Source organism: Euphorbia lathyris, chromosome 7, assembly GCF_963576675.1.
Source record: "Euphorbia lathyris chromosome 7, ddEupLath1.1, whole genome shotgun sequence".
Taxonomy (NCBI): domain Eukaryota; kingdom Viridiplantae; phylum Streptophyta; class Magnoliopsida; order Malpighiales; family Euphorbiaceae; genus Euphorbia; species Euphorbia lathyris.
This window is the reverse complement of record NC_088916.1, coordinates 31,147,330-31,219,418: the sequence shown is the minus strand read 5'-3', so window position 1 is coordinate 31,219,418 and position 72,089 is coordinate 31,147,330. Positions and strand designations below refer to the sequence as shown.

At 36.8% G+C, this 72,089-nt stretch overlaps 3 protein-coding genes across 3 annotated transcripts; 1 reads left to right on the top strand and 2 right to left on the bottom strand.

Moving 5' to 3' along the window:
• Positions 1 to 4,613: 4,613 nt before the first annotated feature.
• LOC136235688 (serine decarboxylase) lies at positions 4,614 to 7,405 on the top strand. The gene is made up of 6 exons (XM_066025580.1): positions 4,614 to 4,768; positions 4,858 to 5,209; positions 5,394 to 5,625; positions 5,750 to 5,943; positions 6,037 to 6,173; positions 6,736 to 7,405. Exons 2-6 carry the CDS (start codon positions 4,876 to 4,878, stop codon positions 7,303 to 7,305), a joined length of 1,467 nt encoding a protein of 488 aa, XP_065881652.1. The 5' UTR covers positions 4,614 to 4,768; positions 4,858 to 4,875; the 3' UTR covers positions 7,306 to 7,405.
• A 479-nt stretch (positions 7,406 to 7,884) lies between these two features.
• Positions 7,885 to 10,599, bottom strand: LOC136235689 (abscisic acid 8'-hydroxylase 3-like). The gene is made up of 9 exons (XM_066025581.1): positions 10,391 to 10,599; positions 9,972 to 10,293; positions 9,739 to 9,891; positions 9,179 to 9,445; positions 9,018 to 9,104; positions 8,619 to 8,697; positions 8,432 to 8,538; positions 8,225 to 8,343; positions 7,885 to 8,135 (listed from the first exon to the last, which is right to left on the bottom strand). The coding sequence occupies exons 1-9, from the start codon at positions 10,597 to 10,599 to the stop codon at positions 8,039 to 8,041; spliced, it is 1,440 nt and encodes a 479-aa protein (XP_065881653.1). The 3' UTR covers positions 7,885 to 8,038.
• A 29,907-nt stretch (positions 10,600 to 40,506) lies between these two features.
• Positions 40,507 to 51,940, bottom strand: LOC136235884 (transcription factor VIP1). Its single transcript, XM_066025965.1, has 4 exons — positions 51,133 to 51,940; positions 50,676 to 50,808; positions 41,330 to 41,414; positions 40,507 to 41,089 (listed from the first exon to the last, which is right to left on the bottom strand). Exons 1-4 carry the CDS (start codon positions 51,705 to 51,707, stop codon positions 40,833 to 40,835), a joined length of 1,050 nt encoding a protein of 349 aa, XP_065882037.1. The 5' UTR covers positions 51,708 to 51,940; the 3' UTR covers positions 40,507 to 40,832.
• Positions 51,941 to 72,089: the final 20,149 nt, after the last annotated feature.

Below are 72,089 nucleotides of genomic sequence, written 5' to 3'. Positions count from 1 at the left end.
TTAAATGGCTCACATTTTACCTAGGAGTGAGGCAAGGGTACCGATCATTGGGTGCATGAGAGATTAGACAGAGGCTTTGCGTCTTTCTCTTAGGTACAGTTGTTTCCAAATTATCAATTTCACAATTTGATTTCGGATTACTCTGATCATTCGCCTTTATTGTTCAATTGGTTGGGAACTAAGGAAGTTAGGAGACCACATCGGTTTAAATTTGAACAAGCTTGGCTTAAAGAGGACGATTTCATCCATTTAGTCAGGAATAAATGGAAGGATCTTGGCAACCAAAATGTGACTACCAAGTTAATTGCCTACTCATCTTCAATGGATCACTGGGGCTTTAAATTCAAAACACCGTTCACACGACAGCTTGCACTATGCAAAAGGAGGCTTGCGGATCTCAGGGATAAGGAGGATTCAGTCTCCGTGAGCCAAATTTTGGAGGCTAAATCACAACTCAGTAGGTTGCTTGAAATTGAAGAGATTTATTAGCGTCAGAGAGCTAAGGCCTTTTGGTTAAAAGATGGCAATGGAAATTCAAAGTTCTTCTATGCGAGTGTCAAGGCTAGAAATCGACAGAACCGTAATAATAAACTTGTGGCGGATTCAAGTGAGCTGGTTGAGGATGAACAAGGTATAATCAATACTGTTGCTGAATATTTTAGTACGGTTTTCCAGGCTTCTGGCGTGGTGAATTTCCAAGCTACTGAGGTAATATATTCTGGAATTACTAATAAGATGAATGCTGGTTTAACTGGGCCGTTTAGCCTGGATGAATTTACAAAGGCTCTCTTTCAAATGCATCATGACAAGGCTCCTGGCCCTGACAGATTAAGTCCGGGATTCTTTCAATTTTTTTAGAAAGAAATCGGTAATGAAATTTTTATGGCTTATTGTGGGTGGTTGGATAAAAATGAGTTCCGTGCGGATTTGAATAAAACCATTTTGGTGTTAATTCCTAAATGTCCTAATCATGTTAGATTGACTAACTTGAGACCTATTGCTTTTTGCAACGTGCTTTATAAACTAATAGCCAAGGTTTTAGCTAATAGACTAAAAGATGTGCTTCCTTTTGTGATTTTGGATTGCCAATCGGCATTTATTCCGGACCGATCACTAATCGATAGTGTACAAATTGCTTTTGAAACTCTTCATTATATGAAAAGGGAAAATAGAGGGAAACGAGGTCACGTGGCTTTAAAGATTGATATTAGTAAAGCATATGATAGGGTTAACTAGCAGTTTTTGAAACTTGTATTAGGTCGAATGGGTATCTACCCTAAATGGATCACTTGGATGATGTTGTGTGTGACCACTGTCAGTTACTCTATAGCCATTAATGGAGATTACACTGATCAGATTATTCCAGGTAGAGGTCTTGGACAGGGGGATCCTCTTTCTCCTTATTTATTTATCTTGTGTGATGAAGTATTATCTAAGTTGTTATCTCGCGAGGAAGGTGCTGGACGGATTCATGGCTGTTCTATTGCTTGGGGCCCTCCGAGTATCTCTCATTTATTCTTTGCGGATGATAGCTTCATTTTCTTTGATGCTACTAGGGAGGAGGGTCATTCAATTGCCACGATTGTGCGTACTTATGAAGAAGTCTCAGGCCAAACTATTAAGCTATCAAAATCCGGGATATTCTTTAGCCCAAATGTCAGTGCTACTGTTAAAAATGATTTGTGTGCTATTTTGCAGGTTTCGGCACCTTTAAATACAGGCAGATATCTGGGATTGCCTTCTTTAATTGGGCGTTCAAAGTGCCAGATTTTTGACTTTCTAAAGGAGCGTCTACGGAAGAGGTTTAGTAGTTGGAGTTTCAGATTTCTCTCAACTGCGAGTAAAGAAGTTTTGCTTATATCAATTTCTCAGACGCTTCCCACTTTTTGTATGAGCACTTTTTTTATCCCAAAAGCTATTTGTGAGGAACTCCAGAGAATGATGAATTCCTTTTGGTGGGGAACGAAAGATGGAGGGGCTAGAAATATTCACTGGTTTAGTTGGACCAACTTGAGTAGAAGTAAAAGTTGTGGGGGTTTAGGTTTCAGAGATCTTTATGAATTTAATCTAGCTCTTCTAGGAAAATAGGGTTGGAAGCTTATCAATTAGGGGTGGGCAAATAAACCGAACAAACTGGTAACCGAACCAGAAACCGGTAATCCAAACCGAAAAAAGCGATTAACCGAATCGGTAGTTTTCTTAATGGTTAAAAAAATAGATAGGTATCGATTTCGGTTTCGGTTTCGGTTTAGAGTGTTCAAAAAACCGTGGTTCGGTTAACCGAATCGTTTAATAAATATATTTGAAAAAAATTAATATATTATATAAATTATATTATAATATATAATTATTATAATATAATTTATATAAATTATATAAATTATATTATAATATATAATTATTAATATATTATATAAATTATATTATAATATATAATTATTATTAATATAAATATAAATATATTATATATGTTATACTAGTGTTGTACTTTAAAAAAAATACACAAATAAATACATCAGTTTTTTTTTTCAAAATCAAAACTATTAGTTTTGTTCAAAATATATACATAAGTTACATTATAATAGTTTTGTTCAAAATATATACATAAGTTACATTATAATATAATTGTTGTTGTACTATTATTGTTGTTTAAAATACAAAACAGAAACCTATTTTATTCTTCTCGTTCTTCTCCTTTCCCCTCACACACACCACCACCATCGAATAACCGTCGCCTTCATCTTTCTTTATGTTTTAAATGTAAACTTAATGGATTGTTTTTTAGTTCGGTGCTTATGTTTGAATTCTGAACTTTTATATGAATTTGTTTCGTTTGAATTTTTGAAATTATGTGTATTTTAATATTGTTTAAAAATTTAGGTTTGGGTAAAAATTATGGTTAACTATTGATTTTTGGTAGTGAGAATTAGTTAAAAACCGTTAACCGAAAAACCTAACTGAAATTAATGGTTAACCGGTCGTATGGTTAACCGATTGATATGGACCGATTTCGGTTTGGATGGTTAAAAAACCGTTAATAACAGTTCGGTTAAATTTTTTGTCCAATGGACCGGTTAACCGAACCGTGCCCACCCCTATTATCAATAACCCAGACACTTTAGTCAGTCGGCTTTTCAAAGCTAAATATTATCCTCGGTGTGACTTTTTATCCTCTAAATTGGGCAATAACCCCAGTTATATTTGGAGAAGTGTTTGGGCTTCCTTTGATATGCTAAAACTCGGTTTTCGATGGAGAATTGGAATCAGAACAAAAGTGTCTGTCTGGTCTGGCCTTTGGATACCTGACAATGATTCCTTCAAACCCGTGTCTGATCATGATGACAGTGTTAATAATCTGAGAGTTGCGGATTTAATGATACCTAGAACCAGGTTGTGGAATAGAGCCATGCTTTCCTCAGTGTTTGGGAGACAAGAGGCGAACAGAATTGCAAATATTCCTCTGGCTAGTGGCGCAAGGGAGGATAAATTAATTTGGCACTATACAAAATCTGGTATGTATTCATTAAAATCGGGTTACCATGCGCAACAAACAATGTCAAATGTTCAAGCAACGCCTGAGTATTGGAGAAAATTATGGAATCTAAAAATTCCAGCGAAAATGAAATTCTTTCTCTGGAAAGTATGTAATGAAATTCTTCCTACTCGAATTCAACTACGTAGTCATTATGTTCAGGTTACTGGTATATGTGCACTCTGTAATTTGGATATGGAGCATACATGGCATCTTTTTTCGGGATGTTTATTCGCTCAAGAGTCCTGGACCGAGGCTGGTATGGTTAAACCTGAAAGTGAATGGGAAACAATTGTGGACTGGTTGATTCACTACTGTTCGACTAGATCAGATGAGGGGCTTGTTGATGCAAGCCTGGTTTTATGGACTATATGGCGTCAAAGGAATAATCGAGTCTGGCAAGGGTCTAACGAAACACCTACTAGAGCGGTTCGATCTTTTGAGACGTTTCTGAATGATTGGAAATTGGCTCAGCTACGATCTGATCGCAGAGTAGTGTAGAGTGGTGAAACATCAGTTAATCTGTGCAAGAGATGGATTCGTCCCGAGCTTGACAAATTTAAATGTAATACGGATGGTGCTCTATTCCAGACGGAAAATTGCAACGGTGCTGGTATGATTGTTCGACGGGATGACGACTCGTTTTTGGCTCTCCATAGTCGATTTTTTCCAATGATTGCAGATGCACAGGTAATTGAAGCTATTGCTTTGCGTGAGGGGATTATATGGACATTGTCATTTGGGTTGCAGAATATTGAATTTGAGACAGATGCTCAAGTGGTTGTTGTAGCTGTAAATGACAGAATGCGAAGATTTACTAAGTTTGGTGAGATAATTCAGGATTGTGTAAAAATCTTACAACATCGTACGAATTGTACGGTTAATTATGTTCCCAAGTTAGCGAATGGTGCTGCTCATGCGATGGCCCGAGAAGCCCATTCTAGTGCTAACTCTTTTGTGTCTTTTACTATCCCTTCATGGTTGGAAGGAACTTTATGTATGGATTCTTTAAATCTTGAATAAAGCTATATTTGATTAAAAAAAAAAAAAAAGTAAGAAAAGTGAAAATCTAAAGGCCGACCGAAGAGCAACTAATAATAGAGCATTAGTGATTGATTGTTGTGTGTGTTTGTAAAGAAACTCTGCCTGCCTATAAATAACCAACAATCCTTTTTCCATTTCCGTTTCTGTTTCGACTCCTCGGTTTGAGCAATAGCCTGCGCCACCTTCTTCAAGGTACTCTCTCTTCTATCATCTTCAGATCTACGCTTGCTCTCATCATTCATTAATAATTAATTGGCTTCCTTTTCTATTTCTATTTCTAGATATAAATACAACCCCAAATGGAAGTTCAGCAAGTGCCAGTCCCAGTCCCAGTGCACGTCAACGGGAGAAAAGAGGTCGAGATCTTGGCCGACGAGTTCGATCTGACGGCTATTGTTGAAGTTGAGCCTCTTCCTCCTGTTGTGGTGGTCCAAGATGAGGTGCTAGTTAAACAAGGGAAGAAGAATCAAAATGGCAGAGAGATTGTTTTGGGGAGAAACGTGCATACCTCTTGTCTTGAGGTTACAGAGCCTGATGCTAACGATGATGTTACTGGCGACAAGGATGCTTATATGGCCAGCGTTTTGGCCAGGTATAGAAAGACCTTGATGGAAAGAACCAAGCATCATTTAGGTAAATCATATCTTTATTTTCTTCAATTGCTTTAGATGCAAATTATTAATGGTTTAGGTTTTAGTTTTTGGTATTCGGGCTATATAATATCATTAAAACCTTTTTGCTTTGCAAATATTCAGATACCAAATGTTTTTGCTTTCCGCATCAGGTTCTCATGTTCAAATTGTTGTAATGGTTACAGGTTATCCTTATAATTTAGACTTCGATTATGGTGCTCTGGGACAGTTGCAACATTTCTCTATCAACAATCTTGGTGATCCATTTATTGAAAGTAACTATGGTGTGCATTCAAGAGAATTTGAAGTCGGTGTTTTAGATTGGTTTGCCCGTCTATGGGAAATAGAGAAAAATGAATACTGGGGTTACATAACCAACTGTGGTACAGAAGGAAATCTTCATGGGATTCTAGTAGGGTAAGTTGTTCTTCACTTCTGCCTTTGTTTGTTCTCCAATTTCTTCTAAATGTCTTTTTTCTTTTTTTATACATTATGAATTGTTAAAAATGAGTGAAACGTGTACACATTTTTAACCACGCAGGAGGGAAGTATTTCCAGATGGGATTCTGTATGCATCACGAGAATCTCATTATTCCATCTTCAAAGCAGCTCGCATGTATCGAATGGACTGTGTGAAGGTAGACTGTCTGGTTTCTGGTGAAATTGATTGTGCTGACTTTAAAGTTAAACTACTCGCTAACAAGGACAAACCAGCCATTATCAATGTTAACATAGGTAGCTGCTGTTACTGTCTCACATATTTACATAGATTTTTTTCGTTTTGTCCATGCACTATGCTGATTACTTTGATGTGTCTTGTTTATACAGGCACAACTGTGAAAGGAGCCGTTGATGACCTAGATCTTGTAATAAAAACACTTGAAGAAAGTGGATTTACACACGATCGGTTCTACATTCATTGTGATGGAGCTTTATTTGGACTTATGATGCCTTTTGTCAAGCGTGTAAGTGATTGCATTTCAGAATCCTTTTATAAGAAGGCTACTTCACTTAAGGATGACGTGGTTGACCCTCACCATTTTTCTTCCCTGCTTTTGTGCACCATGTGTAGATGGCCATGTGTCTAGAAAATTATGTATCTGTTCAATAATTTAAACAGTTCAATTGTGTTTACTCAGTAGACAGGGGCATTGTGCATAATGTTTAGTTATTCCTTTAAAACTAGTCAAATAAGTGGTCTATCATCTGAAGTTCTGATGCATCATGACGAAACCTTTCACTACGAACATCACAAAATCTGTTTTATGCTTGCTACAGTCAGCTTTTCTAGCATTAAATTAGGGGCAGCAGCTGACCAATCATTTGCTAAACCATGGACATCTTAATTCTGTAACGGCTTTATGGTTAGTTGATGAGCAAACAACTATTGATAGAGGAATGCTTATTATCATTTGATTGTCAATGACACGTATATCTGGCTGAATGTTGCTTCCATGGTTTCCCTTCTAAGTGCAGTATCATGTTTTTATTAGTCCTTGCAACTGAGTATTGATTTATTATGAACAGGCACCAAAGGTTTCATTCAAAAAGCCCATTGGAAGTGTGAGTGTTTCTGGTCACAAGTTTGTTGGTTGTCCAATGCCATGTGGTGTCCAGATAACGCGGTTGGATCACATTAATGCTCTCTCAAGGAATGTGGAATATCTTGCTTCAAGGGATGCCACAATCATGGGCAGCCGCAATGGTCATGCTCCTCTCTTCCTTTGGTACACCCTCAACAGAAAAGGTTATAAAGGATTCCAGAAAGAAGTACAGAAATGTCTCAGGAATGCTCATTACTTGAAGGACCGCATGCGTGATGCTGGAATTAGTGCAATGTTGAATGAACTCAGTAGCACAGTTGTATTTGAGCGGCCCAAAGACGAGGAGTTTGTTCGCAGGTGGCAGCTAGCTTGCCAAGGGAATATTGCACATGTTGTGGTGATGCCAAGTGTCACCATAGAAAAGCTGAACGATTTCCTAGATGAATTAATTGAGAAACGCTCAACATGGTATAAAATTGGAGAAATTGAGCCTCCTTGTATTGCAGCAGATGTAGGGAGTGAGAATTGTGCTTGCTCTTTGCATAATAAGTAGACAAAAATAGCCGAGTGATAACTCTTCCACTCAGCTGTAGCTTTTTATCTTATTTGTACCAGAATACTTCATTATTTATAATTTAGATTTGATTGGAATATTTTTTCTATTTTATTTAAATCTTTGATTCTTTTGACTTGTCCTGTTTTCAACCTGGAAGCTTCTAATCTGTTTCGGAACTCAACACCTACTCTTTATGCAAGCAACATTCCATTAATCTGTTCACTAAAGGAATGGAACAAACTTAGATTTAGAAGTTCCTTAATGTACATGATTTTTGTTTGGTTACCTTTGGTTCTGTGCTGGATAGGGGATATGTTGAAGCTACAGAACAATGATAGCAGCTTGAGCTTAAAATCAGTTTACGCTAGATAAACTTGTAGGGTAGAAAGAAGAAGATTTCTGGGATGAAATCCTAATCTACTGGATTTGTATGGAGCATTTGAGTATTGTCTCTGTTCAGTTATGACTTAGAATTGTTGTTTTCATTTCTTATTTCCCACTCAACTTACCAAAAGGTTAACAGCAGAGAACATTTGTTCAAATGACATGATTCTTTATAGATTGTATTTGTGGTACATTCAACTTCCTCACATATTTACAATGACTGCTGTTGTCACGTGTTATTGGCTGCTCATACTTGGATCAGAATATAAAACTTACAAAAAAAAAAAAGTTCTCCCATTCAGTTGTCCTTGTGTTTTGGAAACTGTTTCTAAGCTTGATGACCTTGTCAGTTTTGCAGTGGTTCAATTGCTACAGGGAACTTATTTTTTGGCATTCGCACGAGTGTTGGCTGGACGGAATCGTCATTCTCCAGAGCCCTCCAACTGTTAGATGAATGAAAATTATGATTTAAGTATATGCTTGCCTTCTTACTAAAATTAAATCCATTTGATTTGATTCTAGCATTTCTTACTTGTATCTGGTGACCAGGTGATGGACGAAGATGCAGATTTCTATTTTAGCCAAGTTGATTCCGGGGCACATCCGAGGGCCACTACCAAATCCAAGAAAGCTGTAAGGCCTTACAGGTGCCTGAAATCGTTTTGAAAACCTTGTTACTAATTCTGCATGTGCAAGCAACGAAACTCAATGCTAATTAATAACAATAGGATATGCTTACATCAAATCTGGAGGGATTAAACCTATAGGGATCAGGAAAAAATTCTGGGTCATGGTGAATGGAAACAACATCCAAGTTGATTGACCAGCCTTTCTTGATTTGATACCCTGCAATATTAAGACTTAAGAGTTAAATTGCTTCATAGGCATATTTTAGTAGCTTTGTTGTGTGATTTATGGATTCATACCATCAATTTCGAAGTCCTGGGCAGCTTTTCTTGAATTCCAGGGCAATACTGTGGCTCTTCGGAGAGTTTCGCTAATTACCTGAACTTCATGTAAGGGCCAACAATTCAAATCTTCAAAGATTTACAACAGATGCTATATTTATAATGAATTTTTGGGATAAAAGGTCAATTTGGCCGTTTAACCTAGCTCTCGGGTCAATTTTCCCTAAATCAACTTTTGAGTATCTTTCAATTGTACAAATTAGCCCAAAATTACACGTGTCAGTATCAAGATACAACAAACTGAATAATATATGACACATGCTACTTCTGATAACTTTTTTTTTTAGGAAAATTGATCCTAGGAGCCAAAAGGGCCAAATTTTACCCTTTATCATGCATTAGTAATTGGCCTCTCACTTTGTTTGTAAAAGGCATGTTAGTAACTTCAGACCATGTGAGGCCTGCTCCGGGTGCTCTCTTTGATATGATTTCTTGATGCTCCTCCTGCAAGTCTAGAATTAGATAGAAGGTAGGAGATAATCACTAGAAACTAAAATTAGTTTCAGAGTTAACATTACACGAAGTTGTTCCAAAACTGCTGGATTTTCTGCAAGGAATTTCATGATCCATGTGAGACCAGCTGTAGTGGTGTCATGCCCTGCAACTAGCAGAGTTAATATATTATCCTTGAGTTGTTTGTCAGTAAGCTTATCTTCTTCATCTGTTCCATCCTGTGTTTTACTGTGCTTCATTATCAGCGACCCTAAGAAATCTTGGTGGAGGCTTTTTCCGCTTCTCCTACTCTCAATGGCCGAATCTAGCATTGCGTGCATCCTGTCCCTAGCCTGAATAGGTGGAATACTATATTAGAGACAATTTGTTATTTTTGAGTCCTTTGAACTTTGTTATGAATATTGAGATCCTGATCCATTGTTTCTATACATTGACTGCTGTTCAACACATTGAATGCTTCTTTTACTCAAGGACTTACTATGAGTGTGCAGTTTTATAAATGACTAAGAACTCAAATGTATAGGTTTATAAGTGACTCACTATGCATAAATATAGGTTTATAAATTATAAATGATCAATAGCTCAATAGGAAAAAGAAGAAGATTAAAAGCTCAATGTGTAATACCTTAATACCATTATAAAATGCTGTTCCAGGGATCTTAAATGGCAGGGATGCAAATGAGGAAGAAATAATCTTAAAATTGGACCTGAACTTTTCCTGCTCTTCTCCAGTGGGTTCTAGGCTCATTATCATGTTCCCAATTACTTTCAGAGTAAACTGCAAAGCCAAGAGCTACAATTACATATTGCAAATGAAAAATATGCACATGCTCTTTGAGTTCGTCATTGATTCTTAACTGTGGAAGCTTCTTCAAGTACCAACACTTTTTCTCTTCCAGACCATTGATCAAATGTTTCAATTGCTAGATTGTTAATAAACTGAAAGTATTTTTTCAGCCCATCAACTGATAAGGGTTCAGCGATGAGTCGGCGGAGCCTTTTGTGTTGTTCTCCATTTGTTTGGAGCAAACTTGTAGTGCCCAGCACCTGTTGTCCTGTATAGAAGAGGTTCAAGCTCACCATTCCATCTTTTCCTGCTAACAAGATTTTGCTGGCTTCTCGTCCAGTCATGAACACTGTAAATCTGCCCAGGACAAATGTCTTGAAAACCTTCCCGTACCTGTTTACGTTCCATTAGCACAGAAAACATGAATCATTATAATGTTTTGTATAGTAAAAGTAAAGTCGGATAGCTTTTAAATGTGATGATTGATTACTTCTGCTGCCTCTTTTTCATGAAGCTGTATATACCGGCCGGACTTGAAAAGTCAGACAGAAATGAGAAGCTTTCACCAACAACTGGCCAGCCCAAGCTTCCCGGGATTACCTCCATTTCTTTCGGTGAAACCCGTAATTGCAGGGAGAAGAAAGCCAAAAGAAAGAGTGCGCTTAAGAGAAGAAAGATCATTAATAAGCTGAGCTCCATTGCCAGTCACTTGATCAGTTGGTAGCACAAGATAATAATAGTGGTAGATGCTAGATATATATACTGATATGAAAGTGATTAACTATGAATTCTCCGATACTTTGTTTGTTGTGTTGGTGACATTTGGAATTACTGGTGAAATCCAAGGATTTGTATAATTTTCTCCAAATAACTGCTGGCCTGCAATTCCATAGCTAGGTAGATATTAACGTCATTGTTACAGAGAGGCTGAAGTGGTAGATATATTTGTTTTGATTGGACTTAAGCAGTTTTGTTTGCCGTCCTATTTAAACTTAAGCCGATTAAGGACACATGATTAGAGCTAATTCACTTACCTATACTTTATGGACAGTTTACATATTCTTTTTGATAGTTTTGGTTCATTTAGGCTTAAGATGAATGAGCAGCTGCTCATTCCTTGTTTATTTCAAGCAAAAAGCATAATGAGGTTCCTGATTAATATTATCTTTCAATTTGATACATTGGGTTCTCAATTAATTATAATTGCTTATATTGAGTCCCTGATCAAATATCGTGTTTTGGTATTATGAAATTCCTTAATCAACTGACTCTTGTAGAATAAGATGTGTAGTTGTGAGGAGAATACTCGAGATGAAGATTATGAATTTTTAGTAAGTCAGAAATAATGTGCTACAATTGAGTATCTGGTTTCACTTGGGCAAGCAATTGAGCTTCTTGCACCCAAGTAAGGATTGAAATACCCCCTCATAATTACATCGAGACAAAGCATCTGCAACTCTACTCTCTCTTAACACAGTTTATAACATTTTGAAAAAGTATAACCGAGTAATTTGATCACCCAATTTTGTTGGTCCAAAAGAGTAATATGTTGGATAAGAGATGCTTGAGGCTCTTTTGATTTGTGAAAACGGTAAATTCAAATCCTAAAAGGTAAGGGTGTCAGTGAAGACAACACCGATTCCACGACCCACCACAAAAGGAATGGTAAAATCAGACAAGGCCAAAACTGGATCTATATTATAATTATGGCAAACTTCAAATGATCAAAGGTGGTCTTTGCATTAGCAAATCATTTAAAAGCATCCTTCTTTTGTTGATTCAGATAATGGTCGTCCAATACTACTGTAGTTTTCTTCTTTGTTATTTCATTTAATGGTCGTGTAATACTACTGTAATGTTAGATAAATCTTCAGTAATATCTAATGAGGCCTAAAAACTTACGGACTCTCTTGATCTATTTAAGAATTAGCCACTTAACAACTGCTCCAATTTTCTGTGGCTCCATTGAAATGATACGATGATGATATGACACAAGGCATTCAACAAAAAAAACTTACGAAATTCACATTTTTACTCGTTCACAATTAACTAGTTGTCAAGTAACAAATTCAACACCATCGAAATATGTTGGAGATGATCCTGCCAATGAGAACTATAAACAAGAACATCATCGAAGAAGACAAGAACAAATTAGCGCAAAGTGGATGAAATAGATCGTCTGTAACAAATTGGAATGTAAATGACACATTAGTAAGCAAATATTCGCAGTGACCATGGTCCCTAATAAGGTTACATTAGTTCTAGGGGAGGGGGGGAGGGTTTGAATAAAACTATTGGTCAATTTAAACCTTTACTAATTTTTCTCTTTTTGCTCAATAGCAACACAGAGGCAGCTCTCGGAATCAGAGGCAAGTTCAGTCTACTCAACTTGATTCTGCTTTTGATACTTGCGTTCAAAGGACTGCTCATATAATAGAGCTTCTGGATTCCTTAAGATTGATCTTATATGTCATACACAGAATATTCATAATGATCTAAGTGATATAAATGGCCAGAGCATGCAATATTCAGAAATAATAAAGGCAAAGTTAGGGAAATAAGTTACTCAGCAGATTTATACCGGTTCGGCCTTCTGCTTACGTCCTTTCCTCAAAATTCCATCTTATGAGCTTTAATCCACTAAAGAACTCTTTCACAGGTGGAGCACAAAACACAATAGCCAGAGCCTACATAAAGTACCATCCTTTTACTTACAATCACTCAGCTATCACTCTCTTGTTACTTACCTATAACTGATGCAATAACATAACTTCCGGTTTTATAATAGAAAAGATTCTGATATGAAAATCAAATGAACTAATCTCTCTATTTTGATTACACAAATTTGCTCTTTGTTTTTCACTTGAATGCTTTTTTCTCCTTTTCACATGAAGATCAAGTATGAAAAATGTGGCTTGAAGTTGGTTTTATAGGTGAAGCTTTCAAACTTGTCCATTTGAAATGAAGAGAGTCTTTGTGAACAAAACGTCTCTTATCGTCTGTTTTGCTTTTGAACTCTGTGCCAAATTAACCATTTAAGGAAAGTTGTCGTTTCTAAATTCAGACTCTACCAATCGTTGAGATATGCGTCCAATGATCGTCTTCTGACTTCCAGCTCTGCAGTTTTTCACTTTGCATCTTTCCTTATTTGGGTGATGGAGAGACACATTTAACTGACAGGGTCTTCTGAGTTTTTACTATAAATGGAACGCCTGATTTGATTTCTTGTAATGGGCTTCTGGTTTCGGCTTATGGGTCTTGGACTAGTTTTGGCTTGGGCCTTTAATTGCATTAAGGCCTTTTGATTGCTTGCGTATTTATGCTTCTAATAATTTTAACACTTTACAAACATATTAACCATAAAAATATTTAATTAACTCTAAATTTTAATACCTTGGGGATATTATTCCTTAATTGTGATTTTTGTCATGATAAAAAACTTAATAAAAATTGTGTTTCAACAATCTCCCCTATTTTGATGGTGTCAAAAATGTTCAGAGGAAGGAATAGATTTATACTTACTACCGCAAAATTAATGAACTTACTTAGCTTCTGGATAGTCACCCATAAGCGTTGAGCTACTGAATTTCGCAAAAATTGACATCAGTCAGAAGGGTTAAGTAATTCAATAGCAAAATTGGTTTAGAGCTAGAAACAAAGTGAATTAGTATGGGAGCTTAATTATAGCATAATTTAGTGAGAATAATCATCAGAGGTTAAATGCATCAAAGATGAAAATAATTTTCAGAGCTTGATCTAAGTTAGAGTTTTAAAATACTTCTTAATCATTTATCAGAGCATGGCATCGTGACTTAATATATTTCAAAAGTTATATCATTTAAACATACAAGTAATTGCAATTGGAAGTAGAAACATGTATTTAATTCAGAAGCATTTACATAGAAGATATTAAGCTAAGCAACTTATACGCCTAGCATAGAAACCTAGAACCTACTTAGAAGATTTCAGAGGTCTAACATTAAGTTTAGGGTTCTGTTTCTTGCTTAAGGCTTCTTCCTTCTCTTTTTCTTTCTCCCCCTTTTTGGCAGCATCAGAAGGCTAGGAAGAAGTTGGGGAAGATGAAGTTTTGGAATTAAGCTGAGTGGTGCACTGCTAAAGATATTCAGAACTTTGAAGCATGCCATCTTTTATATCATTAAGCATGATCTTCCCTTCAGCAAATAAGGATCCATTTCTAGCCATCTCAGTCAGAATCAGTTGCATGCCTTAGCACTACACAATGTTGTGGAAGATAGCGCATGTGAATACTTCTGATGGATTCTGACTAGATCATGATCCAAAGCTCTATGATGAGTGGAAATGGTTTGAACAGTTTGGTACAAGGCCTGCTCCTGAGTAGTAAGTGAAGGAAAATAGACAAACACAGGGGCAGCGGAAATATAATTTTTTTTACCTATTTCCTTTAACCAAGACTCGTTAAACGTTATTTCATATAAAGAGGGATGGAACGAAATAACTTAACTGACGATCTATCTACAGTTGCTAACGAAGTGCCCACAACTCTTAATCCCGGGTTTCACGAGCACAAAACATAACAACAAATAAATGATTAGAATCTCAACCAAAGTATAGCAATCAAGAAAGATTACCTCTAACAAATCAACACAAGATCAAGGAAAGAGAAATAGAGATAGTAATTAATCGAATGGAGACGAGCGGGATGATTTCTTCCTCTATTCTATGTTGGTCGAAATTTCCAACCCTTGGAAATAATGAGTTGGTCGAAATTCACATATAAGGGGGGTATTTATAGCCTCTTAATTCTAATCCCTAGTTAGATTGAATTAGAACACTTAACTAGAGTCCTATTCCAAATAGCACTGTTATTTAGTTAATATTAATATTATCTATAATTATATCTAAATATAATATAAATAATATTTATTATTGTTAGGATAATAATTAGGGATATAATTAAATTAAATCACCTAACTAATTTTATCCCATAATTAATTTAACCATAATTATAATCTATTTATAATTATCTAAATAAATTAACTATCCATAATATATATATTTATTTTATATAGCATATTATGAATTATTAGTTAGAGATGTAATCACATTAAATCTTCTAACTCATTTATGTTATAATTAATTTAACCACAATTATAATCCAATTATAATTATCTAAATAAATTAACTTTTATATATATATATATATATATATATATATATATATACAAAATTTCGCCCCCTCTATATATACATAATTAAACAATTTTAATTCTCCATTCATTAATTACTATTACATTCTCTTTTGGTTCCAAGTCTTATGTGTGACCCATTAGGTTCTTATTGCTACTAGCCGTATACATCTATTGAATTAGTTTCCAAAATTAAATTCAACCTTTTGTATATCGGAATGAGTGCGCGGACTGTAAATAGCAGAACTGTAAACATTCCGCTAGAGTTATAAGAAGACAAGTTGATTCCATCGTTGACCTTTCCGTATTAGGTCCAGTATAATTCGATCCTTCACCAGCTATATCATTGAACGAATCTTATGACTATGGATAGTGTTAAGTCGCATATAGTGAGACATTCATTTTACTTGTTCAGGCAGAGTTGACTCCAAATAGATAGATTAAGTGAAATCTCCATTTCTACTCTTAATCTATCACCTTGCAAGGATTTAGAGTCAAGTCTCCACAGGCGATCATGGATACATCTCCCATTTATCAGGAGTGATGAATGCTCAATCCAGTATTAACTATTCTGCAATTACTTTGTGTAATACCCAACACCTGCCCCCGCACACACCCCATGATCCTTCATGTTATGGATCGTGTTTGAACAGAGTCAAAGTATCATACTCCATAATCCAGAATCACTAATTAATATTCCTTTGAGTCCGAGGATTACTTATACCTACTAATACTAATGTGATGAACATATGACATAGGATAAATCCATCCATCCTGTTATCTCAAGTCAGGTCTCCAATCCTAATGAACTCCTTCACCGGATCCATGTAATTGTCCAGATATCTCCATATCTGAAGCTTGTGAGATCAACTCTCTGTTCATAACAGAAGGCATTATTACATGCAAGTCTCAACAATATTATGTCAATCCCTATTTAAACATATTACTTGACTTGGGGTGGTTTTAAGTTTATTAGTTTATTATAAGGTTTGGTCTCACTTCATGTTTGTATGAACACTTTATAATCACTTTAAATAAACTATAGGATTTACTTTTATTTGACTTATTTAGTTCTTAAAAGATGAATGCCTTTATATAGTTAAAACAAACTATATCTTATTAAAACAAATGATATAAAAGAACAATTCATTTAACATGTTTATATCCTAAAACAATTGTCTATAAGACATAAAACCCCAACAGTAAGGTCAGAGACCTTTTGATCCAGAGCTTCCATGGCAGATTTATTGATATTGAGTTGATGAAGAGCTTCTGACATGGAGTCAACAATGTTTTCTTCAGTAGCTTTTTCAAGATGACCATTCATCTCAGTTAGTTCAGTGGAGATTGTTCGAAGCTCAGTAGACAACCGATTTGATACTTCAAGGGCAATTCAATGTGGATGCCTTGTTGGGAAACCAACGCTGTAATTGTATGTAAGAGGCTTTTGTGTGTTGGTGTCCACATTAGAAGTGGTGTCCCCATTGGAAAGTTCCTTGGAAGGAGACTTTGAAGTAGACAAGTTTGTGGATTTTATAGACTCGGGGGCAAAGGATATTTTGGTTGTTTTCTTCTTGAGTCTTCGTGGTTTGGTGGAGGAGGAGGTGATTTGATGGGAGATTTTGTCACGACCCAAACCTGGCCATGACCGGCGCATAAATTAAGATGACCTTAACCTATGCTAGCCTCGAATTTAATTTCAAAATAATACTTATCTAATTAATAAAGCCTTCTAACATGATGATACAACTTAAACTGTAAATAAATATATATCACTAAATATCCAAAAGTCTCTAATATGTACAATAACAATATCTAGCTAACAATATCCTCCTTCAATATCGAACCCAAATGTCTGCGCAACTATAGAGATCTTAATCTGAAAAATATAAAATCAACGTGGTATGAGATTTCCGTCTATACGAGCGAAAATCTTAGTGAGTGATAATCATAGCACATAGTAGACAAGGAACATGCAGACATACGGATAAGTTTTCAAATTTGTTTTCAGAATTATCAAACATGATGGTGCAGAGAAATAAAATAATATTGCGGTATTTACTCAAATCAAGTAAATCGAATAATAATAACAAATTACAGAAATTCTCAAAATCACGGTACAGTAACATCAGAGTGATGATATTCCACATCACCAAAGGCCAGATAACAGATAACAGACACAGATGGTAGCGCTACCAGATTCAGATACAGAATGTCTTCACTGACCTTATGCATGATTCTAATATAACCGACACAAAGACAAACAGATACACAAATAAAACAATAACAAATAATGCAAGCCTAATATGAAGGTCAGTGAGACATGAAAACAAATACAGATAATACTGAGCACATGTACCGGTTTCAAAATGTGTAAATTATATCTCATAATATTTTTTCAAATAACTTAAATATTCAGATGACAGAATTCAAATAAAATTTCAGAGTTTCAATATAAACGGTAACAGATAAATCAATCGATTATCAGAATTAAATATAATCTCAAAGAATTTTCCATTTCCAAATAAAATAAATGATATAAAAAAAACTAATGTATAAAAGGCCTGTTTCGAGAAGCCTAAGCTCTAATGCAGAGAATATTCGACAAATAAGTTTAAGCTCAAAAAAAATGTTTTATCATCTAACTAGAATAAGGGCTATTTTGAACAAATAACATTTTTAGGAAAGTTCGTCACAACTATCTTAAAGGAACGAAAGTAGGAGGTAAATTTAAAAATCGGATAGAATTGTATTTATCAACCTTTTAATATTAATTACCAAAGGACTGAACAAAATATTTTTATCAAACAGATTTCATGCTAGAGATTTCAAAATCAAACAAATAGTGTCATGAACCATAATTACCACTCACCTCGAACTCCGAAAAATAGCCAGATCCAAAACGTATCTATCAATCTTCCCAATCCATCCGAACACCGTCAAAATTCCTATTCGATCAACATATCCCACTAAAATTACTCCAAAATTTTCTATCATACTTAATAAAATCTACAACCCAAACAAAATTGAGTCAAACTAAACTATTGGGGATCGAAGAACAAACAACTTGTCAAAATTGAATATGTGGTTTTACAAAAGAACAAACAACTAATGTAAATTACCTTTTGTTGTTTGAAGAGTTAGATCAATTGTTTCCCAACCTTCTCAAAGTTCATGATCGTGGCTGGAAAAATTGTTTTGGTGAAAACATAATTTTGTAGAAACTGTTTTCGTTTAAAAATCAGAGTTCTCGTTTAAAAACTGATTTTTATGCTTTATTTATTTATTAAGAGTTCAAATAGAATGATAAGCTTAAAACTCATATATATTAAAATAAAGATAATAGAAAGAAAATTAAGTAAAATCCACTACAACTTAATGATTTCGAAAATAACACTAATTCATACCAAAGATATTTTAATAGTTCTAATATTAAAAAACCATAAACTAATATAATATAAATATATAATAATTATTAATTATCTTTTTTTTTTCAAAGACAAATACTAATGTAATTAGTTTTATTTTTAAAGAATCGTATCTAAAATTCGGGATATTACATTCTCCTCCCCTTATAAAAATTCTGTCCTCGAAATTTAAAATACTGTCGATTTTCTATCAAAAACCAAGATTAACAAACTTGAATCATTCGATGCCACACAACACTTCCCTTAAATTTAATCTATGTATTATCACAAACTTAACGTCAACTACCTTACAACATACTTCACTGTGTGGCTCTCAAACAATATGCCACAGATACTGTATGCATCTGTCTTAATCTAATAACACATATTTGGAAGCATAACATACTGAATGCGAATTACTAACTTGTCATTCTGAGAATATAACGAGTTGCATTAAGAAAAAACACGTCAAACTTAATATCCGTCTATCTCTTATTCCACTCTTTGAAAGTTTTTAATATTCTAACTATACTACTTAAATATAACTATTCATAAGGACTAATGCCACATTCAAGAAATACATATTATATCCGTTATGACTGAAACTTATGCAAATAGCTTAGTCTTTCAATTTCCTCCTTTATTTTGTGAAACACTTCCAAAATTGGCTACCCAAATATTTGTAAGCTCTTTCCTAGGGATGGCAACGGGTACTCTATTGGGGTTTAGTGTCCTATAGACAATTGTTCCAGGATATAAACCTAATATAAATGAATTGTTCTTTATGTCATTTGTTTTAATAAGATATGGTTTTATAACTATATAAAGGCAACCTCTTTTAAAGAACTAAACAAGTCTAATAAAAGGAAATCCCTAAGTTTATTTAAAGTGATTATAAAGTGTTCATACAAGCATGAAGTGAGACGAAATATTATAATAAACTAATAAACTTAAAACCACCACAAGTCAAGTAATATGTTTTGAATAGGGATTGACATATCACTGTTGAGACTTGCATGTAACAATGTCTTCTGTCGAGACAGAGAGCTGATCTCATAAGCTTCAGATATGCAGATATCTGGACAGTTACATGGATCCAATGAAAGGGGTTCATTATGATTGGGGACCCAACTTGAGATAACAGGATGGGTAGATTTATCCTTGTCACATGTTCATCTCATTGGTATTAATAGGTATAAGTAATCCTAAGACTCAAAGGAATGTTAATTAGTGATTCTGGATTGTGGAATGTGATGCTTTGATCCTGTTGTAACACGATCTATAATAGAGATGACTCTGGGGTGTGAACGACAGACGTTGGGTGTCACAGGAAGTAATTGCAAGATAGTTATATATTGGATTGAGCATTTGTCACTCCTGATAAATGGGAGATACGTCCAAGGATCGCTTGTGGAAGACTTAACTCTAAATCCTTGCAAGGTGATACCTTAAGACTTGAAATGCAGATTTCACTTAACCTATCTAATTGGAGTTAACTCGGCCTGTACAAGTAAAACGAACGTCTCGCTATATGTGACTTGACATTATCCATAGTCATAAGATTTTGTTCAAGGATGTAGTTGATGAAGGATCGAATTATACTGTAACTAATACGGAAAGGTCAACGACGGAATCAACCTGTCTTCTTATAGCTCTAGAGGAATGTTTCGGATCTGCCAATCACAGTTCGCATACTCATTCCGTTATACAGAGATTAAATATAATTCTGAGAAAATTAATTTAATAGTTATATACGGCTAGAAGCATTAAGAACTTAATGGGTCACGCATAAGACTTGGAGCCCAAAAGAGAAACAGATGTTAATTAATTGATGGAAGACAAACTGAGTCCACTAAGGCCCAATATATAGGGGGGCGATTTTATGTATATAAGATACATAAATAATTAATTTGATTTTAACAATTTTAATTAGATTATAATTGTGGATTAAATTAATTATAGGATAATTCAATTAGAAGGTTTATTATGATTAAATTACTTCTAATTGTTATCCTATTAAATAAGTTAATATTATCTTTATATTTAGATATAGTTATAGATAATAATAACAAGAGTATTATTCCGAATATAACTCTTATTAAGTAACCTAATTCTATCTAACTAGGGTTTAGATACAAGTGGTTATATATACCCCTCCTATTAGCAAATTTCGGTCAGCCCTAATATTCCTGGAGAGAGAATTTCGACACCCCTTGTTGAGGACGAGATCATCCACCGCTTCCTTCCGTTCAATTGATTTTCATCTCTTTCTCTTATTCCTTGATCTTGTGTTGATTAATTAGAGGCAATCTATTCTTGATTGCTTTTATACGGTTGAGTTCTAACTTGATTTGATCTTGTGTTTTGTTTTGTGCTCGTGAACTCAGAGTAAGAGTTGAGGGCACTTCGCTTGCAACAGTAGATAGTTCATCAAAAGGTATTTCCTTCTATCCCTCTTTATATGAAATAACGATTAACGGATCTTGGTTTAATGGAAAAAGGTTAAAATTTTTATATTTCCGCTGCCAAACGTTAACCTATTTTCCTTCATACTCTACCCGTGGGTACCCGGCACTACCCAACCCTAATGGGACTACCCGTACCCTGTATAAAAGGGTATGGGATCAAAAACATTACCTGTTAGGGTAATGGGATGGGTATGGGAAGACCCCCCAGGGTACCGGTTACCCGTCATAACTTTTTTATATATTAAAAACTATTATTGTGTTTTAGATGTAAGATGTGAGATTTAAACACCAACCTTTTGTTTTTCGACCATTAAGTGATACTACTAAGCTACTTTATTTTTATTGATTAAGATTCAATTTGTTCAATTTTTAGATGAATGATTTATTAAATTTATACTTCGTTAAATTTGTAATATTTTTAGTTTTATTTCTTGATTTTTAACGGGTAAGGGTACCCGCAGATACTCGTGAATTAAATGGGACGGGTATGGGATGCAAAACATATACCCGTTAGGGTAATGGGAAGGGTACGGGTAATTAAAAAATAAACGGGTAAGGGTTTGAGATTGGAAGTACCCGCGGGTACCCTACCCGTTGCCATCCCTGCTCTTTCCTTTTCAACTTTAAGCAAACCTGCCTTTGATTTTGATAACTAGATAAAAGTAACTTAAACCTTTGCTAATATCGTAATAATTTATAACTAGATAATGAAGGTTCTATGACACACTAAAATCTCCAGATCACCTCAATTCAATTTATTCCCCCAAACCATAAAAACGATACACAAAATGCTCATTTGTTATGATAACTACTAACTACAGTTTTAATGGACCAACTGTTGAAACACATTTCCACATGATTTTGATTTGACAAATTTTTTTAAGTTAATCCATGATGAAGACAATTAAATTTAAGTGCTTTGATTTAATTGTACTAATGTGTTTGTTCAATGTTGAGTATAATTATAAATGAGAACAGAAATAAAAAGTACGACGGAATGAAGTCAGCATGAGGCACAAAAGCTGAGTACAACAACGACTCAGCATAATAGAAGAAAAGTCTTCTTCAGAACAAACGCTTGAAGACGAAGCTGACCGAAGAAGCTGAGTAGAACGTGACTCAGCCTCACCAGAGACAAAGATCGAAGGCAATGTCTATTAAAGTCAAGCTGAGTGTTCATCAGGACAGCGCCAATGATCCGTTAACTAAAAGACAAGATCCGACAGAGATCTGCGCCAATTCAGAAGCTTTGGAATTACGCAATGAGACAGTTTCGAGACGCATGGGTCAATTGGCCTTTGGCTAAAAGACGAAACTAGCGCTAGGAGACGAACCTGGCGGAAGAAGACAAGCCTGATGCCTGATAAATTCAGGCGACAGGATTGGCCTACAAAACTGTATGCTGACTAGTGAAGGACGCAAGAAGACCGTTTGAATTTAACGGATACATCTGAATTCAAATGATTGCAGCCTCAGAATTCACTATAAAAGGACAAGTTCTTCACTTGGATCCTTGGCTGAAAAACAAAAAGAGAAAAACATACAAACAAGCACATACAAACAAGAAAAGCAAATACTTACACCCAAATCCTATTTCTGTGTAAAAGTCTAGATTGAATTTGTATTCATCTAAAGTGTTCTTCATCTAGAAAGAACAAATTTGTATCATTTGTAAAGATTGAGAGAGTGGTGCTGAGTACTCAGTTTTAGTACTCAGCGGTAGAGAAAATCTGAGTGTTTGGTTATAGCGTTCAGTAGGGGTTGAGTAGATGAATAGAGGAAGGTACTCTTGCATACTCAATTGCTTGTAAACGGTTTGTGCTCTACCTTTAAAGAGCTCAATATTGGATTGAAAAAGCCCGGAAGGATTCTGGGGACTGGACGTAGGCGGTGAGGCCGAACCAGGATAAGTCTGCTGAGTAATTTCTAACTCCTTCTCTCAATATATATATGTATGTGTTGCTTGCTTAAATTACTCAGGATATAAATTGTATAAGCTGACACTGAGTAATCAGAGTGCTGAGTTGGAAGCTGACCTTAAGTGTTAATTCCCAACTCACAAGTAAAACGGTTCTAGTCAGCCTCTGACTAAAGCTGTCTTACATCTTGCTCGGCCTTGCTGACCAAAACTGGGTAAAATAATTTAAAGAATTAATTAAGTCAGTATAATTAAGCGAAAAAGTTACATTAGTTCCTAACCCCCCTGGAACTAATTACATGGGACCAACAAGTGGTATCAGAGCTCAGTAGTTCACTACTCAAAGATAAAACTATCTTGAGCTGATCCCTGTAAATGGCTGAGAACATCACTCGTTTCCTTCCTGGAAATCAAACAATACAGATACTCCCTGAGGGATTATCTATTAGTCGGCCTCCCCTGTTCTTCGGATCAAATTATACATTTTGGAAGAACATGATGAAAATTTTTATTCAAGCTATAAACATGAGTGCATGGCTTGCAATAGTTCAAGGCCCGTTTGTTCCTTACAAAATGGTTAACAACGAGAAAGTTGTTAAGAGTGAAACTGAGTGGTCAGAAAATGACCTTAGAAAGCTACAAAATAATGCTTCGACTATCAATATGCTTCACTGTGCGTTAGATGCTGCAGAGTACAATAAAATTTCAGGTTACGAGTCAGCACAGGAAATATGGAAGAAGCTGGAAGTGACCTATGAAGGCACCAGCAAAGTCAATGAATCAAAGGTGAATCAACACATGAGATTATACGAGCTGTTCGAGATGAATGACAATGAAGACATCTCTGAAATGAACGCAAGATTCACCAACATTATAAATGAACTGAAGAGACTCGGCAAGAACTTCATAGAAGAAGAGTAGGTGAAGAAAATCTTGAGAAGTCTACCCAAAAGCTGGGAAGCTAAGAAGACAGCTGTGGAAGAGGCTCAGGACTTGACCACATACAAATACGACGAGCTGATCAGATCTCTGCTGACCCACGAGATCTCAATGAAGAACTTTGAAGCTAAAGAAAAGTCAGAAGACAAGAATCAAAAATCACTTGTCATGAAAGCTGACTCATCAGATGATGAGGAGATGGCCATGTTCACACGAAAGATGAAGACGTTGTTCAGAAAGAATGACAAGAATAGCAAAAGGCCATTCAGAAGAAGCGATAAGTAAAAAGCTGAGTCCAGTGACAGCAGATACAAGAAGGACAGCTCGAAGCCTGTCACATGCTTTGAATGCCATCAGACTGGGCACATTAAATCAAGCTGTCCAACTCTGAAGAAAGAAAAGAAAGGTAGCAGGAAAAGCAATGGTGGCAACATGGAGTGACAGTGATGAGTCAACCTCATCAGAAGCTGATGCCACAGAGTCGGCAAACATATGTTTTATGGCAGACGAATCTGCTGACCAAGGCCGATCTGAGAAAACTGACCTCTCAGATGACTCCGACTAAGAGGAACACTCCAATGAGGTGAGCCTGAGGTGCGCGGAGAAGTCAAAGCTTTGGTATATTGACAGCACATGCTCGAGGCATATGACTGGTGATGACACTCAATTCATCACACTTGAGCGTAAACGAGGTGGAAGTGTAAGCTTCGGAGACAACAAAAAGGGTAAGATAGTAGGTTCAGGTACTATCAGAGGAAACCCTACTATTGAGTCAGTCTCCTTAGTCAGGGGTCTCAAATATAACCTATTGAGCGTAGCTCAGCTGTGTGACAGTGGTAGAAAGGTCGTATTTGATGCCACTGAGTGTCGGATACTCGAGGGAAAAACAAACGATTTGATTTTAACTGTCTCTCGTGTTGATAATGTTTACATGTTGAGTTTAGAAAAGAATTTTTCGAAAAACATATGCTTAGTGTCAAAGGAGGATAACTCCTGGCTATGGCATAGGAGACTTGGTCATGTAAGCATGGACCTCCTTGCCAAATTAGCAAGAAAGCAATTAGTTGAGGGTTTGCCCAAACTTAGATTTGAGAAAGATCAATTATGTAATGCTTGTCAGCAAGGTAAACAAACCAAAAAGTCTTTTCAAAGTAAAAATATTGTCTCAACCAAGCGTCCATTGGAATTACTACACTTGGATCTTTTCGGACCTGTCCAACCACTCAGCTTGGGCGGTAAGAGATTTTCCGTGGTCATTGTAGATGATTTCTCTCGGTACACTTGGGTCATCTTGCTGAGTAGCAAGGATGAAGCTTTTGAGATGTTCTCAACACTAATCAGAAAGCTTGAAAATGACAAAGATTTAAAATTAGCTCACATCCGTAGTGATAATGGCGGAGAATTAAAAAACCAACAGTTTGATGAATTCTGTGAAGTCAGCGGCATTGACCACAACTTTTCTGCTCCTGGAAATCCTCAACAAAATGGGGTAGTTGAGAGGAAGAACAGAATATTAGTTGAAATAGCTAGGACAATGCTGAGTGAGAATAGGCTTCCAAAGTATTTCTGGGGTGAAGCTGTCAACACAGCATGCTATATACTCAATAGGGCTTTAGTTAGACCTATTCTTAAGAAAACTCCCTATGAACTTTGGAAAGGACGAAAGCCCAACATTGGATACTTTTGTGCTTTTGGTTGTAAATTTGATTCTAAAGCTGACGATGCGATCTTTCTAAGGTACTCAACTAACAGCAAAGCATATAGGGTGTTCAATAAACGAACTCAAGTCGTAGAAGAGTCTGTCCATATCGAGTGCGATGAAACTGACCCTGCAGGAAAGTCAAGTCAGTCTGCTGAAGATGACCCAGGCTCAGCTTCCGCTGACCAAAATGGAGCCGCTAAGTCATTACCACACGGGCTGACCAAAGGTAAAAACGAACCTAAAATTACCTTTGCTGACCAATCTAAAACTGCAGAGATTGTTGAAACACCTGCTCCTGACAACTCAACATTACCCAAAGAGATCAAAATTCCAAGAGGACACTCAGAGAAGTCCATTCTTGATGCTGCTGAGAACAACCTGATGACAAGAAACCAACTTAGGAGATATATTAGCAATGTAGCATTCGTCTCAGTCCATGAACCAAAGAACTTCACCGAAGCTGAGCACGACGAATTCTGGATCAACGATATGAAAGAAGAGCTTGACCAGTTCAAGAGGAATGAGGTATGGGATTTAGTACCAAGACCTAGGAATCAAAAGACCATAGGAACTTAGTGGGTCTTCCGAAATAAACTAGATGAGAAAGGCAATGTAGTCAGGAACAAAGCCCGACTTGTAGCTCAAGGCTATAGTCAGCAAGAAGGCATTGACTACGGTGAGACCTTTGCTCCCGTTGCTAGGTTAGAGGCTATACGAATACTATGTACATATGCTAGTTTCATGAACTTTAAATTATTCCAAATGGATGTCAATAATGCATTTCTTAATGGATTTATAAATGAAGAGGTATATGTTAGTCAGCCTCCTAGGTTTGAAGATCCAAAATTTCCAAACCACGTTTATAAACTCAAGAAGGCCCTATACGGCCTGAAGCAAGCACCGCGTGCTTGGTATGAAAGGTTGACTAGTTTCCTGCTGACCAGGAACTATGTCAGAGGTAAAGCTGACACAACCTTATTCATTAAGAAAAAGGGTAAAGATATCCTGCTGGCACAAATTTACGTAGATGATATTATCTTTGGTGCTACTAATGAATCTATATGCAAAGAATTTAGCAAACATATGCAAACTGAGTTCGAAATGTCAATGATAGGCGAACTCAACTTCTTCCTCGGACTTCAAATTAAGCAAGGGAAAAATGGCATCTTCATTAGTCAGACCAAGTACGCCAAAGAAATGTTAAAGAAATTTGATATGGAAGAATGTAAGCCCATATCTACCCCAATGGGTACTGACACTGTGCTTTGTGCTGATGAGAAAGGTAATCCAGTGGACAGTAAGTTATACCGAGGTATGATTGGCTCTCTACTTTATCTAACTGCTAGTAGGCCTGACATTCAGTACTCAGTATGTTATTGTGCAAGATATCAAGCTGACCCTATGGAATCTCACCTTATAGCTGTAAAAAGAATTTTTAGATATTTGCAGAGCTCAGTTAATGCAGGTTTATGGTATCCAAATACAAATGACTTCACACTCATTGGATACACTGACGCTGACTATGGACGAGACAAGCTGGAACGTAAAAGCACCTCGGGAGGATGTCACTTCCTTGGGAGCTGTCTAGTGTCTTTGTTCAGTAAGAAGCAATCGTCAATGGCCTTGTCAACAACTGAAGCTGAGTACATTGCTGTTGGAAGCTGTGTGGCCCAGGTCCTATGGATTAAGCAATAGCTGGAGGATTATGGAGTACAAACTGATACAATCGAAGTCAAATGCGACAATAAGAGTGCCATTGACTTATCCAAAAATCCAATCCAACACAACAGGATGAAGCATGTCAGCATTAGGCATCACATCATTAGAGACCATGTACTCAAAGGAGAGATCAAGCTGACCTATGTACCAACCGATGAACAGCTTGCGGATATCTTTATGAAGTCCTTAGCTCGTGAGCAATTTAACATACTAAGGGAAGCTATCGGTATGTCTAATCCTCTTCAATAGAAATTTGTGCTTAAATGAATGTTGAGTGATTATTGCATGCTGAGTGATTAGTAACTATTGCATGTTGAACTAAATATGAATTATATAAAATCACCTTATGCTGAGTAGACATACATATTGAGTGATTATCATAAGCTGAGTTACTAAGCATATGAATATTCCTTCTACGTAAAACTGAGCACTCAGAAAGTAAAAAACGCTTAGTATTCTAGACACTGAGTAAAACCAGTTGCACGATAAATGCTAGCACGCGCATTAAATAGCCACCTAGGATGACGTAAGCACAATAATTAGAAAAAACATGCGCCGAATGTGTTATAAATGCCATGGATAACTGTCGATTGATCATCTCGATATCAAACCGCCATTCCGACCTATCAGATCAACTCGGCACCTCTATAAATAGTGGACGAATTCCCACTAATCCTTCTTTACATCTGAAATCTTTGGCATTCAATCTCTCTCTCTCTCTCTCTCTCTTAAATCCCAAATCCTCTCAAAATCTCTCAAAAAATCATGTCTGACAATTGATAGGGGAATTTCGTCCTTATCTTTTAGCGTGATTTACGGTTTAATTTTAGATGAAATAAATAAGTTTAATTGCAAAAATAGAATGTTTTAATAAAATAACAAATAAAAATAAATTCCGTACTTTCGGTTAATTTTCCTTATTTTTTATTAAATTAGAAAATAAAACGTCAAGCTAACTCGGCTCTCGAGAATTGTATTTCAGGTACGAGTAAGGAGCAAAAATCCTCCGACATACGCGGGGCGTATCACCCTCCACGCGGGGCGTGGAACACATTGTCAGAAATAATTGCTCAATCCGCAGGCACCACGTGGAACTTACCCACTGCCACGCGGGGCGTCCTACCTTCCACGCGGGGCGTATGAGCAATGATAAGCAATAATGTCTCAATCATGAATGTCAGGCTGCAAGATCTTCTAAGTCAACTGACAATACGCGGGGCATACAACCATACACGCGGGGCGTGTATGGGAAGTTCTTCAGTCCAAAAAACCAGAGACTTACTTACGCGAGACGTGCTTCAGCTACGCGTGGCGTAAAAGACCCAATTCAAGCAATAAAATCTCAGAAACTCAACCACGCGAGGCGCACCCCAGTCTACGCGGGGCGTGGTTGAGACAACAAGATCTGGATTTGGTCCACATGCAGGAGATTTCTGACGGAATGGGCAAATACGCGGGGCGTACTCCACCATACGCGAGGCGTGTCATGGGAAATATGCAGAAAATCATGTTCCTCCATGCTTGTATCTTGTGAAATTACAATTCTACCCCTAGCTTGATGTGTATAAATAGGAGTGACTAGCACTCATTTAGTAAGCTTTTGAGATACAAAACTCTTGTTATAGATTAAGCTCTTGTTATATAGTTTTAGATTTTATTTTACATAGCAAAACTCTATCACCTTGAGAGCTTGTTCGTTGATTCCGGCATTCCGTCAAAGTTCTGTTCCATCTCCGTTCACCAAGCTCGAAAGCTCCACCTCCAAGTCCTAAGAGACGGCCTTGAGTCTGGTTAGCTAGTTCCGAGGGTGGATTCTTCCCTTTTCACTTGCTAATTAGCTTGTACTCTTCCTATGTACTAGGCTTGGTTGTATTCCATATTTACATTCTCCATATTTATAATTTATGATTCATAATCTCTTTTTCTATATATGTGTTGATGTTTGTTACTTGTTTTGATACTCGTAATTGATTATTGTGTAGGAGAATGCGATTTCCGACGCCATTCGAGCTATCTTTAGGGATTCATATAGGTGTTGCCTTACCGGAAGTGACGCTCCAGAAACCGTAGGAATTGACAAACCACGGAACTTACGGGCCCTAATTTCTGATCCCGAGCATTAGACACGCCTTGACTAGGAACCACATAGTCTAAGTACTTCACGGGTCGGTCATACTACACGTAGTCGTCATTGCAAGAGTAAATCATTAACCGTATATATATTGGGAGTCATTGTTTATCATATTTATAACTTATCGCCATCCGTATCATTTCGTAGAGTTTTTGTTATATAAATTTGTCTCACCCGTAGTTAGGAGTAGTTTGTAGTTGTTCCCCGAATCAACTCAAAGTATTCACCGCTTAGATAACGTATAAAACTGAGTCGTTTAATACTTGTAGTTATAAATCCCATGGATTCGACACCCGGTCTTAACCGGATTATTACTTGATACGACGGGGTACACTTGCCCCTAAGTAGTAGCGTCTAGTAGAGATAGAGCATTTAGGAAGATCACATCCATAGTCGTAATGCACTTATCATAACATATATTTCGTAAGCTCTACCTAGCCGTACGCCACGCATCAACGATTCTCAGAACATCTCCGATGCCGATTACGACTATAATCGCTCCGATGAAAATCCTCCTTCCCCTGCTCAGCAGGACTATGAAGAGACTTCAACTGAGTCTCAAGGACATGGTCAGCATGACCAATCTAAGGCTACCACTCCTAGCAAAAACCCTAAAGATGACCAAGCAACACCTTCGAGAAAGAAGAAAGAGAAGAAGAACAAGCAACCTAAGGAGAAGATATTCATTCCTGTATACAACAGCGTAAAGAATTGTGAGGTACTTCATTGCCGTTGGTTCTCCCCAAGCTTTGTAACGGTTGAGAAACCTTTTTGTGAGTGGATCTCCAAAAACGACTGGACCGAACTCTTCTCTCTCCCCGGTAACACCTTTCCACAATTGGTAAGAGAATTTTACGCAAATCTCAGAGTTGACGAGGACAATGCTGACCACTTAGTGACCAAGGTCAAAGACAAGGACATCACCATCACTCTGTCCTATCTCGCTAAACTATTAAAGCTGACGGCCAAGGGTTCAGAACTCAGGACCACGAATGATTACTCGAAAATTGACTACCCTGTTGAGTTCTGTAAACCAAAGGACCACAAAGGGGAAATAGCCAGCACTTGCATGGGCCAGCCTCAGAAAACGGCCCATTACATCCTGACTAACTTCATATTCCCCAAGGTCAACTCCTCATCATCAGCGTCTAACTTTGAGCAGTGCTTTATCTGGCACATGCTGAATTATATCCCACTCAAGATGCCCATCTATATTATCGGTGCATTCCAACGAAGTACCGGGAAACTCAGGATGGGTTCCCTCATTACAAAAATTCTTCAGGACCACCAGGTGAGCACAGTCGAAGAAATTGAAATTTGGGGCACAGAAATCACGGCGGCACTACTGTTCGGCTTAGCCTATAACCAACCCATTAAGTCCAAGAAAGGAAAGGTGGCATCTGTTGAAGAAGAAAATGAAGAAGGGGATAATATGGTTGAAGAAGCACAGGATGCGCTGACCAAGAAAGGGAAGAAAGTAGTTGAAGAAAAAGAGCCCGTTGACCGTATGAGGTAAGATAAGAAGCGGAAAGCTGACCAATCAGCAAAAGATATTAACACAGCGCCGAAAAAGATTCGGATTGTTTTTAGTGCCAAGAAAACCGTTGAGCAAGCTCAAGGGGAATCTAAGAAAAGGCAAGTTGAGCCTGAGGAATAAAGTGAGGAAACCCCTGAAATGCCTCTAAAGAGGAAGAAAAACTTTGGGTTGACGCCGATAGAAGCTAACCCGCTTCACTTCGTGGTTACTCCTGAATCACACTTTGTGCGGAGTCAAGAAATTGACCTTGAGAAGACTCCTACTGACCAGGAGGAAGAACTGGGTGATATTGGAGGTCAGCCTCAAGCTGACAAGACAGGATCGGCTGAGCCAAGTGTGAATGTTGCTGCTGTGCAAACTGAGAACCAAGTTGAGCAGCCATTGCAGGACAAGGTTGTTGAAGGCCTTGATGCCGACCTTGGTCCTAACTCAGCCTCTGAGTCCCTTGACTCTATTGCCACTGATTCCTCTCCTCAAGCAAATAAGGACATCACAGGGAAACAGCTTAAGCGTAAGGCTCTGAAACCAAAATTCATTGATCTATTGGATGAGTCTCCACTAAGGAATCCAATCACTGACCTCACCAAGCTTCAGTTTCAATTCTTCTCAACTGTCACTGAGCCCACTCAAGACCAACTAAAGGAAAAACAAGCCTCTGTTTCTCAAGCTGAAGAACAAGCCGATCCCAAAGCTCATCAATGTCCTATTTCTGCCGAGCAAGTGCTCGAAGTCCATGCTACTCAAGACAACGAGCTAGCAAAGGAAAATCCTGCTCAAGTCAGCTCTGAATTGCCTCAACCTCCATAATCTACTCCACCTCAGACTGACGCTGAGCAGGTCCATATTTCTGCTGATCCACCTCTTCCTAATCCTTCAATGCAGAATGAAAACCAGTCAGTACCTTCCGCTGACCTGAATAAAAGTCCAGCTGCTGACCACGCTGGCACCTCTATTTTTGGACAGCATCAAACACCTCCTCCATCCGGTGCTGACAACATTCCGGCCTCTGAACCACAAACTGATGAATCATATGCTTACTTAAATGCTTTTGAGTCTGGCAGAAAGATTATCGACTCAGCTCAAGCACTACTTCAGGACATTCATCAAACTCAGGTCGATGTTGCTGGGTCTGTTCATATTGAGCCAACACAAATCTCCTCTGTCACTCAGCTTTTGACTGAAATCAAAGGTCTCAAAGACTTGATGAGTGTCATGACATCTTTTACATCTCAACAGCCCAAGCAAGAGTCTATAGTGAAGCTGGCAGAACTCCAGCTGATGATGGTGAATCATATGAACACCATCCAAGGTCAACTCAACGCCTTAACAGCTGCAAACTCAACTTATGCAACCTCTGCTAAGGTTACTCAACATTTTTCCCAGCTAACCTCTGAGCTGACCGAAGCTTGTGAACTTATCTCCTCCTCCTCCCAGTGTTCCATCGAACAGATTGGTGAAGCCATTCACCTACTCAACCTGAATAAACAGGAAATGGACACTGACCTAGTGAAGACTAATGAGATTCTGCAATGCACTCAATCTACCCTTAGCAGGTTCGGCACACCAATGTTCAACGTCAATAATATGACACTGCCCTACTTAGGATGTATCATCAATCATATGCAAGAATGACAGAATCTATAACTTGGATCGGAAAATCTCAAGAGTATCTCTTAAGTATGCTCAGTGCCAACGTTAAGATCCCCGCTTCCACTATGTCCGATGGCATAGAAGTCTTCAACGGTCTTCGGGAAAGTACGAGTCAACTCCAAATGTACTCATCCAAACTGTCTCGTGCTATTCAATAGGGAACTTTCTATCCTCCTCCTCCCAATCCCGATGCTGGCAAAACGGGGGAGAAAGAACGCCAAAGACAAGCTGCTGGAATTCAGCAGAAACAAGGGGAGATCACTCAGCCTGTCGCCGGAACTCAGCAGAAGCATGGTTCAACTTTTGATGACCCAAGTAATCCAAGTCAGTAACAAAGAACTGTCAAGGGCAAAGGCAAATCCCACCAAGTTCAAGTCAACATAAAGAGATAGATTAAGAAATAGTCTTAGACTTGTAACTTTATATGTGGCATGTTCCATGTTGTTATGCTGACTATCTATTATAAGCATCCTTTTATCCAAACTGACTTATCTATATGTGATGCTTACCTGTTATGCTTATATGCTGATCTGTCATACTTAGCTATCCATTGAACAACAAATTAAATCTTGTGAACATAAGGAAAATACAAGTAAAATATACTCAGCACACATAACTCTAATACCTATATGATAACTCTGATACCTATGTACAACACTGAGTAATAACTATACGTTCCAAGTATTGACCATCTTCTGAAAGCTGACCTAGGCTCATCTGAATTAGATCTTGGAAGGTTTAGAATTGAACTAAGTCAGTAAAGGCATGTTTTAATTTCACTCGATTAAATCTTAGAAGGGTTAGAGTTAAATTGAGTCAATAGATGCAACCCTTACGGGGGAGTAACTTCAGAAGAATAAAAGGTAAATCAATCATGGGGAACTTTAATGCTGAGTTCCATAATTAAATATTTTTGCCAATATCAAAATGGGGGAGTTTGTTGAAACACCTTTCCACATGATTTTGATTTGACAAAATTATTTAAGTTAATCCATGATTAAGACAATTAAATTTAAGTGCTTTGATTTAATTGTACTAATGTGTTTGTTCAATGTTGAGTATAATTATAAATGAGAACAGAAATAAAAAGTACGACAGAATGAAGTCAGGATCAGGCACAGAAGCTGAGTAGAACAACGACTCAGCATAATAGAAGAAAAGTCGTCTTCAGAACAAACGCTTGAAGACGAAGCTGACCGAAGAAGCTGAGTAGAACGTGACTCAGCCTCACCAGAGACAAAGATCGAAGGCAACGTCTATTAAAGTCAAGCTGAGTGTTCATCAGGACAGCGCCAATGATCCGTTAACTAAAAAACAAGATCCGATAGAGATCTGCGCCAATTCAGAAGCTTTGGAATTACGCAAGGAGACAGTTTCGAGATGCATGGGTCAACTGGCCTTTGGCTAAAAGACGAAACTGGCGCTAGAAGATGAACATGGCGGAAGAAGACAAGCCTGACACCTGCTAAATTCAGACGACAGGATTGGCCTGCAAAACTGTATGCTGACCAGTGAATGATGCAAGAAGACCGTTTGAATTCAACGGATACATCCGAATTCAAATGATTGCAGCCTCAGAATTCACTATAAAAGGACAAGTTCTTCACTTGGATCATTGGCCGAAAAACAAAAAGAGAAAAGCATACAAACAAGCACATACAAACAAGAAAAGCAAATACTTACACCCAAATCCTATTTCTGTGTAAAAGTCTAGATTGAATTTGTATTCATCTAAAGTGTTCTTCATCTAGAAAGAACAAATTTGTATCATTCGTAAAGATTGAGAGAGTGGTGCTGAGTACTCGGTTTTAGTACTCAGCGATAGAGAAAATCTGAGTGTTTGGTTATAGCGCTCAGTAAGGGTTGAGTAGACGAATAGAGGAATGTGCTCTTGCATACTCAATTGCTTGTAAACAGTTTGTGCTCTACCTTTAAAGAGCTTAGTATTGGATTGAAAAAGCCCGGAAGGATTCTGGGGACTGGACGTAGGCGGTGAGGCCGAACCAGGATAAGTCTGCTGAGTAATTTCTAACTCCTTCTCTCAATATATATATATATATATATATATATATATATATGTGTGTGTGTGTGTGTTGCTTGCTTAAATTACTCAGAATATAAATTGTATAAGCTGACACTGAGTAATCAGAGTGCTAAGTTGGAAGCTGACCTTAAGTGTTAATTCACAACTCACAAGTAAAACGGTTCTAGTCAGCCTCTGACTAAAGTTGTCTTACATCTTGCTCGGCCTTGCTGACCAAAACTGAGTAAAGTAATTTAAAGAATTAATTAAGTCAGTATAATTAAGCGAAAAAGTTACATTAGTTCCTAACCCCTCCCCCTGGAACTAATTACACGGGACCAACACCAACTTTAAATAAAAATTAAACCAACACTAAAGACCTAAAAAAAATCTATAACCATTCAAATCCTTTAATTGGACTTATGCACTATAAAGGAAACTGTAACTTTACTCTCATCATAATCATAGTATTTATTTTATTTTATTTTATCAAACAATCTCCAAAGAAATAACTTATCCACCAACACACCGGTTATATCCAAAGGTCATATATGCATCCTAAACCACCACATTTAAACACAATTAACTAAACATCAAACACTTTCAATATCAAATTCACGAGTAAACTAACTGATATTCAAAACCTAAATATGATTTTTTTTTGTACTCCCAATTACCTTGACCGAAATTAAAGGCCTAGAAAAAAATTCAATAACTCAAACTCAATGGAATAACTCCACTCTCAAAGCCCATATATCTACTATTATTCAATTTTTCATACAGAATTTATAAAGTATTAAAACCTTAAATAAATTCACTCTCAAGGCCTTCAAAATAGTTGATAAGGTAACCAACTCCAAATTATAATATCAATATTAAAGGCATCTAAAATCTATAACCACCAAAAACTTTATAATAACTAAAAACTTTGACATAAGAAACTCTAAATTAATCTTTAGCCATATAAACCACTAAAATTTTCTATCAATTGGATGCACACTTATAGGGGCATGATTTCAACTCATCCTTATCAGTCCACCCGTAGGAACAAAAGACCTCGATTATGGTATTTAAATTATTGACCTAAACTCCAAATTATATTTTTAGTTGTACCATTGTCCTAAAAAATCTAAACCTGTCTCTGATACCACTTTTGTCACGATCCGAATCTGGCCATGACGGGCGCATAAATTAAAATGACCTTAACCTATGCTAGCCTCTAATTTAATTTCAAAATAATACTTATCTAATTAATAAAGCCTTCTAACATGATGATACAACTTAAACTGTAAATAAATATATACAGTATCACTAAATATCCAAAAGTCTCCAATCTGTACAATAACAATATCTAGCTAACAATATCCTCCTTCAATATCGAACCCAAATGTCTGCGCAGCTATAGAGATCTTAATCTGAAAAATATAAACTCAACGTGGTATGAGATTTCCGTCTATACGAGCGAAAATCTCAATGAGTGATAATCATAGCACACAGTAGACAAGGAACAGGCAGACATACGGATAAGTTTTCAAATTTGTTTTCAGAATTATCAAACATGATGGTGCAGAGAAATAAAATAATATTGCGGTATTTACTCAAATCAAGTAAATCAAATAATAATAACAAATTACAAAAATTCTCAAAACCACGGTACAGTAACATCAGAGTGATGATATTCCACATCACCAAAGGCCAGATAACAAACACAGATGGTAGCGCTGCCAGATTCAGATACAGAATGTCTTCACCGATCTTATGCATGATTCTAATACAACCGACACAAAGACAAACAGATACACAGATAAAACAATAACAAATAATGCAAGCTTAATATGAAGGTCAGTGAGACATGAAAACAGATACAGGTAATACTGAGCATATGTACCGGTTTCAAAATGTGTAAATTATATCTCATAATATTTTTTCAAATAACTTAAATATTCAGATGACAAAATTCAAATAAAATTTCAGATTTTCAATATAAACGGTAACAGATAAATCAATCGATTATCAGAATTAAATACAATCTCAAAGAATTTTCCATTTCCAAATAAAATAAATGATATTAAAAAAAACTAATGTATAAAAGGCCTGTTCCGAGAAGCCTAAGCTCTAATGCAGAGAATATTCGACAAATAAGTTTAAGCTAAAAAAAAAAATGTTTTACCATCTATCTAGAATAAGGGCTATTTTGAACAAATAACATTTTTAGGAAAGTTCGTCACAACTATCTTAAAGGAACGAAAATAGGAGGTAAATTTAAAAATCGGATATAATTGTATTTATCAACCTTTTAATATTAATTACCAAAGAACCGAACAAAATATTTTTATTAAACAGATTTCATGCTGGAGATTTCAAAATCAAGCAAATAGTGTCATGAACCATAATTACCACTCACCTCGAACTCCGAATAATAGCCAGATTAAAAACGTATCTATCAATCTTCCCAATCCATCCGAACACCGTCAAAATTCTTATTCGATCAACATATCCCACTAAAATTACTCCAAAATTTTCTATCATACTTAATAAAATCTACAACCCAAACAAAATTGAGTCAAACTAAACTATGGGGATCGAAGTAAGTGAATCTATATTATCTAACGAATATGTGGTTTTACAAAAGAACAAACAACTAATATAAATTACCTTTTGTTGTTTGAAGAGTTAGATCAATTGCTTCCCAACCTTCTCAAAGTTCATGATCGTGGCTGAAAAATTGTTTTGGTGAAAACATAATTTTGTAGAAACTATTTTCATTTAAAAATCAAAGTTCTCATTTAAAAATTGATTTTTTTTATGCTTTATTTATTTGTTAAAAGTTCAAATAGAATGATAAGCTTAAAACTAGGAGAAATATAAAATATAGATTCTCATATATATTAAAATATAATAGAAAGATAATAGAAAGAAAATTAAGTAAAATCCACTACAGCTTAATGATTTCGAAAATAACACTAATTCATACTAAAGATATTTTAATAGTTCTAATATTAAAAAAACCATAAACTAATATAATATAAATATAAAATAATTATTAATTATCTTTTTTTTTTTTCAAAGACAAATACTAACGTAATTAGTTTTATTTTTAAAGAATGGTATCTAAAATTCGGGATATTACAGATTTGCCAGATATGCCTCTGAAAAATGTGTCTAAAAGACCAACCTTGCTCAAATTCAAAGCTCTTCTTGTCTCAACATCTACATCAGGATTTAAAGACTCAGTTTCTGGTTCAGTAGATGGAGGAGTCGAAAGCTTTTTCTTCTTCTGATCCTTCTTTGATAGCGATAAAGCTACCTCAGGAACTTTGATAGTCAATGTAGGAGGTTGATCACTAATGCAAACTGATCCAGAACGTTTTTGCTTCAAATGTTGAAGTCAATATTGAACTTGGTGAATGTTACGGGGATTTGCTGGACCCTAGAAGTTTTCTGTTTCTTAAGAGGAAGAGAGTCCTCACTGATAGTGCCTAGCTTAGTAGAGCGCTTGGAGGAGGGAGACTCGGCTTTGTCAGAGCTTTTGTATTTGTCTTTTGATGACTTATGAGCTTTAGGTGCAGAAACAGATGGTGTAGGGGATTGCTTCTCAGAAGCTTTGGTTTTCCCGGACTCAGGAGCTTTGGGATCAGAAGTCTGTTTGATCTTCTTAGTCTCAATGGGTTCTGAGGCTGTTTCAGATGCTCATTTGGACTTAGAGGATTTTGATTGTTTTGGCTCAGTAGCCGCAGCCAGAACCACATTCCTATGTTGCCCGGACACGGATACGGTATCCGACACGGACACGGATACGGAAAACGTCATTTCTATAAAACACAAGACATGGATACGTGAGGGACACGTGTAAATATTAAAAATATTGGGGCACATTTATAAATATTAAAAATATATTTTTTATATATGATTTTTTGTAATATAACTAAATAAATACATATAAACGGTTTTGAATTTTTGAATTTTTTTAAATAAATTATTATATAAATACAATTAAAAATAACACATAGATAATATTTTAGTATTTTAGGTTTTTTAGGATTTAGGAATAGACATAGATAATATTTTAGTATATTTCTTTTTTTACTTTTGTTTTAGGGCTCAACTTTTAACTCAATAGAGTGTTTTGATTGACTAGGCAATTAGAAAAAAAAAACAAAACAAAACTGTAGGCGGACATAGATAATATTTTAGTATATATTTTTTTTTACTTTTGTTTCAGGGTTCAACTTTTAACTCAATGGACTGTTTTGATTGGTTAGGCAGAAGCTAGGCGCGATTTGCACCGCCTCACTCTGCTTTGCACCGCCTTGATCCGCCTAGGTGGTAATAAAGTGGCCGACCGATTTGATCCTGGAGTTGAACCGATGTTTTTTCAAATTTGAAGAATCAGAGTGTTTTTTTTTTCTGGGACACGCGTATCCTTCACTGATACGCGTGTCCAACTTTTCGATATTATGGATACGGCCCCGACACCGTGTCCCAGACGTTTCCGGCCGTTTCCGTGTCGGATACGTATCGGACACGCGATACGTTGGGTCGCCGGCGTGTCCGTGCTTCAGAGCCACATTCTGGTAATAAACAGACATCCTGAAAGGATTTGTGTTGTTGTATTACCAGGCAAGTTGCGTGTGCTATTGGCTGTCATTAGAGAATCTTTAGCTAATTAATCACCCCAACCTTAATTTGCTAGAGATAGGAGGTCGGAACCACCCATAATAGGGGTGGTTTCGGTGGTCGGGAGCTGCCCCACCATCTTTTGATGTGTGTGGTAAAAAAAAAGATCTTTTTGAAGCAATTATTACCACAACGGATGCTAACAGTGGATTTGCTTGCATCTCTCTCAAAGAGCAAAAAGTCACGCTATCTCCGGGGATCATAAAAGCGAACCTTGTTTTTGGGAAGACGGTAGCTTTCTTTATCGGTTGCTCTATTTTTTCTACGTTTTTTTATTAGAAAGTTCGAATTTTTCTATCTTTTTTTATTAGGAAGTTCAGATCATACTTGTCAAAAGATGTGTGAATCTCCATTTAACACGAAGAATCTGGACTTTTAATAATTTCTTTTAGGTTGTAAATCTCTCTCTATATATATACATATAAAAAGACTAGAGCCTCAATAAGTTGTTTTTGTTTTCCTATATTTAATAATATATTCAACAGTAGATATAAAATTGTAAGGTAATTATGTAGCTTAAAGTAAATTTCTGGACTTGTTATTGTCGGGATCTATTTATTTACCTCTTGTTTTGTGTCAAAATATACGTCAATTATATATTCTTGTTAAATAAAATTCTTAAATGTTATCATCATCAATGAGAATTTCAGCAATTTGAATATTTTATTTCTCGGCATAAGGAATTACATTACAGACTTTTTTCATTTTGAAATCATTTATATTCATAAAAGACTTTTATATTAGTAAAGAGTACAAATAAATAATTTTTAAATTGGATTTCAAAATTGAATTGCCATAATATTAGCAAAGGGAAAAGTTAAGACATGGTAATTATAATTTACTCTATATACTATACATGGATAGAATGGTACAATACATAGGTAGAATGGGTATTAGAGAGAAAAAAAAACATGTGTTCCATAATAAAAACTTCTCTCAAATGTACCACAAAAGGTTTGACATTTTGGGCACTAAAAGATCCAACTCCAAAGAATCAGGAGTACACAGAGGACTTTTTGATGGTGAATATTAGTGATGAAATTCTCCACAATAACAGCTATTAATTTATAATGTCAATTTTTTTCCCCAATTTGTCTTCAATTCAACCAGACAATGAACTTGTATGATATGTACAAGCACCAACAAGTGTTTTGCTCTAACTCGTTAATTCAGCTGGAAATATAACACAAACCCATACTCAAATTTTTTTATTTTGGGGTCCAATTGAAAGAAATTTGGAAACACGTTTACAAAAAAAAAAAAAAACTGTAAAAAGATGTATCCTTTTTTTTCCTATTAACTTCAAAAAGTAGCTCTTACACTATATATGAAAAGAAAACATCACGGTAATGAAACATATATCAATTATTTTCAAAGATAACTAATTCCTATTGAGCATGTTATAATTCATCTATCCTAAACACAACAGTTTGTTTTATGTGACAGAAATCTGCTCCGGCAACCCTTTCACCTGCAACACATATACAATGCTTTTTTTGATTACATATACAACATGCTACCTTGTCAATTAATCTCTATTTCTTCCATTTTATAACTCCCAACTCATGTACTCTCCTGTTCTGTGTATCGACACTAGACTCTTTGGTTGAAGTTTCCAAAACCAGGATGCTTCTGCCCATTCACACTCTGGTTGTTGCCAGATTGCTGAGGAATGTGACGCTGCTGCTGCTGCTGCTGCGGATTGCCAAAGTGATGTTGATGTAAGGCTGGCTGATGGGATGAAAATTGCTGATTCAATCCTCGGTTGAAAGGATTTCCATTCCCAGATGGGATTTGGCCCGTTGCTATTTTAAGCCGCTGAACCTCTTCCCTCAATGCTTCATTAAGAGCTGCAACCACACAAAAAACACATAAAGGATATGGATGAATATGTGTGTCATCCTAAAAGAGAAGATATTCTTTTCATGCACTCACTAGAATTGAACTCTCAAAAAAGAGTATGAAGTCAAGAATTCATATCTGAGATAATTAAAATGCCTAATAACTAGATAAACATGATTACTCAAGTTATATAGCTTCCAGATGACCCCTATAAAATTCCAGAAATATTTCCTCGTAAACATGCGTACCATCTCTTAGTTGTGCTTGTTGCTCCATAGCCTGTAATCGCATTTTCAGTTCCTTATTCTCAACAGTTAACCCAGTAGTGTCTCTCTGCATCAAAGAAAGAGTATAAATGAACATTTTCCTCCTAAAAGTGTTAACCCCCAAAAAAGAGACTAATTGCAGTAAGATGGAAAATCTATCCTATAGGTAAGAGATTAAATGCATAGAGAGAAACTCCTCATAAATGAAGAAAAACATATGTTCACACAACAAAATTACTAATCAAGGATTTTCCCACAAGTCAATAAATATAGTTTTTCCGTGTAACATGGGGCATTGTCCAGGCAATAAGCAGGTTGAGTATATATGAACTGGTATAAATACAAAGATTGCATTCACACAGTCCAAAAAACTTAGATACAAATAAAGCAAGCTGCAAAATTTAAGCAGGTTGAGTATATATGAACTGGTATAAAGAGGAAGATTGCATTCAAATAGTCCAACAAATTTAGATACAAAGAAAGCAAGCTGCAAAATTTAAGCAAGATGAATATGACAAAAATGTGACTGAAATATGAAATATTGATTCATTTACTTTCTATATTGATTCAATGTGAGACGAAAGAAGGAGTGGAGATGAAGTTGGAACTATGGAGACAAACTCTAGAATCTAGAGGCTTTAAGTTGAGCCAAAGTAAGACGGAATATTTGGAGTGTAAGTTTAGCGGCCATAGGAGTAGGGAGGCATGGACAATCACCCTAGATGGGAGAGTTGTTCAGGCCTCGGATTGCTTCCGGTATTTAGGATCTATTATCCAAACGGATGGAGAAGTAGATGGAGATGTTGCTCATAGGATTAAAGCTGGTTGGTCGAAGTGGAAGAGTGCTACGGGTTTCCTTTGTGACCCCGGCATGCCTAATAGATTGAAGGGGAAATTCTACCGGACGGCAATTAGACATTGTTATATGGTACGGAGTGTTGGACAGTGAAACACTGCCACATCCATAAGATGTCGGTGGCGGAGATGCGTATGTTGAGATGGATGTGTGGTCATACGAGAAAGGATCGGGTGAGTAACGAAATAATTAGGACAAAAGTAGGGGTCACATCTATTGAGAATAAAATGAGAGAAAACCGACTAAGGTGGTTTGGCCATGTGAGACGTAGAGCGCTTGATGCGCCGGTTAGGAGAACCGAAGAGTGGCAAAGGGATGTAGTGGTGAGGGGTAGGGGAAGACCTAAGCAAACTTGGAGGAGGGTGATCGAGAGTGATATGAGTTTACTGGGAATTGAGGAAAATATGGTAGTGGATAGGACGGAGTGGAGGGAGCGAATTTGTGTTGCTGACACGACTTGATTTCACGGTTTTATATGATGGTTCATGTTAGCCGACCCCGAATCATTTCGGGACTAAGGCTTTGTTATTGTTATTGTTGTATTGATTCAATGAGAATAATCAAATAAACTCTCATGGCACTAAAGAAGCGTGAGCTTGCAGTACACAAAATCCTTCGCATATGAAAACATCTCATAAATGTCTAAATCAAGCATAATCCATATCTGTTGAACGTGGCCAACATCTCAAATAAAATGAATGCTAGAGCTATATCATAAGGCAAAACCATACTACCATCAGCAGATAAAGGCTAGATAACAGTAAGACATCTGCCCGAGCCTAGAATGGCACAAAATCCTAGCCTGGATAAAGGGCGACCCGGTGCACTACGCGTCCCCGCTGAGCAAGGATCCGGGGAGGGGTCCCACCACAAGATGTACTGGGGGCAAGCCTTCCCCTGCCAATTTATTTGGCAAGAGATCGCTCCTAAGACTCGAACCCGTGACCTCTTGGCACAAAATCCTAGCCTGGATATCAGCCAAATTTTCTTAACTTGTATAACTGGATGACCTTGTAAAGACAGAGGTATTAATATAGGGAATTGCAGCCCTATACACGTACAAACCACTTAAATGCCATTCATAATTTTGAAGACAGCTTGCACCATTGTCATTAGACCTGTTCACGGGCCCAAGTACCCGCCCAGGCCCACATCCAATGGGCATGGGCTGGGCTTGGACAGGGAAAAATGACATTAGACTCAGCCCAACCTAGGTCTACCTATTTTTGCGCAGGAATTGGGATTTAAACAATAGGATGGACCCAACCTATTAATATTAATTATATGTATGACATTATTATTCAGATATTGTATATATATATATTGTTTTATATAATATAGTTTAAAAATGAAATATATATAAGGTGAGTTTGTTTGGGCTGGGCTCAGGATTTGAGTTTCAAGCCCAAGCCAGGTCCAAGTCCGGTTAGATTGATAGAAGGTTCAGCTGGGCTTGGACTGAGTGTTTTTAGGCATAAGCCTGTGAGGCCCGGCCCATGAACAAGTCTAATTTTCATTGGCTTATTTTTCATTGGTCCTTTTTGTTTCTGATGATGGACCCCAGAGAGGCCTGAATCCCATGAAGGCATGAGCATCGAGCAATCCAATTTTTTTTCCCAAACATTCCAACCTTTCTTTCACTATAAGATTGGTATTGGGGCCAATTTAGTTTTTGATTTGATCTCGCTTGATGGTAAAAGTTTAGTTGAGTTGTTTCAGGTGATTAATATCAGATTATGATGTTCCTAGCATAGTTACTAAAGGCGCACTAAGACGCAAAGGGTCCTAGAGCCTAGGCACACGGTGCAAAGCTCAGGTGCACGCCTAGGCAACAACACAAGGCCCACTAAAGAAATAATATATAAAATCATAAATAACAACAATTAACATTTCTAAAATGCAACAAATACTAAATCATATCCAATTATTCATAACCTTAATCATAAAATGCATGAAATAAATTTGAAATCAACTACTAACTCTTCCATAATCACTAATTCATAATAAAAAATTCTAAATCTGAAGACTAAAGTTCAACCAAATCCTAAGTTAATTAACTACTAGTACAAGGACTACTTTTTCAAGATTAAAGTCTCCAGTTGCGATATTACTAAACTCTTCTAATGGAGCAGCGCTTTTTTTTGTTGTTGTTCTTTGCGACATTTCTTCCGTCCAAATCTTCTTTCCTTTTTGTCAGTTCTTCATGTTCTAATTTAAATTCAGCCGTAGATCATATAGATAGGAAAGGGCCAAGAATAGAACATTTTATTTATAACTTAGGACCTTAAAAAACAATAGCTTCTAAATTTGTGCCTAGACACGCCTCCGGCAAGGCACGCACAGCTTTTCAGGCGACATGTTAGGAGCCTAGCCTTTTGAGCCTGAGGCGCTCATTTGATAACTATGGTTCCTAGGCATGCTAAACTGTGTGATTTGGGGAGAAATGGCAAGTGTCATACCCAATCCTTTTGATGATATTACTCAAACTGCTTGGAGAAATTTGATGCAGGAAAGTCTTAATGACGCAGCTGATGTGATACTTTGGGAAGGGGAAAGGGGTCATTGTTACTCTACCAAAGATAAGTGGCAAAGGCTACATTCGAGAGTGCTCCTGTTTGCTGGTGGAAGATGACAAGGGGTAAGTACTGCATTCCTCATCACGAGTTCATTGTTTGGATGGGTATTTATAATAAGTTGCCTGTAAAGGAGAGACTGTTGATAATGTTTGTGGTTGTGCAATTCTCATATTGAGAATGTGGAGCATTTGTTTTTTTTTTGTTTTATTGTGCTGTGTATATGTCCGTCTGGCAACACAACTTAGAGTCTTAGACAAGTGTCAGATTCAAAGGGGTGTCTTGGATGAGGAAGTTAGCTGGACGCACGCGTGGGCATACCGCAGGTAAGTCTATGTGGGCAACCTTGTGGCATGTAGCTTCTGCTGCTGTCTGTTGGATTTGGATGGCTAGGAATCATATTAGTTTTCAGCGAGCTACTGTAGTAGGAATTGGATTATTCATCAGATTGTAAAGATGAGTTTGATAATGTGAAGAAATCTTACACAAAGTCCCTTCCAAAGGGCGGATCCAAAATCAAAGGTCCCATTACGGGTAGATTCACTTCCTAGAGAAGTGGTCATTAAAAATCCTGTCAAGGGCGGATACATCTTTCTCAAAGAAAGAAATCCTTAAAGCTTATCGCAAGCTTACTGGGGGACGGCTGGCCACCTACCCTAGATTCGGTGGAATAAGTTTAAACAACAACAACAACAACAACAAAGCCTTAGTCCCGAAATGATTCGGGGTCGGCTAACATGAACCATCATATAAAACCGTGAAAATCAAGTCGTGTCAGCGACACAGATTCGCTCCCTCCACTCCGTCCTATCCACTACCATATTTTCCTCAATTCCCAATAAACTCATATCACTCTCGATCACCCTCCTCCAAGTTTGCTTAGGTCTTCCCCTACCCCTCACCACTACATCCCTTTGCCACTCTTCGGTTCTCCGTCCTATCCACTACCATATTCTAAGTTCAAACATGCGATTTGGTGGAATAAGTTTAAACACTTAAAAAAATATATTCTCAAGTTCAAAGATGTGGAATAAGTTTAAACACTTAAAAAATATTCTCAAGTTCAACATGCAATAAAAGAAGAAACAACGAAACTCTTCACAAAATGCAAAATATGGCGAACAAAGGAAAAAGCCCCGCGAGGCGAATGCCTAGATGGCAAAAGTAAAGTCTATCAAATGGCGAATGGCGCAAAGAACGCTTAAAAAGAAGCCCGAGGTGGCGAATGCAAAATATGGTGAACAAAAAAGCCCCACGAGGCGAGTGCCTAGATGGCAAAAGTAAAACCTATCGAATGGCGAATGACTCAAAGAACGCCCAAATAAAGCTACAATTGGCGAATCTTCTTCATCAAAAGCAATGAAGCCTCGTCTTCATCCAAGATAATGAAGCCTGGTTTTCATCAAAGATAATGAAGTCTCGCCTTCATAAAAACAAAGTAAAAACACTTTGGAAAATAAATAAAGGCTAAAAAAGGCAAGTGCCTAGAGTGCCAAAACCCTAAAAAAGCGAATAAAGCTTAAAATGGGGAACAAAGCTAGAGTGGCGAATGTCTAGAATGACGGTAGAACTACGTGGCTTTGATTCCCAAAAAATTAATGGGGTACGTAGGAAGCTTGACAAAATAAGAAATTATCAAGTTCAAGCCAAAAAGATTGGTATATTTTGATAAGTCGAGAAAGGAGAGTTTTTTGAGTTACACTCCCGAGCACTTTCATTGGCTTATTTGATGCTTAGAAAATTTAAATGACGTGACCCATTCCTACTTGTCTGGGGAAATATGTTTAATGGAAAAACATTAAATATAAAACACGCTTTAGACATCCCTAAAGAGCTTTTTATACCTTTAGGGGGGCTTCTGATAACCACCCAAATTATTCAAGAATGAGGAATAAAGGGAAATTAATAGAAATAGTGGCAAACCATTATTCCTTATAAAAGTGGGATTTATGCATTTATGCATGATTAATATGGAATTAATGATGATTAATGCAGAGGTCTCTATACCATTATCAAGGAGAAACCTCCAACATTGATGATACTAACAACTCCATTAGTACTGAAACCATCGAGTATAACTAAAGTAATATCAAAACCCACATTCAAGGACAATAAAGAGGATTAATGCGATTGTTACAGAATTGCATATAAATACCCCAGCTTCCTGGAATCAAAGGTACACACAATATTCTAACCCTACTTTGTGATTACACAATATTCTAACCCTACTTTGTGATTACAGATTATTCTCTCAAGAATATTATTGACTTAGGCATCGGAGTGTCCCCGGCCGATCCCAACGGCGCCTCATAGGGAAGTGCTCCGATCAAGGATATTTTCACAAGTTATCATACGGCAAGGGGGGCTACTTATGTTGCTAGAAAAAGATATGTGAATATTACAAATCAAATGGGAAGCAGAAAAATAAAAATGGTAAAATCCGGAACTACTAATCAGAACTTTTGTTTTAAAAATCCTTCTAAAAATTGGTAGAGTAGTGAAATCTCTTTTTCATTCTATTTATTCCATTTTATTTTGAACTGTTTCCAAGTCCACAGCCTTAGAATTACCTTCAACAGAATAAATTCCAAAGAGGTCAATTTATCTTGTTAAAAAACCTGATTGACAATTAGCTCTAAATAATCTGAAGATCTAGTGAAGCAATTGCAAAAGCAGCCAGTTTATATTAATTTAAACACGAAATGATCTCTTTACAGTTGCTCAGTTGCTAGGGCAATGCAACAAGACATTGCCCCATCAAAGGCATTATCTATTATGGAAAGCATGATGGTTTCCAGAAAAAGAACAAATATCTATTGAAAATCAAAACACTACAGTATTTCTGGAACCAAGCTTATTAAGAGGCACAGTTGGCCTCAATAAACATGATTACTTCACTAATGAGTCAGGTCTATTACACAACCAATTAAAAGTTCATAGATAGGAATTTAAACTGTTAAAATAACATTTTCTGATTCCATTATATCATGTGTCCATCACCCAATTAGAAATTCATCACTTGAAACTTTTCTTATTGAAAGTACTTGTCATGATTATTAGAGTAAAAAGAATAGGTTAATTAGTTAAATGTATGTTCAAAGTGTGAGGAGGGAAAACTAGGATAAAGATCATAGGATTTTATGTGTTTAGATGTTTTAGTGTGTACTGAGACCGAAGAGTAGATCTATTATTGTAGTAATGCGTTAGTGTGTTTATTTCTCTTTTTAAATGCTTTAAGAGTGTTTAAATGCTTTCTTAGTTATTGTTTTCGTTTTTATTGAGTAATGTGATAACAAAACTTTCCATATTTTGAATTCACATTTTGTCCTAAGAGTAATTTGATGAATTGAAATGGAATTAGATTGATTCGTTAAGATAGTTTAACCTTGATACGGTGAAATTTCACTTTGACAGTCAATTATCCTAACAATTGCAATTTGAATGGAAGCTTGAAACCATAGGAACTTTAAATAGGGACATAGCTTTGAAAAGTAAACTTGTATGTGTTTTCTTTATTGAACGTATTGAGGTATAAACTGGTTAAAGAACAAAAAAGTCAAATCTATTGTGAGTATTTTGAGCCTTCAGAAAGAGTAATTAACTTCAAAATTTGCTCAAGTTTCTTTTTCAAAGTCATACTTGCACTGTTGATGTATGCGTCTTTTTCACACATGAGTCAAAGCTACACACGTCCAACTAAGTCATAGCATGATAGAGGCAACTAGGTTTAGCCCGTTGCAATTATAGACATTTTCTTGATTAGCCAAAAACCTGTACATCATGGTGGTAAATCCCTGTTGAAACCTCGTATACCCCTTTCTTTAGTTTAACCTACCCAAAGACTTCATAAATATCCTTTGATATCCATGGAAATATTTTATTCTTCTGTGCAAAAATTCCGTTTAAAACTTTTGAATAAAATTCCATATAAAAGTTCTTAAACTGTTAAAAGACAGCAAATCAGATGTTTTGCAGCAGCCTATGTTACACGGACACTTCTAGTTAGTAGTGTTTGTGCGTTTCATGTCCGTTTTCACTTCGTATCCGTGTTTATTTTTGTTTGTAGGCTATTTTTGTTTGAAGAAGCATTTGATGTCAATAAAAGCTTGGAAGTTACAAAGGGGTGGGTATGCGTATTTATGTACACTTAAATGTAATTAAAGCTATGAGGTTTTATTTCATTTATTGTAAATAGGAGTTACCCTTGTTCTCCTATAAATAGCTTTCTAGTTAGAAGTAGAAGAGAGCTTAGTTAGATTTAATTTACCCGCACTTTTATTTCCAAGTAAGTTATAGTTTTGAACTATGAAGCACGGACACGGGTGCGGATGCGGACACGGCAAACGGCATTTTTAGAAAATATGTGACACGGGTGCAGCAGGGACACGGCAAATTTTAAATAATTAATTATATATATATTAGATATAAAAATATATAAAAAACATGTTAAATCACAAATCGGAATCGTGATGTTAGGAGAAGAACCCAGGAGAAGAATAGCAGCGCATGAGAAGGAAGAACCCAGGAGAGAAGAAATTGTTTCTGATTATTCCCAAACAAAAACGAAATCGTGATGTTAGGAGGGGTTGAAATCGCGATTTGCGCAGGAAGGAGAGAAGACCTAATTCTAATTCGTGCGATAGAGATTATAATTTAGGATTTTTGACAAATTGCATAATTGATCCTTAAATTTTATAAAAAAATTTAAAAAAAAACCCTAATTTTAAACTTTTTTTTACCCCAGCCGTGTCCCCAGCTGTGTCCCGCCGTGTCCCCATCCGTGTCCCATTTTCCGGCCGTGTCACCGCCGTGTCCCGCCGTGTCACCGCCGTGTCCCCGAGTCCGGTGAGTCCGACTCGGCCACGGCGACCCCGGGGAAGAGTCCGTGCTTCATAGGTTTTGAAGTTATTTCAATTCAAATCTTCTTTTATTCAATCAAACTTTCTCTTATTTCTCGCTTTCAAATACTTATAAGCAATTTCACTTTACAATTTAAGTTTTCAATTCTAATCACCAACTTAAATATCCATAAAGGGTGGCCCGATGCACTACGCGTCCCCGCTTAAGCGAGGGTCCGAGGAGGGGTCCTACCACAAGGATGTAGTGGGAGCAAGCCGTCCCTTGCCAATTTTTTGGCAAGAGGCCGCTCCTAAGACTCGAACCCGTGACCTCTCAGTCACACGACAACAACGTTTACCGCACCAACTTAAATATCCATCCGCTTAAATAATAAGAAATCTGATTAAGAGTTAGTACCCATATTCGGTTCTTCGAAACTGTACCGCTAGATGTGATGGAGTACACTTGCTCTATAAGGAATAGCGTTATGTTTTCCTTATTATTGAAAACCTAAAATAGTTGATAAATGACACGTAACAGATGGACTAAACTAATCAAATACAGCCACATGCTGAAGAGTCATGGCTCAAACTAGCAAATTTTGACAAATTAAATTATTGCCACAAGGATTTAAGTAACAGAAAAAGCAACAGAAACTAATCGTATTTTAATTAGAACCAGCAGACACTGATTGATGTTACTTAGGGAACTTAGAAACCTCCAAAATGCATCTATTTTAACGAGAACATGAAGTAATATACATCTAAAAAAACCCATTTAGCATGGAAAAAGACAATTGTAGGAGAATAATGAAATGACTGACAAGTTCATGTAGCTTTTCTTTTCTTGTAACGTGTGCAGAAACTACAAGAATAGCTCCAGAAGACAAAAAAAAAAAATCTAAAATAGAAATAGTGAAAAAGACTAATATAAAAATTGTGGAAGTAACATGAAAACTCCAGGCACATCATGAGGAATTCATCAAAAGTACCAAATGCATAACAAATTTTCTTTGATATATGACGACAGAAGTTGTCAATAAACAAAGATCAATCAATACCTGCAGCATTGTGACCTGTGCAGAGAGGGTAGTTGCTTCTGTTTGAAGTGTCTGCACCTTCCTCTCCAACTCACTAGTGTACCGAATTTTCCTCTCCTTTGACCGGGCTGCTGATTGTCTATTTGCAAGAATTCTACAGCATACAAACATTTCATAAGAAAACCATGGCAATCAGTTCTCAATAACCATCCCTCTTCACATTATACTAACTCAAATCCAGCAATTTGATGAAAGAAAACTAAGATGTATCTATCAAGCTCAGGACTAGGATTGGATTCTCAGACCACCATAAACTATAATTTCATCAATTATACCAAAATCATACTCTTATATCATTTTGAAATATAAAATCAAGCTCAGAGACGAGTGTATTCATCCAAACAAGATGTGAAATTAAAAAATTCTGGAAGGAAAGTTGAATTAAACATTCACAAACATAAAAAAAAAAAAAACGCACCTTTTAGCTCTCTTGGGATCAATTAAAGCGAGTTCAGCAAGTTTATCAGGACCCATAGCTTTCTTGACACCATCAATCATAACATAATCCGTCTCAAAAGAAGACGTACTCGACCCATCCATCGAATTGCTATGTCTATGGAAAGCCCTCTTCTCTCTAGTACCTACTTCAGGTCCGGCAGCCGCCGTCCCCATCGATTTCCCGCCAAACTTGTCATCTCCTCCCCCGCTCGTAAGGCCCAACCCATCAAAAAAATCCGAGTCCACGGACAAGCTACGGAGGTGATTGATGGGTTTAGGCTTAGTATTGGAATTGGGACCACTGAGAGATGCGGAGTCATCGGACATGGAGCCGGAATCGGCGGGCATCGGAGCGCCGCCAAGAACTGGGTTAGGAGTAGGGAGGTCAAGGGAAGAAAGGTCGAGCTCGGAAGGGTCAAAGAGGAGAAATTCGTCGAATCGGAAGGAGGTGTCGGAGTGAGCACGTCTGTGGTGGGATCCGCGTTGAGGAGTTTCTGGCATCTGCTCTATGTCCATAGTCGTTGGCTGCTTTCCGATGTACTTCGACGGGTCCATTTCCGATCCGCCGGCAGTAGTAGGTCGTATTTATGGACTGAACTGAAAGGCTGTGATTTGGGAAGGTGGAGTAACTTATTATAGTTAACTGAAAACACTATCAAATGTTTTTTTTTTTTTTTTTTTTTTGAAAAAAACACGATCAAATGTTTTGTTTTCTAACAAGAGAAGAGAAGAGAAGACTAACTAGAAGCCGAATAGGGCATTATTGCAACACATGTTTCCGGCTCCGATTAAGCTATAAATATGTAATCTGATTTCAACCTTAAAAAATTTGGTACTATAACCAAAATAGCTTTAATTTTTTTTTTAAAATAGCGATAAATTAATCTCAATGAATAAAATAATTTTTATTTCCTATCACGGGTCGTATTAAATACACGTAGAAATTCAAGTATTTATTAGAATTACACACAAATGACAGACTAATCAATAAAATCTCATTATTTATTAACGCCTGTCAAATTCAAAATCTCATTTTCAAACAACTAAATAACCATTCAAACAATTTAATTGGTCAATAAAATTTATTTAAATCTAAACAAAATAATCAAATCCAGCAATATAATAAATTCTAATGAATGTCTATAAAATTATTAATGATAATGAAACTTTTGTGTTGACCAACATAAATATAAAATGAAATTGAAAAAAACTAATAAATGAATATTCCAAATCTACCTTGCAAATTTCAATGTGGCAAACGTTGAGTTGCCTATTCAATAAATATAATTACCTATATTTATATACATAAATATATACACACATATGTATAAATAATTTCATTCATCTTATATTTAATTAATAAAACAATCAATCAATTAAAAATAAAATATAAACATATCATCTCATACATGACTCGATTTATTCAAACATCAAAACTATAACTTACTATGCTCGTTTTTTTAAAGGCACATATAGACCTAAGTGAAATATACTCAATGATCTCATAGTTGACAATATTCCACTGTAGTCATACGCTATTGCTCCCAGTTTCAGGACACGTAACCTTTTAACTTCATAATAATTATCTCAACCATACTACTATCGTCCACAGTTTCAGGACACAGTACAAGCTCCAATTATAGCAAAATAACATCATATCGCCTCCCTAATTGGACATATGCCCGTGATCATATTTATCAAACCTCTAGACCAATGAATATATCCACCCAAACTAGTTATTTATGTTTTGTTCTAACTAAAATTAATCCAATACAAATTCATAATTCATAATCTCATCATAAAATTAAGTCATACAAACTTCATATTATTTTGTTCTGATAACATGACAATAATCTCAACCGAATAACCATCTCATTCATAGGGTGCACAAAAAAATCGAAAACCGAAAAACCAATCGAAACCGAACCGAAAATAAGGTTAATCGAAACCGATGGACAAGTCCGTTGGTCCCTTGTATTGTGAAAATTAGTTCCTAAATGGGGTTAATGGAACTATTACTGGTTTAAAAAATTTTGTCTAAGTAAAAGTATTTCTCACGGTTTCAATAGCATAATACAGAGTGGGTATTTCTAAAAATCAGAAGCAACTTTAGTTGACTAGCAAATAAGATTGTTTCTGCCCTTAATTCGTAAGGTAGCGCCTCAAAGGAGCTTCTGAATTTAGTACGTTTAAAAGCAATTCTAACTGTTTTAAATTTGATACTTCTGAAATAAAAAGCAAGCAATAATAAGAAGTAAGATTTAGAGAATTGATACTCAGCAATTTTATCCTGGTTCGGCCTCCTGCTTACATTCAGTCCCCGAAATACCCTCTTCTGAGCTTTAATCCAGTACAAAGCTCTTTGATGGTAAAGCACAAACCCTTACAACAGATATTGAGATATTACAGAGTACCTTCTTCTATAACCTACACTCAACTATCTAACTCTCTGTTTGCTTAATACCGAACAAACAAAAGAGCTTCCGAGCTATTCTAATTTATTGATAATTTTGTCATGGCTAAGAACGCAATGAAAGAGCTTAGAAATGTTACACAGATGATTACAGTAATTGTGTAAATGGTTTTTTCTTTGCTTTGGAACTTCAAGAATGATTCTCTCAGAATTTCAGCGTTGAAGATCAAGCTCGAATGTTGCAAATGATGGGGCTTTTATAGTGACACTTCAAGGCATTGATCATTTCAAATTTCGAAATAACCGTTGGAGGGAAGCAGCTCTTTTGTCCCTTTCATCCTCAGAGCCCAGCGTCAACAAACAATAGCATTTCTTCTCTTTTTCGTTATTTCATCTATTGCACTATGCCTCAGAGCTTGGTCAGAGGCAGACTAATTGTCTAACCAAACCATGCAAAGTTTCCAGGTTGACCAGGGGACAAACCGTCTGGAGCTTCTGAATCTTTCCTTATTTGGTGAGGCTTTGTCAGTTGCACATAGTCAACTCTTGATCTTGTCTCACGTGCCTTGATTCTTTATCTTCCGACTTATCCTATGACAGTGCTTAGTACATGATTACTTACCTAGACATTAACTAACTCTAACAACTCAGAAATCCGGGTTCATCACTATGGTGTTGTCAATCCTTACAATCTCCGATATAGATGACCAGATTAGACTCACAACATGAACCAATAGACTAGTTTCAGACTTATAAATTATTCAATCTAAATACACAAATACAATAATTAAAGAACTCATAAACAGAGAAGTGAAACTGAATTGAAACTTATTTTAAAGATGGTAGAAAATGCACAATCTTACAATCAGTTCGAAATTCATAGAGAGATCTCACTAGTTGACAAGAATTAAAGGAGAAAGATCGCCTGTTGAAATCTATCGACTCGAACGGTCGTCCTTCCAAACTTAAAGTTGATGAAAACTTAAGAACTTGTGGTTTGGCAGTAGATGAAGTTTTTGCAGATGAACAATGGCAAAATGGATGAAATTCATGTGTTGTAAGATGATAGGAAATTTGCAAAATAACTTTAGGTACTCAATAATGAATGGAAATTAATTCTAAAACTAAAAACTAGCTAAAATGACTGAAATCTAAAATTACATGGTGCATTGGGAATGAAAATCTAAGGTCTTTAAATACAAAAATGAAAGCATAAAAGTATGCCACAAAATATTATACAGATTGCCAATTTGAATACATGAGAATGAGTCAAAACTGGTGCAGTTCGGATGCCATCTCGACAAGCTGGCCTATTTTTTATGCCCTAGGAGTTTGCTGCCTCCTAGCTCGATGAGCTAAGGCCAGACTAGGCGAAGTCCTATTTTAATGGCCAGCTCGGCAAGCTGGCTCCCAGCGAGCCCCGGTCTTCACAATCTCCAGTCAACCTTGCAAATCTCCATAAAATCTCACAAGAAATCACATTATAATCAACACCAAAATCCATTTAATTAATTTACCAAAAATTCTATTAGATGCCTAGTCAACTTGATTATTTTTGGTAATTTGATTTCATGTGACATTAAAATAAGCTTTAATTAAATCTGACAATCTTTTATTAAAAATGACACAGATTTGATAGAAACATAAATAAATGCTATAAAAGTAAATTAAAAACTAAAAGATATGGTAAAATACCCCTATCACATACTCTTGAGGAGATTGAGGCCCATGTTCAGGCTTGAGCTGTTCAGATGAAGGTTCACAGGCGCAATGAACAATTAATTCTATAAAACTCCTCGAAATAGAGACAAAAATCTCACAAACCCCCTCAAAATAGTATTAGTGCATCGATATTATGACTCGCGCATAACCTTTTTGAACAGTAACGTTCACTTGGACTCTGAATACCCAAATGAATTTGGTAATTCACCGTTAGATTTAGGCTTATTAAATCTAAGCATTAGGATATTTTGGATCTCCACCATATGATTCTAATAAGTTTAGATCTAAAGGTGAATGACCAAATTCATTAGTCGTTCAGGGTCCAAGTGAACAATATTGCCCGTTTGAAATCATGAATGTTGTACGAACTTTATTTTTTTATTTCTTTTAAATAATTTTTTTTTCCAAATTTTTGGTTAATGAAATAATAATAATATTAAGTAATACATATCACAAAAATAAATTTTGGATATATTTTATTTATAAAAAACATGTCCAATTTTGAACAAAAATTAATTGAATTTAAAATTTTAATTGAACCTAATATTTTTTTAAAAAAAAATTCCTAATGAAATAATTACATTAATTGATAAAATGTGAAAAAAAATAGAAGCAAAAAACACACTAACAAAAGAAATCTCTAAAAATATCTTGAAATAGAAGTATAACCCACGAACAATTAATTCGGATAGAAACTCTTCGAATAAATCCCTCAAAATAGTATTAGTGCATCGATATTCTGTAGTGGCGCATAAAGTAAAGCGTAAATGCTAAAATATTTTGCGACTGCGCATAATATAATAATTTTTAAGATATAAATAGATTTCGGGTATCAAAAGGTTAAACATAATAAAGTTTGGGTATAAAAATATATTATATTTTCATGATTATTTGGTCATGAGTTAATTTGACCATTTACACTAAGTTTAAGGATTGAGTTTGATATTTTTTACTTAAGCTAAATTGACAAGGACCAATTTTATCCTTTATTCGTTTATTTTCTTTTTATTTTCTTAATACTCTACCAAATTTGTTGTTTTCCCTTCCATCATCCCTAAACAGGTGTCGAGCTACCAACTTCATCAATTTGATTATTTTTCATTTTACAAAATATAAGGTATCTCAACACATGGCTAACGCATGGAATTTGTATATTTTATGCCAACAAAATTTATTTAAAAAAATAATAGTTCCAAATTCATGCACAAATAACAACCATTATATATTCTTAATAAAGAAAAGTGGACATTATTGATCACTTTGATTAGTATTGTTCATGATACATGATAACACTTCACTCATATTTTAAGCAGAAAAATGTACAATTAAGGAGAAAGGAACTTGTTTCTTATTTCTTTTTAGTTTTTATTGGTTATATCTTTGAAGGAATTTTACTCAATTAATTATACGTGTTCAAACATGGGTTATCAGATTACCTCTTGAAGTGCGGATTAACGTCGAGTATGCAACAAAAGAACTCGAACCACGAACTTATATTACCGGTCACGTTGTTCCTATGACAAAATTATTTGGAAGGAATAACGATCAATCCACGATCTATTGTAAAGAAAGGGAGGGTGTCGAACTCACAGAGAAAGAGAGAGAGAGGGAGAGAGAAAATTTGTTCTCTTAATTCTTAAGTGTAGTATATCTAACCTAGACCCTTTTATATGGGCTAAGGCCTCCTTATTTCATATGGATTAGACAATATTAATCATAAGTCAACTAGTATTCTAACTTCCTTGCTAGACTAGTATTCCCATTAAATAATCACTTAATTAAATAGGATTAATACAACTAGAATTTCTAATTATCTAATAACATAATTAGATAAAATCCTAATTCGTAAACCACCGGAATCCGAATTAGTACTGGAGGATAATTCCTACATCTTCCACTCACACATAATAAATTCGCGCTTTCATTATCTTTTGATATTCGCAAATAGATCGTACGACCAACATACCATCGAGAGCATCATTATTGTGACTTGTTAGAGATAAATAAAGCCTTAATAACAGACTATTGTACACATGTTAAGAATATACAAACTTCTGTACAAGTATCGAAAAAAATGTATGCCATTATTCCGGATTTCACTTCACATTTCCTACAACTTTACTTAGATCTCTATATTATTCTATTTTCACAATTATACATCTCACTATAACTGTCCGGGCTGTGAAACATAGAAACTTGAAATGTGTAAATGATAATCTGTTCCCTTCAACTTCATCCTTTCATCATAATTTGAATTCGATTATATAGTTGATTCCTTTCCGAGCTGTATTATCACCTAGCCCATGAAAGAACCCTTCTAAGACAGTCACATCCAAATTGTACTTCTAGAATAAGTTAAAGTTCAAAGGGTAAGTTTTCATAAACCATAATAATTTAATTACAAAATGAGTCTTACATTAGAAAAAATTGAGATCACTCTTTTCCATCCCAGAGTCGCTCAACACATATGATATGAACTCATATGTTATGGTCTTATTTCTTATCTCTAAAGAGAGTGCATGTTTAAAACACCATACGAAAGTATTGGTTCAGATATTCTCAACATCTAACCTTAAATTCCCTTACTTTCAGAACTACTTTCTGCAATGGGACAAACAATTTTAAGTTATTATAGAACTTTACCCAACAAACCAACCCATGATGTCTTTATATTCTAATGTGTATATATGAATCTTGTACTTTAATGAATTATCTTTATAGTTCTTTACAAGATGCCTTCAGTTATTGAGCAAGCTCTCGTTTGATAAAAAAAGTTGTCATTCTTATCTGAGAGGATCTTCAACCATGGCATGGGTCAATACATACTTTATACTAACTTCCTTATGTGCAATTGAATCTGTTACATAATGGTATTTAATCTTTATATGCTTTAGCTATAATAGATTGACTATCACTATTTATTACTACTGAACTGTGGGAGGTAGTGATGTTTAGGTGTTCCATAAACCTACATTCAACCAGAATGCCTCTTATACTGTAGACGAGTACGATATGAATTCAAATTTTATAGTGGATATCACTATACATGTTTTTTTCTTGCTTCTCTAGTGATAACATCTGCATGTTATCTCTGGGGAAAAATAGTAAAAGCCTATGGATAAAAGGAAATGTTCGCACAAAGCACGACCACGTGGCAAAAACCACATATATAAAGATAAGGCATACGCCCGCTGAGGCTGGATACGCCAGCTGGGGACATATACACCTATTAAGGCCGATACGCCATCATGATTGCAATTAAGCCATTTTTCAGGAACTTCAAGAATCAGTGTCATTAATGGTTCATTAATGACACTAACAGACAAACTTGGAGAATGTGCAATAAATACATTAAAGAGCAATCAATCCTAGATCGTTCATATACTACAACATTTATTAAAGATGGTTACAGAATCTAGTATAAATACCCCAATCCCAAGAAGTACTAGGTATGCTTTCTTATTTTTACTAAAGTGCTTTTAAGATTATTCTTGATATCGATACTGATTTTGGCATCAAAGCGTCCCCTGCCGAACCCAATGACACCTCACAGAGAAGAGCTCCGACGAGAAGTTTATTTCATTGTTATCAACTGATGCGATCGGAAGGACCAAACCCTCCCACGACTGGAATCAGTGACACTACAACTTAGGGGGTTTCAAACCCATTCTCCATTAGAACCTCCACCTTCCCAACTAGGCCTATTATTCAAGATATACATGATGCTTCTCCCCATTCCTTTCAAGAGGAAGTTGAAGCATTGGTAGTAACTCACAGGGGTCATGAATTAAGGGATCGTATAAGGATGATCATAGAGAATCAACCTATAGGAGGCATGACAACTGACCATCCCCTGGCACATGTGCCTGGAAGGGGAATCATCACTGGCTCAAGCAGTGCCAACCCAGGACATTGGGAACATCTTATTGCCCCAACCCAACGATTGTTCGAGGAGGAATGGTGTTAGGTCCGAATGGAGAATTCTCTGCCTTTATAGGACCTAGAAGGATGAATCCTCCTTGCACCCATAACCTAGAGGCAACAATCAGCCATACCGGATCCACCACCTTCCCTCTCCGAAGGTAGTTATTCGAAGATTTAGAGAGAGAAATCCCTAGAGAAAATTGACATTATGACCCTATAACAAGGCGAAGATTCTCCTGCAATAGAGAACGTCCAAATTCTCATCCTATGAACCGATCCCAAACTTTGTTAGGCGGATATCAAGCTCCAGAGCCATTTTCACCTCAACCGTTCGACATCAAACATATGGAAGATGAGATTGAAAGGTGAGTGCAAGCAGCGATGACTAGGCATGGAGATAATGCTAATAGATTCACCAACCCTACCAGCAGGGATTCACCACTCACGGCACATATCTTGAGATTTGAAGAATATCAAAGGTTTAAAGCTCAATCTCTACCCCAACATAAAAGGGAAGACAGTCTAGAGGCACATGCAGACAGTATAAAGAGCTGATGGAAGTTTGCGGCTCCAATGAAGAGATCATTTATAGGATATTCTCCACAACACTCAAGGGGCCAACATTTGATTGGTTCCAATCCCTCCCCACAGGATCTATTGATAGTTAGGGACAGTTAAGCCAAGAATTCTGTGCGAAGTTTGTAGGAAGCTGATGGGTGTCGAATCTACCAAAAATAAATTTATAACTTCACTTTGCTGAAAGTATATTGTAAAGGAGCAAGTAAAGGTCAAACCCAAGGGATTAACACTGATTCAATTAGATTAATAACCAGGTATACAAATAAAATAAAATAAAATATGGGTTTTTTGAATTTGATTGATTTCAATAATGAAAACGTAAATAAAGAATGGAACTGGGTAATTTAAATGGTGTAAATAAATTCTAACAATACTTTCAGGCAAAGGTTTCTCAGGCAAGGAATTAATTCTTATTGATCTTAGAGAGGGACATAATTCTTCTAAACATAGAACGGATTAACTGCTAATTTCAGCTTTCTTTCTTATGAATAAAATAACCAAGCAAGGCTATAGCTATTCACTAATCAGCAAATAATTCCTCCTTAGCAGATAGAATTCAACCTGTAGACAACTTTAGGAATTAGAAGATATTAATCTTGGCCAACCAATTCTTAGCGATATTGATTCAGGAACCAAATTATAAATCTCACTTAACAGATGATACCGGATCTGTCTTTTAATTGTTATTTGTATGAGCTTACCCAAACAATTACGGATTTGGGTTCGCTCATTAACTACAATTGATTAAATCCTTAAACTACTGGCCAAACTGTTCGAAGCTTTAACCAACAATGGAGAAATATGCTTTCTCGAATAACAGTGAGAAAATAAACAATGAAGAAGTAGAAGATTATAAATAAAAATAACGATCTCACAATAACTGAAGAAAACCCGCCTTTGAATTAACCTTTAACCGAAAGCAAATAGTTTAGTTACAAACTGCCATGGAAGCTCAAGCTTTTCTCCAAAATAAAAATGTAAATTAACAATGTAAGAACTTGAATACCAAAGAAATGAGATTTTTTTTCTTTTTATAGGAAGAAAATCACTAATAAAATGGTTTCATCTCCACTAATGCCTAAAAGAAAGGAATTGAGGATTACATCCTATCTTGTCCACTAACCACATTCAAAACAGTGATCGAGACCTACTAATTGCAGCTAAAAAATAAGTTAAAATAAGTCTTAAAAGTGAGCTATGCGTTTTGGGAATTCTGCAAATGCCGTGTTTTCTTAGTCTTGGACAAGACTAACTCCCAGTTTCGACTTCGGGTCTTTAAAAAAGTTTTAGATTTTATCTTCAGCCAAATTAGCTCCAAATTAGTACCAAAATGCTCCATTTTTCTCCATTAGTCCATGTGAAGGTATAGAACACAAAAACAAACATAATACCCCAAATAGTAACCAAATCATATAAATAATTTAGCACTAAAGTGGGGATTTTACTGCTAAAATGGACACTTAAGGGAATATATTGATAAATTCAATAAATTATATGTTCCAATCACGAGGGTTAACCTCAATACAACTGTAGAAGTGGTGATTAGAAACACCACCTGCGAAAGATTAAGGGAGAAATTGGTCACGCGTAGACCAAGAAGCCATTGTGGAACTAATGGAAGTGTGCAAAAGGTACATAGAGATTGACGATATAAAAAGAGAAAGACGCGTCTCACTAAAAAAGGGGAAAGGCGAATCCAAGGGGAAGGAGAATCCCAGGGACCCGCCATCCAAAAATAAAATAAGTACAAGAGAGAGGCCGACATACACTGCTTTAAACACCCCTAAAAAATAGATCCTCTTATGGCTTGAAAAGAGCCAGTATAAACGGGACATCACATATCCCGAAGCTGGATGGGGGAGTATGTAAATGTTGGAAAAAATGCCAGAGCATATTGCAAGTTTCATCGAAGAAATGAGCATGACACTAAGGTCTGTTGGGAGCTAGCGAAAGAAATGGAGAAGCTGATAGAGAGAGGCAAGTTGGATAGGTTTATCTAAGATAACAAGGAACCAAAGAATGACATGTAGAGGTCAGATCCAAAAAAGAGGTCTAAAGGCGTCATCAATGTCATAACAGATGGACCAAGATACCAACCGCCACTCAAAAAGGCCAAAATTGTTGGTCCCGTGTAACGTAATAGTATTAGTTCCAAGGGGGGGTTAGGAACTATTACAACTTTTTAAGCACTAATGCTGACTTATTTTTATGTTTGACACTTTAACTCAGTTTTTAGGTCAGCACCGCTGAGTAGAAATGAGACAGTTTTAGTCAGTTGCTGACTTAGAGCTGTTTCTATTGTGAGTTAGGAAATAACACTTAAGTTAGTTTCCAACTCAACTCTCAGATTACACAACACAACATTCAGATTTACTCAACACACCATATACAGATTATTGTTTTGTTGAGTAATATTTAGCAAGCAATAAATATATATATCAAAAGATAAAGGGTTAGAAGTTACTCAGCAGACTTATTTTGGTTCGGCCTCTCCGCCTACGTCTAGTCCCCGAAAATCCTTCCGAGCTTTTTGAATCCTCTACTGAGCTCTTTAAAGGTAGAGCACAAACCATTTACAATAGCAACTGGGTATGCAAGAGTATCGTCCTCTATTCGTCTACTCAATCCTATCTCTACTACTGAGTACTATAACCGAGTACTCAGCCTTTCTCTACCACTGAGTATTGTAACCGAGTACTCAGCCTCTCTTTTCTAACCTTTTACAAATGATAAGAAATTGTTCTTGATTCAACAAAGAACACTTTAGATGAATAAATCAATCTAGACTTTTACACAAAAATAGGAGTTGGTGTAAGAGCTTGCCTTTTCTTTTCAGACAGCTTCTATTTTGGATTTTCCAAATGACTTGACTTAATGAAGATTTTGCTTGTCTGTCTTGTGATGATTCAAGTATGAAGTGGCCTTTTTATAGTGATGTTTGAGGCATCAATTATTTGCATCCCGACATAGCCATTATGGGAAAACCTTCTTCTTTCGTCATCACTTAGTCAGCACTCAGTGCTGCAGGCCAATCCTATCTTCTGTCTTCGTCAGACGCCAGGTTTGTCTTCTTGTAGATGTCAGATGGTCCATGATCCTTTTCAAAAAGTCTTCCAGACATATTTCTGTGGCTTCTGAATACTTCAGAAAATGGACAGACTTTGTCTTGCAAGTTGACCGATCATTGATGCTGACCTGACGACCACTCAGCTTGACACAGCGGCTTCGCCTTCAAGCTTTTTAGAAGAAGACATTTTATTTATCAAAGCTGAGTTGCTTTTTACTCAGCTCCGGCTGTGTGACTTCCATCTGCTGACTTTGTCTTGACTTTCTCTTATACATCTTTAGTTCCTATTCTTATTAATCAACTTACTCAACATTGAACAAGCACATTAGTACAATTAAATCAAAGCAATTAAATTTAATTGTGATGGAGTATTTTTATCATGGAGATTAACTTAAATAATTTTGTCAAATCAAAATCATGTGGAAAGGTGTTTCAACAAACTCCCCCATTTTGATGTTGGCAAAAGTATTCAATAAGGAACTCAGTGTTGAGCTCCCCCATGATAATTGACCTTTTCTAAACTTCTGAAAATGCTCCCCCGTAAGGGTTGAACTGCTGACTTAGTTTTACTCTAAACCTTTTAAGATTTAATCAAGTAAGCATAAGGTCAGCTTCAGAAGTGGGTCAGTACTTGGAACATTTTGATATTACTCAGTTTTAACACTTAGTTAAGTTGAAAGTAAGGTTCAGGCATCAGAGTTAAGGTAAGCTGAGTATATTAATTGGGGCTGAGTAGTTTTACTCAGTGGCCAAGTACTTGTATAATTTTTAATGTTCACAAGTTTTAATTTATTGTGTTCAATGAGTAGTTATATGAGAAAGGTCAGCATTTAACACAGCATATAAAGCAACATAAATAGAGACAGTATATGGAACGATGCTTTTATAAATAGTCAGCTCAATAAAGAAGCATTCCTATTACAACCAACTGAAAAACACAAGTTACAAGCGAAATCTATTTCTAGTCCTATCTCTTGATGTTGACTTGAACTTGGTTAGCTTTGGGTTTGGTTTGTTGGCTAGGCTTGGCTGTTCTTTGTTGGCTTGGGGCAGCAGAAGTTGAGCCTGGACAAGTCTTTTGTTGAGTTCCTTCTGCTGGGTGCTTATCTTTCTCCCCCGTTTTGCCAGCATCACCAGGTTGAGGAGCAGAAGCATAGAACTGCCCCTTTTGAACAGCACGAGTTAAGAGGTTTGAATAGTGTTGCATTTGACTCATACTTTTTTGAGACCGTTAAAGACCTCGAGACCACTGGCCATGCTGGATGCGGGAATGTTCATATGGCCACTAATGACACTAAGTATGAATTCCAGTGACTTCCCCATCCAGGTGATAGAATCGGTCATCCGTGCATATGATTGATGATACGTCTTGAGCATTGAGGCATCATAGATGTGACGCTGAGCGTTCAGATGACGGACGTGCTCAAGAGTTGATCTGGTGCAGTGTAGGATGTCGTTGGTCTTAACCTGGTCGGTCTCCATCTCTTCTCGGCTTAAGCTGAGTAGGCGCACATCCTCTGAAGGAAATTAAGGCTAAGGTATAGCAGCGGAAATATAAAAATTTTAGCCTACTTCCTTTTAACCATAGGATCCGTTAATCGTTATTTCATATAAAGAGGGATAAGAAGGAATACCTTTTGAAGAACAATCTACCGTTGTTAAAGAAGCGCCCACAATTCTTCTCCGAGTTCCCAAGCACGAAGTATAACACGGTGAGGTTAAGTTAGAATCAACCCTTATGAGATGCAACCAAAATAGATTGCCTCTAATTAACCAACACAAGATCAAAGAGAAAAGGTGATGAATGAAAATTAATCAATCGACGGAAGCCGTATGAATTCTTGTCCACAAACTAGGGGATGCGAATTCACTTTCTCTCTCTATTGTATGTTTCGAAAATCACAATAAGGGGAGGGGTTAGGCTTAGTCGAAATTCATGTAGTAGGGGGGTATATATAATAACTTGTATCTAAACCCTAGTTAGATAGGAATAGGTTACTTAATAGGAATTCAATTCGGAATAGGATTCCCAATTATTATCTTACAATATATCTAATATATTTAGGATAATAATAAATAACCTAATTGGATAATAATAGGAGTATATTAATCTAATTAAAACTCCTAACTTAATTATCTCTTAATTAATTTAATTCACAAACCTAATCAAATTAGGATTAATGGAATTAAAATATTTCCTAACTTATTATATATAAATTTCGGCCTCCCCTAATTAAATGGGCCTTACTGGGCTCATTTGGGCTTCCATCTATTAATGACATCCATCTCTCTTTTGGTTCCAAGTCTTATGTATGATCCGTTAGGTTCTTACTACTTCTGGCCGTATGCAACTATTAAATTAATTTCTTCAAGAATTATATTTAATCCTTGCATAACGGAATGATGTACTGAGTATGTTATTGGCAAGTCTGTAATCATTCCCCCAGAGTCCGTTAAGAAGACAAGTTGATTCTGTCGTTAACCCTTCCGTATTAGTTACAGTATAATTCGATCCTTTATCAACTACATCCTTGAACTGAATCTTATGACTATGGGTGATGTCAAGTCACATATAGCGAGACGTTCGTTTTACTTGTATAGGCCGAGTCAACTCAAATAGATAGGTTAAGTGAAATCTGTATTTCTTACTCTTAAGCTATCACCTTGCAAGGATTTAGAGTCGAGTCTTCCACAAGTGATCCTTGGATGTATCTCCCATTAATCGGGAGTGATAAATGCTCAATCCAATGTATAACTACCCTGACATTACCTCCTGTGACACCCAACCTTTGCAGTTCACACCCCAGAGTCATCTCTGTTAAGGATCGTGGGACCGCAGGATCAAAGTCTCACATTCAGTAATTCAGGATGACCAATTAACATTCCTTTGAGTCTGAGGATTAGTTATACCTATTAATACCAATGAGATGAACAGGTGACAAGGATGAATCTACCCATCCTGTTATCTCAAATCGGATCCCCAATCCTAATGAACGACGTTTCATCGGATCTATGTAACTGTCCAGATATCTATATATATGAAGCTTGTGAGATCAGCTTTCTGTCGGACAGAAGACATTGTTACATACAAGTCTCAATAGTGATATATCAATCCTAAACATATCACTTGACTTGGGGTGGTTTTAAGTTTATTAGTTTATTATAAAGTTTTGTCTCACTTCATGCTTGTATGAACACTTTATAATCACTTTAAACAAACTTACGGATTTCCTTTTATTTAGACTTTATTTAGTGCTTAAAAGGGATTGCCTTTATATAGTTATAAAACATATATCTTATTAAAACAAATGATATAAAGAACAATTCATTTACATTAAGTTTGTATCCTGCAACAATTGTCTATTGGACACTAAACCCCAACAGCCTCAACAACTTGTTCGATTGTGCATTGAGACGTGGAGGAGATAAGGTCTCGAGCTGCTGTGAGTTTAGTGCTCAGTTGGGTGAAATGCTGAGTAACTGCAGCAGAAGTGGCGGTTGTTGAGTTGACAGCGGATAAGGCATTAATTTTCCCTTCAATGGAATCCATGTGATGGATCATCATGACTTGAAGGTCAGCCAACTTAACAAGGAGTTCCTGCTTGGGCTGCTGAGAGACCATGGAGGTCAGGATACTCATCAGCTCCTTAAGACCCTTGACTTCAGTCAGAAGTTGCATGATGGAGGAGATTTGAGTTGGCTCAGTAGAGGTGGATCTAGCAGCATCAGTTTAAGACTTATGAATTTCTTGTAAGAGAGCATGGGCTGAGAAGATGATCCTTCGACCCATTTCAGAGGCATCGAGGAAGTTGAAAGGATCAGCTTCATCATGAGTCTCAAATGTCGTACGCTAGGCAGCAGCAAGTGTTTGGACATGAGGAAGCTGACCAAGGTTGGAGGTTCCATCTTGATGAGCTGTTGATTGATCAATGGGAGCTTCCTGGTCATTGTTAAGCCCAACAGCAGGAGCTGACTGGGGTACTGTTGAAATACCTTTCCACATGATTTTGATTTGACAAAATTATTTAAGTTAATCCCATGATTAAGACAATTAAATTTAAGTGCTTTGATTTAATTGTACTAACGTGTTTGTTCAATGTTGAGTATAATTATAAATGAGAACAGGAATAAAAAGTAAGACAGAACGAAGTCAGCATGAGCCATAGAAGCTGAGTAGAACACAACTCAGCATAATAGAAGAAAATGTTGGTCCCGTATAATGTGACAAGGTTAGTTCCAAGGGGGGATAGGAACTATTTAAAATTTTGTCCGTTAAGGCTGACTTCTTTTCTCTAAGAAAAGGTTTACACAACGGCGCTAAGTAGTTTTAAGACACAAGCTTAGTCAACTGGTGACTAAGTCTGTTTCTTTCCTTGAGTCAGGAGATAGCACTTAGGTCTATTCCTGAACTCAGCTTCTTAGTGCACCCAACTCAGTGTGAGTTCGTTACTTAGTCAGTTTTATAGCAAGCAATATATAAAGGAGTTTAAAGGTTAGAAATATGTTACTCAGCAGACATATCCTGGTTTGGCCTCTCCGTCTACGTCTAGTCCCCGGAACTCGTTCCGAGCTTTTTGAATCCTCTACTGAGCTCTTTAAAGGTAGAGCACGAAACCTTTTACAATAGAAGCTGAGTATACAAGAGTACCTTCCTATATTCCTCTACTCACTCCTATACCTACCGCTGAGTACTATAACCGAGTACTCAGCTTTTCCTTTCTATTCTTCTAGAAATGATAAGTGTTTGTCCTAAACAACAATTGCTAAGACACCTTAGATGAATGAAATCACTCTAGACTTTTACACAATGATTGGAATTGGTGTAAGAGTTGCTTTGCTTTTCTCACAGAACTTCAAGTATGAATTTGGTCAGCGTTTTGACTTGATTGAAGATCTGCATCGAATGAAGCATTTGAGAGTCCTATTTATAGTGACACTTCAAGCACCGGTGATTTTGAATTTCGAAATAACCGTTGGAGTCAAACAGCTTCATGTCGCTTTCACTCAGTACGTGCTCAGCGTCTTCGGCCAATCATATTCTTGTATCTTCTATCTTTGCCAGTGCTCAGTAGCTTTTCGTCAGATGAAACAGAATGTTCCCACATTTATGGCAAAGTCTCCCAGACAGGTTCCTGCGCCTTCTGAGCTTTACCCAAAGTAGAAATACTTTGTCTCCAAGTTCATTCTGTTCTGCCGCTGACCTGACTACCTTGTCGCTCAACTCAGCTGCTTCGTCTTGAAGCTATTTGGTTGAAGGCTTCTCGATCCTTCTTGTTGCTGGGCTAACGCCTTACTCAGTACGACGACGTTTTGAGTCTACTTGGGTCGTGAGGCTTTGATCTATTGACTTGGGCTTGACTTCCTCTTTTGGGCCTTTGGGCCATTTATCTTAATGTCTTATAAATCAAATAACTCAACATTGAACAAACACATTAGTATGAATAAATCAAAGCATTTAAATTTAATGTGTTGGAATATTTTTATCATTCACATAAATAATTTTGTCAAATCAAAATCATGTGGAAAGGTGTTTCAACAAACTCCCCCATTTTGATGTTGGCAAAAATAGTGTTGAGCTCCCCCATGATGATTGACCTATTCTTAACTTCTTAAGATTCTCCCCCGTAAGGGTTGAGCCGCTGACTTAGTTTTACTTTAAACATTTTAAGGTTTAATCAAGTAAGTCTAAAGTCAGTGTTCAGAGTTAGGTCAGTTCTTGGACCAGGCTTATTTCACTCAGTTTCGATACAAAGTTAATCGTAAGATTAAGTTCGAATATTGGAGTTAGCTGAGTGAGTTAATTGAGGATGGGTAATTTTACTCAGTGGCCAAGTATATGAATAATTCAATGTTTGTCAATCCTTAGATCCTTTGTTCAATTAAGACATTATGAGACAAGTTGTGAATTTAGATCAACACAGCAGATAGGCATTAAAGCGAAGAAAATTAAATAACAAGGTTGATTTAGTGAAGATACGTTTATATTGATATTTAGCACACAACACAACATAAGCAAGTAAGCAAGATCACACAAAAAAATTCTATCGCCTAATATTGAAGGAGACTTGGTTAGGCTTGGTCTTGTTTTGTTACTGAGGTTGAGTGCTAGGAGGCTTTGGTTGAGTGCTAGGGGGGACAACTGACGAAGTGGAAGTGGAACCAGGATGTTGGTTCTTTTGCTGAGTTCCAGCTGGATGTTTATCTTTGCTTTTCTCCCCCTTTTTGCCAGCATCAACGGGCTGAGGGACAGCTGCATAAAACTTCCCCTGCTCAACAGCACGAGTCAGTAGGACGGAATACTGCTGGATTTGAGCCGTACTGTGCTTGAGCCCGTCAAAGACCTTGATCCCACTATTCATGTTGGACGCCGGAATGTCCATATGAGAACTGATGACGCTGAGTATAAACTGAAGGGACTTACCCATCCAACTCATGGTGTCCGTCATCATGGCGTAAGATTGATGGTACATTTTGAGCAGGCCAGCGTCATAATGGTGTCGTTGGTTAGACTGATGTGTGACATGATCATAGCTGGCCTTGGCAAGTTGAAAAATCTCAGATGTCTTGGCCTGTTCAGTTTGCATCGCTTCCCTTGATAAATTTAGCATGCGAAGGGATTCATCAATTTGCTCGATTGTGCATTGAGAGGTAGAGCCAACTAATTCTCGAGTTGTGGTCAACTCAGTTTGGACTTGAGTAAGTTGAGCTGATGTAGCCACATCAGAGTTGGCGGCAATTAAGGCGTTGAGTTTCCCTTCAATTGTGTCCATATGGTGCACCATGTGCAAGTGAAGGTTTGCCATTTTGGTAGCGAACTCTTGCTTTGGCTACTGAGCTACCATTTTGGTCAGCACACATAAGAGCTCTTTGAGGCCTTTTAGTTCAGTGAGGAGTTGAGTGAGGGTGCTCAGTTGTGTAGGCTCCGCTGAACTATGCTCGGTTTTAGTTCCATGAGTGCTTTGTATTTCTGCAATGAGTTCTTGGGCAGCTTGTAAGATTCGTTTCCCAGATTGGGAAGAAGTCAAGAACTGCATAGGATCAGTTGGAGAAGGTTTAGGAACTGAGTTTTGGTTGGCGGCAGGTGGCTGTTCATCTGAATGCACACCAGAAGTAGAGTTGTCCTTTGGATCAGGTGAAGTTTGAGTAACTTGAGTTGTAGATGGAGTGTTGTGGTCAACTGCAGGAATTGAGACATTTTTTTACTGTTCCAGAAGAGAGGTTGGTGTCGTAGCATTGTCTACCTGCTCAGTGTCAGTCGGGAGCTGAACATTGACTTGAGGAGGAGTCAGCTCGAGATTGTCCTGAGCAGGAGATTTCTCCAGTGTATGTTCCTTCTCTTGAACAGCAGGTTCATCGATCACTTACTTTGAGGAGCTAGTAGCAGCGGTGTCGGTAGACTTGGCATGTTCCTGGCCATGAGGAACAGAGGCTTCTTTTTCCTTGATTGGTGAGGGCTTGGAAATAGGCTTAGAGAAGAAGTTGAAGTCCAAGTCAGTCAGATTTACAATAGGCTCATGGAGAGGTGAGTCATCCAGTATGTAAAAAACTGGAGGTTTGAATGCCTTCTTCTTGTACCGTTTGTCACTGCCATCTTTAGAGGGGTTTGAGGATGGAAGTAGATCAGATGACTCAAACTGAGCTTGCTCAGTTTCTGTAGCAGTGGTGTCAATAGTTGACTTATCTCTTGGCTCAGTAATTGAATTCTTCATCTGCTCAGCGGAGACAGATTGTTTTTGTTGAGTGTTTGAAGGTGGAGTTCTTTCAGCAGATTCCTCATTTCGCAGAAAGAAGGAATCTTTTGGCACGGATACATCCAGAGGAATTGCATCCAACGGTGTAACTTCAAAAACCCTCTTCCTCTTTAGGGGTGACTCAGTGTTCTCTTGTTCATCCTCAGCTTCTTGAACAATGGCAGGTCGTTTTTGGGCAGCTTTGGTAGGTTGAGGTTTCTTTTTGATTGACTCGGCGGGAGATGGGTTAGCCATAATAACTTTTAGGCGTTTGACAGTTTGGAGTGTGGGTGCTGCCTTTCTCTTCTTTCCTTTACCGGTCGGCTCAGCTTCCTCTTCAGCTTCAGTCACCACATCCTTTCCTTTCTTTGATTTAAAAGGAAGACTGTGTGCAAGTTTAGTGAGGTCCTCAATGGTGATTTCCGTCCCTAATATGCTTTCCTCATTCTTAAAGCTGATTCTGTAATCCCTAAGGATTTCGGTAATGAGTGAGCCTAATCGAAGTGCTCCAGTGCTTCGTTGCATAGCCCCGATCAGGAACACAAGCATGTTCAAGGGTTGATAGTTGAGCATATGCCATAAGAAGCATTGCTCGAAGTTGGAGGCAGAGGATGTGGAGTTGACCTTTGGATAGATGTAGTTGGTCAGTAAGTAGTGGGCGTGCCTCTGATGCTGAGTAAGCAAAGTGCAAGAGACTTCCCCTACATGCCCTTCAGGTTTACAGAAGGTAGCGGTGTACTTAACCTTTTTGTAGTCATTTGTTCTTCTCAACTCAGCTCCCTCGTCCTTCAAATCTAAGAGAGTAGCTAAATATGAGCAGTCGATGATGATTTGCTTCTTGTTGACATAAGTGACCATAAAATCAATATCGTCTGTGGCAACCAGCAGATTGGAGTAGAACTCAGTTTCAAGCCTTGGGTAGGTCAGCCCGTTTAGGGAGAATAGTTTGGTCCATCCGTTTTTGGATATCCAGACACTATAAGGTTTCACCGTTTCTACGAAGCTTTTCAAAAACCATCGTGAAGCTACAACGTCTAAGCCTTCAACATCAGAATATACGGATCCAAAGTTTCTCTCCTCAGTTTTCTTACCCTTGTCCTTCTTCTTTTTCTTAGAAGGAGTTGAGTGCTCAGTGTGAGGATCAACACCCAGAATGCTGACCTCATCCATGGGTTGGTCATGCTGACCATGTCCAGTATTGGCCTCATCTTCTGGAGTATCAACATACTATTGCTCAGGTGGGGAGGTAGGATTGATGTCTGAGCGATTATCCTCATATTGGTCATCAGAGAGATTTTGGGAATCAGACATGGTGTTCTTGAGAGTTTCTTTAAGAAGATTTGAATTTCAGAAGTTTAGAGAGAATGAAGGTTCGAGTGCGAATTTCAAGCATAGAGAGTGAATAGTGAGAAAACGTTCACTATTTATAGACGATGAATGATGACTTGATAGGTTGGATGGAACGGTGGGTATTTGAACCGTCGAAAGTCAGTTATTACTGA

Bases quoted from the DNA above. Each gene is read 5' to 3' on its own strand.
- LOC136235688 (XM_066025580.1), top strand. From the start codon at position 4,876: ATGGAAGTTCAGCAAGTGCCAGTCCCAGTCCCAGTGCACGTCAACGGG. The intron at 5,210-5,393 runs GTAAATCATATC...TAATGGTTACAG, and splicing joins AAGAACCAAGCATCATTTAG to GTTATCCTTATAATTTAGAC. The intron at 6,174-6,735 runs GTAAGTGATTGC...TATTATGAACAG, and splicing joins TGATGCCTTTTGTCAAGCGT to GCACCAAAGGTTTCATTCAA.
- LOC136235689 (XM_066025581.1), bottom strand. From the start codon at position 10,599: ATGGAGCTCAGCTTATTAATGATCTTTCTTCTCTTAAGCGCACTCTTT. The intron at 9,446-9,738 runs GTATTACACATT...CCACCTATTCAG, and splicing joins CATTTTATAATGGTATTAAG to GCTAGGGACAGGATGCACGC. The intron at 8,136-8,224 runs GTAAGAAATGCT...TTCATCTAACAG, and splicing joins CACCTGGTCACCAGATACAA to TTGGAGGGCTCTGGAGAATG.
- LOC136235884 (XM_066025965.1), bottom strand. From the start codon at position 51,707: ATGGACCCGTCGAAGTACATCGGAAAGCAGCCAACGACTATGGACATA. The intron at 50,809-51,132 runs GTGCGTTTTTTT...TGTATGCTGTAG, and splicing joins GATCCCAAGAGAGCTAAAAG to AATTCTTGCAAATAGACAAT. The intron at 41,090-41,329 runs GTACGCATGTTT...GTGTGGTTGCAG, and splicing joins ACAAGCACAACTAAGAGATG to CTCTTAATGAAGCATTGAGG.